The 52,757-nt window shown below is 41.7% G+C and overlaps 1 protein-coding gene across 3 annotated transcripts; it reads left to right on the top strand.

Annotated features, from left to right (window-relative positions):
• The first annotated feature begins 16,602 nt into the window (after positions 1-16,602).
• LOC130453985 (testis-specific H1 histone-like) lies at positions 16,603-45,920 on the top strand. Of its 3 annotated transcripts, XM_056796519.1 has the most exons (5): positions 16,603-16,923; positions 17,017-17,190; positions 17,324-17,351; positions 17,434-17,850; positions 17,937-18,974. In XM_056796519.1, the coding sequence occupies exons 2-5, from the start codon at positions 17,167-17,169 to the stop codon at positions 18,551-18,553; spliced, it is 1,086 nt and encodes a 361-aa protein (XP_056652497.1). In that variant the 5' UTR covers positions 16,603-16,923; positions 17,017-17,166; the 3' UTR covers positions 18,554-18,974. The 3 variants fall into 3 exon arrangements, with proteins under 3 accessions (XP_056652497.1, XP_056652498.1, XP_056652496.1); XM_056796520.1 differs by lacking the exon at positions 17,937-18,974 and adding an exon at positions 45,444-45,920 and having other exon boundaries at positions 16,603-17,190; XM_056796518.1 differs by having other exon boundaries at positions 16,603-17,190.
• The last annotated feature ends 6,837 nt before the right edge of the window (positions 45,921-52,757 follow it).

The raw sequence follows: 52,757 nt of genomic DNA on the forward strand, positions 1-52,757 counted from the left end.
CACGTATTGATTCCGATAGGGGGAGTCATTTTACTGATTCTGTTCTAAACCAGATATATTCTTGCTTGGGGTTAACTCCAAAATTCCATGTTCCGTATCATCCCCAGAGTTCAGGCCAAGTTGAGAGGATGAACAAAGAACTTAAAACTATGATTGGAAAATTATGCACTGAGACCCATTTAAAATGGCCTGAAATTCTCCCTTTGGCCCTATTTTATCTTAGAAATAGGCCTAGAGGAGACTTACATATTTCACCATTTGAGATGCTTTTTGGACATCCGCCTATACAGGCTAAGCCTTTCTCCCCGGCTTATACATCGCTATTAGGGGGAGATACTACTATTGCTTCCTATATACAGGAATTACAGCACAAACTGTGTGAGTTACATGAATCTGGAGCTGCAGTACAAGCCGGACCACTAGACTTCTCACTTCACGACCTGAACCCAGGAGACAACGTGTATATAAAGAACTTCCAGCGTACAGGAGCAACCCAGCCTTCCTGGGAAGGGCCATTCCAAATACTGTTAACTACTCCAACATCTATAAAGGTTGGAGAAAAGGACTCTTGGATTCACTGTTCTCATGTAAAGAGAGCATCCTCTGTTGAGACTGATTGACTGTATCCTATACATGCATTGGAGATAACTATCCATTGACAAGTGGAACTGTTTTATTCTGCTTTTGACACATTGAATTCCTAAATTTAATTTTTTTCCTTTTTTCCTTTTTTCTCTTTTCCTTATTTTATTATTTTTTCTACATTATTTTATTTTTTCCCTTTTTCTCATTTCTATGTACTTAAGGTATATATGATCAATATTAATTTTATTCTACAATATTAGTTTAAATATATATACTTGCTGTTATTATTAATACGCACCCAAACAGCTTTAGACTATGGGAACCTGCCATTTATTGATAATTGTTGTGGGACTATGATTAATGTTTGTGTCTGATTCTAGGAACGGGATCAAACAAGGAGCACAGAGATAACCTGGAAATTGCCAAAGGAGCTCACAGGTCTAAAAATCAATCCAGGTAGGATTAATGCATTTCTAGGCCAATACTAAGGACTTGAACCTAGTGTGAGACTCGGGGTTGCGACACTTGACAGACGTTAAGATGTAGGCCTTCCCTGTATCCACACTCTTCGTGAAAATACCTACAGACAAGTACCTAAGGTTGGCTACCATCCTGGCTCCATCCATCCCTGAGAATGAAGGTAAAATCAGACGAGGGAATGACACTTCCCTAGATATAAAATAATAATCTGGTCCTCTTTTTTCTCTCCTATAGTATGGCAACTTCCTGTAGCCTTGGCTGCAAATGGGGAAGGAAAATATGCTGCATTCTGTCCTACAGACTTGTGGGATTAGAAATTACTTAACTGGACCCTAATATAGGGGCCTGTAAAAAAAAATTTTTTTTTTATTCTTGCTTTCTCAAATTTTGTATACATAGATTTTTTGATTTTTGATACTGATTTTGAATTCTTCTTTAATATAAATATGCATATATAAATGGTTTATATTTTTCCCTTAATTTTTTCCTTTTTCTTCTTTTTATTTTGATTTTTTATTTTATTTTCATTTTGTTTTGTTTTTCTTTTGAATTAACTCACACACCCCCACAACTAAAACTTGAATCCTCAGCTGGACTCAGTGTTTTTTCAACACTTTCTTCAGGGGGGATTGTATTTCATCAAATCCAAGATTTAAATTTTGTTCGAGAGAAATCTTCAGAGAAGAAGCTTGCTAACTAACTGAATCCAGAGAATGAACTGTTTGCAGAAAGATATCTAAACCTTTTCACTACAGGAAGATCCAGAATGAACCTTGGGGTGTGGTTGATTGAACATGTTTTAATGTACACTCTTATGCCAAAGGGGACTGCCCCCTAATTGGTTTTTGTCAATGCGCCCAGCAAAACATTGGTTTGCTGTCTTTCTCTCTCCTCTATTTCCCCATATTTACAACTATTATAATTTTCCTCTTAGTGGGAAAAATTTTTTTGTATACACTTATAGTTAGACATTTTTGGGGTGCAGTATGCTTATGTTTAGTGATCAATTGGGGAGACTAGTCTCCCAATCATCATCAGGGGGGATTGTGAATTTTAAAAGTCTCCATCTTGGTCTAGCACCCAAAAAGTTGTGCACACCCACACTACACGGGCATGTGCTAGTCAATGACAAATCAGAAATAACTAACTGCCCACCTGGGCTGTCCTAAGCCAAGCTAGAGCCAACCATTGGCACTTGTGAGACACAGGAAGTGAGGTAAGGAACAGCCTTTGGAATTCGCGCACTTCCTGTGGAGAGGGCTAGACGCGAGTTGGTGTTAGGAGCTTGGACAGGGAGGACGCCCGCAGACAGCTTTCCTTCAGATCACTCACGTGAGTTAAGGACTGATTCTTTCCACCTTGGCCCTTTGGGCCTAAAACTCCCTCTGCCTTGGTCAGAGGTTGAGTAGACCCTTTCCCTTTTCTCTTCTCTCCTTCTCTCCCTCTCCCTTTCTTACTCCCGTTGTGATTAAACCACCATAAACTCCATTCTGACTTGAGTGCTTCATTTTAGGAATTTCATAAGTAAATTCCTTGGTGGCCATTGTTCAATATTACATAAATCCTGTAGCCATATTTTTAACCAATACAGTTGCTCAGTCTCCCCTTATTCCCTAAAATTTCTACCATTACAACTCCAAAGAAATTGGGTGAAAACTTGGATGGCTTTTATGGTGTGAAGACGACCCTGATGGAGGGAATAGACCTGACCTAAACTCTGTGCCCTAACCTCATAGCTGTCACCATGAGATTAGAACACAGAAGACACTAAATGGCCCTTTTACAATGGATAGAAATGCTTTTTCGCCCTGGTGGACTGAAAACTCTTTGAGCACAGAAATGATTTCAATTTTGTTGTCCCTCCAGTGCCTCCAACAATGCCTCTTACCGAATCATTCTCAAATGACATTCTGGGAGGTCTGCTCCATTGGTGACTTCTTAAACTTTTGATTAGCACTCCAAGGGGGAAACCAGTTTGAGGTTATAAGTGCCCTTTGGGCACTCAGTGACCAAAGACTCTGGCCACTGAAGGGAGAGCTGGGAGGGCCCTGTGGTCTTAGTCCCTCTATGTTTCTTCTGGCAGAAGTATAGACTGAGTGAAGTCTGAAACAACTGGCTAAAGTATCAGCTTTCCAGTGGGTGCTGAAGACAGGGGAAGCCAGATTTTTAGGCATTAGTTGGTACCAGTAAAGCCAGCTAGAAAACAGGATGTACAGTTAGCTAATCTGATTTCTAAGTGGAGGAAAGACTCATGTCTTTCTGAGTTGGGAGGGGGAGAGCAAACAGATCTAATTCTCTTACTCGAGATGCGTAATTTTGAGAAAACTTGCATCAATCTTTGGATCCAGTTGGGTTTCTGGCCAACATAACTGAGGACCTTGGTAAGCTACAGATAGAGGTCATCCAGCATCACAGCCATGGACAGCTAGGTTCAAACACTGCGATAAAATCTCCTCATGATTCCCATAACTGGATCACATTTGTTCACCAGACAGAAATTGGACCAGACCCATAATTGAACAGAAAGGTAACTGACCTAAATCCAGGACTGAGTCACAAGAGGGAGTCAGTGTGCTTTACTCAACTCCCAATAATTCCCTCAATTCCTCTTTTTTATTTTTATTTTTTGGAAATTTTTATTTAATTAGTTATTTTAGAATATTTTTCCATGGTTACATGATTCATGTTCTTTCCCTCCCTTCCTTCCACCCCTCTTGTACCCAATGAGCAATTCCAGTGGGTTTTAAATGTGTCATTGATCAAGACCTGTTTTCATATTATTGATAATTGCATTAAGGTGATCGTTTAGAGTCTGCTTTCCCAGTCATATCTTCATCGACCCATGCGATCAAGCAGTTGTTTTTCTTCTGGGTTTCTACTCTCACAGTTCTTCCTCTGAATGTGGATAGTGTTCTTTCTCCTAAGTCCCTCCATCAATTCCTCTTTTTAAATCATGGGAGAGGGGCCGGGTGACACCCCACCATGGACCACTTATCTACAAGGGTTTTAATATACTCAGACTCAGCATCAACATTAAGGACCATGAAAAGATGATGAAAAGGGAATCATTCTCTTGCATAACATAGTACAACAGCTAATGAAGTCTAAGAACAATAATAATGGTATGTAAGACTTGTAAAATGGACTCTATAGGTCAACTAAGTCAGGCTACAGATCACAGTTGTTAAAGGACTCACAATGGACTCATTTCGCGAGGGGAAATTTAAATGCTACCAGGATATCCAAGCAGGCTATTCAAGAAAACTACATACATACGGACCATGAAAGAAAAGGCCAAAACAACCCAATGATGATCATTAATATTAAATCAGAAGCTCCTCGTGCAGTGGCCATCCATTCCCAATATCACCCGAATGATAGGATGATCCTAATAATAGTAGTCAGCACATTTCATCTTGAGCCTCAGATGTTCCACGGGGTTGTCTCATCCCTAGAATAGTGACTTTCTGCAGTTTGATGGGATATTATCAAATCACCTAAACAACACTCTTGTGATGCTGCTACAACAAAGAATTCTGTGAGCATTTACTAGGTTTCTCCAACACTCTGTGGTAGATATGATTAATGGGAATAAAGCCATGTGTAGGTTGTAGCCCTTGACCTGCTGAGAGGATCATTGTGCTCTTGGCCAGCTTTCACTCTCCATCACAATTGCTTGGGAGATGAACAACAAAACATCTTCCTATCTAGGTGTGAGGACTTAAAGCGGACCAGTTTGGGGGTTTTCCTCGACTTACAAGTTCTGTCTTTCTGGTGTTACTTTGAGGTGCCTAGTGACGCTGTTCGAGTGCGGTAACTGTGGGACAAGATCCATTATGTTGTAGGGCCTTGGAGCGTATCTTGTGCTTGAGAAAGGAGGGGTCCAGGGCAGGAGTCTTTGGGCATTTATTCTGTAATTGCAATCTTTTGGGGGTAATAACTTAGTAGAGTATATATTTGTTGATCCTATAAGTATTTGCTCTCATGTCATTTCTCCTGTATTGGGGAGAGAATAATCATCATAACCCGTCCACTGGGGGGGGGGGGATTTGGGGAAAGAAGTTCCAAAAGGGGGTCAGCAGGCTTATTCTGGGGTCTGCTTTGCTGACCTGCTTTACTTGGACTTTCGGTCGGGGTATGATGACTTCTGGCTCTGTGCTTTACAATTCAGTGCTCAGACTGGACAATTATTTCAATTTAAAGGTTCAGGGCAGCATTCCCTGCCTCCATGAAGTTTAAAAAAGTTTCCTTCTGGGGGCAGCTGGATAGCTCAGTGGATGGAGAGCCAGGCCCAGAGACGGGAGGTCCTGGGTTTAAATCTGGCCTCAGACACTTCCCAGCTGTGTGACCCTGGGCAAGTCACTTGACCCCCATTGCCTAGCTCTTACCGCTGTTCTGCCTTGGAACCAATGCACAGTATTGACTCTAAGACGGAAGGTGGGGGTTTAAAAAAAAGTTTCCTTCTAAATCACTCCCAAATCAAAAGAAATCCCTCTTGTGTTCCCACCCCAGTCCTCCCTTTCTTTCACAGAGACTTGTCCGTTTTAACCCTGGGTGAAAAAGAGATTCCAGGTGGGAGCCTTGAATTTCCACCCCTGACCTGTGGACCTCATGAGATTCCAAAGGCTGGGCAATGTGCCCCTAGAGTGGTCGCTGGAGTTCTTCCAGTCCTAACTAAAGCCCTGCCTTCCAGTGGAGCAGCCTCTTCTCTTCCCCTTCACGCCTGTATCTACCTTCTCTCGGTAATAGATGATCTCCCAATGATTCTTCCCTTAGTTTGTTTGTCTGTCGTTTTTCTCTTCATGCTGCCTCTTTCATTAGACTGAGCTCCTTGAGAATGGAGACTGCCTTTTGTCTAACTTTGTATCCCCAGGGTGTAACCTAGTGCCTGGCACATAGTAGGTGCTTAGCAAATGACTACTGAGTGACAAGTGCATGTCCCATTGTAGCTCAACAATGTATAATCATTGGTTGAGGGAATGTAGCAGCACGTGGGGACTGACCATGCCCACAAACTGGGAACTGGAATCGTTTTTCTGGACTTTAGTGGTTTTGTTAAGAATGAAGCTCCTTTTGGTAAGCCACTCCTTATGGCAAGAGGGCCTTGGAGCATTCCCAGGTATTGTAACATGGAGTCACCTTGCCTTCCCATGTACCTTACCGTATCAGCTGGAGTCACCTCCTTCAATTGGCTTTGGGGCTGGAACTGGCTGAGTCCTGAGCTGGACATTTGCTCACTTTCCTGTTCTATCCAGAGAGGCAAGATCAGTGTTCATCCACAATTCTGGTCAATTGTTCAATCTGAACCAACAGGGGGAAACTTGCCCATTTCTCTCTCTTACCCGGATCTGAGGCATGGGCTTGGAGGAACAGTTTGTTTCTGTTCTGTGTCATTTGGCCTCCGTTTTAGCTGATTGCCCCACCCCCCACTGGACTGGAAGTTTGAGCCATGGTAATCTTGGAGGCAGGATTACAGGCAGGATGCTTCAGCCAAGCTGTGCATCAGGCAATCCTAGAGAAGATAAAGGATTTGAGGACCAAACTCCAAGAGAGCCAAACAATAGACTGAATCTCTTTTCTCTGTCCAGAGAATGAGATGGGATGGGGAGGGAAGGAGGAGAATGATGCCTTCCATGTGCTGGGCAAGGAAGTCTGAAATTTGGGAGTTACTAAAGCTAATCTGACCATTTGTGGCTAAATGCAACTTGGGTGCAGGTTCCCAACCCTTGCACTTGCGGGCACATCACCAGGGGGAGGATTGGAGCCAATGACCAGATGCCAGACACCCTCCCAACCCCCTTACGGGGGAGAGGTGAGATGCAATATGCATGGCCTTCAAGCAGTGGCGGTCAGGGACTCAGCGTTATCATCAAGTCCTCCCATTCATGCATATATGATTGAAAAGACTTTGAAGCTGAGAGGCAAGAATTACACTAGCAAAACTCTTTAGGGAGAATTGAACGGACAGATAGAAAAAGACCTGGTGAGCGATTTTGTACATGCACCGGTATTGATTCGTCCATACAGATCCAAGCAAAGATGCCAGTGGGAAGTTTTGAGAGCTCCTCTGTACCAAGAAAGTGATGGCCACCAGAGACCAGTGTAATTTGATCCCAGACTTCCTGGACTCTTTCCAACCATCTTCACACCATATTTGCCGGGGACATCTACGGAGTTGCAATAGGGGACAGTTTAGAATTGTCGGGGGACAGCTTAGAGCTGTCGGAGAACAGCTACAGAGTCGCAAGAAAGCAAGACTGGAACATTATCAAAGAGGGATAATGAACGTTTATTGCAAGCAGCACACCAGATTTCAAGCTCTTCTTGAGAGACACAATCTATCCTCCCCAGAGTGTGAACAGGGGAGTTAACCCATTCCCAGGATTTCTTGGAACTGTTCATGCAGCCTTTAACTGAGATTTCTATGTTTTCACGTACTCAGCAGGTATGTCACAAACACCTGGGAAGAGGAACTCTATTCCATGAGATCATGAAAGGTTCACTGCACATATTGTTGAGGTTATATATATGCCTTAAAATTCTCCTTAAAAATAGATTTTAATGCTGTCTTATTCAAATTTATATCCTTCTATGTTCCTCTTCTTCCCTGAGAGCCATCCCTTATAACATTTGTGTAGAGGGAATTTCATCCTCTACCCCTCCTGGATTGCCACCAGTTCACCAACATTTTTCACATGCCAGCTCTGCATCTGTGAATGTAAATGAAAGAGGGTGGGTGGAGCCCCCCTGGGTCTTTTGGCACTACTGCCTTGAACAGGCAAGTGAGGAAGGGATGGAGAGTCCTAAAAGGTGGGCTACATACACATGGTCAAACTTAGAGTAAGGTAAAGATTTTATATCTATGCTTATCGACCTTTTCACTCTCAAGTGATTATTAATAAACTTTATGGAAGATAAGAACTTGTAGATATTAAATTTAAATATAACACATTGAATTTTATTTCAAAGTAAAAGAGAAAGCAGAGGAGGAAAAACATTTCCCCAAACTGATTAACACACACACACACACACACACACACACACACACACACACACACACACACACACACACCATGAATCCTGGCCTTTGCCAAAGGGATGGGTATTAGGAAAGTTAGTCTTCTCGAGTCTTTCCTTTGGGACCAAATTTTGTTCTTCAGTATTTCTCAGCATCCAGTTTCAATTGTTGATGATTCTTTTATTTATATTTACATCACAATGTTAGCATGAAAAATCTGAATACTCTTATGGTGCCTTTGGGGCCTTTCTTTTCATCAGTGCCCTACTTGGTGTAGGTACTAAACTGTGGAATATCTGAGTTAAAGGGTATGAATTTTTTAATCACTTTATTTGCATCATTTCAAAAGACTCTCCAGAATGAATCAAATGAGATCACATTTTAAGAGCATTTAGGATATTTATTTCCTGGCACACTGAAGGCATTTAAAACTTGGAACTGGTAGAGGGACTGGATTTGAAGAATAGTCACAAATGTGTCAATGTCCACTGAATTGGTAATATACTCATGATGACAGCCTCATTTCAAATGCTTAAAAAATGAGCAAATAGAATAGAATAAAATTCCAAAGTGAATAAAATAGAATTTCATACAGATCAGTCTAATGCCTCAAAATACCAAAGGTGTGAGGGGGCCTACAAGAGAAACAGTAGTTGGGAGCTAAGTGCTTTCTTAGTGAGCCATTCCCTATCTCCTTGGGATAGTGCTGTTGGACTACTGTTACAGTCTATTGTGACCACAAAAATGCGGGGGTCAAGACTCTGCATTGCCAAAACTGTAAAGATAATTTTTAGTGTCTTGATTTTATATTAAAAATAAAGTGGTTGCCATGGGAAAAATTCCCAAATATGAAATACCCAAGTCAGCTGGGTTTTATGGAGATTTTAATGAATACAATTAAAGGAATTAAAGAAAGGGGGAGAGAGAGAAAGTAGGAGGAAATAGGGCCTAGGCCTTTCTCCTTAAGAGAGAAAACTAAGTCAGTCTTTAATCACTCACCACAAGATTTTGTTCCAAGCAAGCGCTAGTGTTCAGAGACACCCTTCAGTTTAGCTCAGATAGCTGAACTCCCTTCAGAGCTCAGAGACCCTCCTTTTAAAGAGAATTTTCTCCTATGTCACCTCCCCTAAATTTTCACATCTACCAATCACAGTAGATGCTTTCCGAAGAACTGACCATTCTTAATTCCCATCTTGTTATCACCGTCTCTGGATAGACTAAAACCTCACACCTCTTGCTAAGCTTGCTTGACCTTTTAGTGATTAATTTGACCTTCATAGGTACTTAGCACCTTTTTGTATTAGATCTAAAAATAGACCCAGCTTAAGGGTTTTAGCTTTACTTTAAGTATGGGCTGGGTACCTTTCCATTGTTCAGTAAGGAGTTTTACAACTTTATCTTCCCATAAAGTATGCTTAAGTATGGGTGGAGTAATGGTAGAAGTTCCCACATTCCTGATCAAGTACCTTCATTGTTTAAAATGGGTTTAGCTTAATTAAATCTTCTGAAGTAGAGTCTGAGAAATTTTAAGATTCACAAGTCTGAGAAATGTTAAGATTCACACTATGACCATCCTCACTTGGAGTATGAAACTCCATATTTTTATGGGTGAAGAATTAAAGACAGAGCTCCTTGCCACCCCTACCCTCACCTCCTGTAGGTTTAGAACCAGGAGAACTACTAACATTTCTCACTTCTGACATCATGCTGACAGTTACAGAACCCCAAGGATGAGAAACACTGATAAACTGGTTTTCTTGATAGTGTGGTGTAATACTAATTTTGTAAAATGTTGTGACAGGGGTCTCATGAGGTTGGTTTAAATGACCAGATAAATAAGCATTTTACTTTTGAAGGTATAGTTTTGAAACATATGAATGATTTATGATTGTGCCCTTAGAGAAAGCTCTGTAGTCATTAGCAAAAAGACTGGGATGTCCTGAACTAGGGAGGGTCATTCTTTCCAGTGTGGCTCCTAAAGCTGTTCTATACTCTCATATCCTCAACTAAGTGACAAAAAGGAAAGCAAAGAACGGGTTAAACCACAAACATTTATGAGAAATAGTGTTAGATCAATGAAACATTGTCTTTAATATGATGAAAATGTAATGGGAGCCTGGCACATGTTCAGAGTTCCTTGGATGGCATCCATTGAAATGGAGAGGATGTAGAGTGCTTCTGGGAGACTTGTGATGCCACAGAATGGAAGTGCCTTGGAGAGACTTGAACATGCAAAGCCACTGTGTAAATGGATCTGATTTGGCTCACCACAAGAGCTCTTTTTCAATTATTTGGAGTCAGAATTGGAGACATCTTCAAATAACTTCAAAAAGCTTTTCCTGAGATACATTGTTTGGAGTTCTCAGTGATTCCTTCACTCACCGTATCTGATCAAAGAACCAAGCCTAAGAAGAAAGCCCTTGGGAGCCTTCTCTTCTGAGAACATTGGTTTTGTCAAAGGGATTGAATGTTCTAGGCCTCTAAATTTGTTTTTTTTTTCATATTAGGTAAAGGAATGGGAATCTCTAGCCATGTGAGATTCAAAAGGTTGGGAGAGAACTCCAGTGTTCCCAGTGTTTGCAGCCAGCTCAACAATGATACCCTAGGGAGCAAGGGGTGATCTTCAAGAAGGACCTTCTGGGTGAGAGCATTGGAGCAGAATATTCTATTTCTCAGCTGATCCACAAAAGGCAGGTAGTAGTCATGATTTCTGGCAGAGATGGGGAAAATGGATATAATTGAAAGGGACAAATAGGGTAACTATATTATGTTGGGGGATTGTGACAGAGGCTGGCACTAGAGAAAACGTGCCAAGCTGAAGAGTATGTGAAATGGATCACCTTGATGGGGGAGGGACCCCAGGAGTGGAAATCCGAAGGAGGAGAAGACTCTGGCTGAGAGAGCAGTCAGTGAGGCCCTCAGTTGGGAGAGGGGGATTAAGACTTTCTCCTCAGGGTTACCCACTTTTCCTGCTGGTGACTGGAAATCTTTCCCCCCAACACTTCCCAATTGAAGAGACTTTCTGAAGAGAAAACCTGAGCACACTTTACCTCAGCTCCTGTTGCCCGGGGGTGAGTCAACCTGACTTTCTCTCAGGGGGCTCAGGCTGCCAAGGCCTGAGTTTCCCCCAGACTCAAGGAGGGAGGGGAAAGGGTTTAGCTAGAGACAGGGACCTCCTTCTCCCTACTCTCCTTTTCCCTTTCTTCCCTGCCTGTTATTTCTTTTCTTTACCTGATTGAGTTAACATTAAAAGTTATCTGTTCCCCAAGCTGAGTGTGAGTGAACGGATCAAGGGGAGACCTTTTGGTCTTGAGTAGTGGAGGGGGGACAAGAGGGACAAGAGCGAACTGGGGAGAGAAGATTTAGCTAAAGAGGGAAGGCAGAAGGGGGAAAATCTTCAAATGCCCTCTCCTCTCTCTGAGGCAACCTGTTACATCTCCTGTCTCCCCTTGTACCCTGCTTTGTGGAAGGGGGTCCTTCTCTCTTTCCCCCTCTCCATACCAAAAGTTCAAACCTCCTTTGGGGTACAAAAGCTTCCCTCTTTTATCTTTTTTAAATACAGATGGCACCCTGGATTTAAAAGAACCCCATTTATTAAAGAAAAAAGCTTTAGTGACTAATTGTCATCAATTGTCAGTTGTGAAGTTGTTGTCAATTACAAGTCCTGAGGCTATCAGCCTGTAAAGGGTGAATCCCAAATAATAAAATACCCAAGTCAACTGCCAAATTTTATGGTGATTTAATTGATATAGTAGAGAAGATTTTAAGAAGAATGAGGAAAGAAGGGGTTAATACTGGGCAGGAAGATAGGAGGTCTAGAAAGTAAGGGTTTGAGTGAGAAGGAGGAAAGAATCAGCTTGACCTCCAAAGAGGCTTAGCTAAGATGCCCGAACCTGAAATAAGCTCCTGGGCAAACTGACCATCCAATACTCCAAGATGTTGGAACATTTAGCATGCTGCCAGCCAGAGTTGTCTCTCCAGGGAAAGAGAAAGAGGCAGAAACTGACTTGCCTTATATGGACATTTTTACATCACTTTTCTGCATCTCATCTGTACCAATGAGGACTTAGTTTGACTTACGGCCCAGAGGTCTGTCCTTTTTTTGCACATGTCTGTTGAAGGCCATCTCCTCAGATAATTAAATCTTGAGTTTGATGCAGACCTTTCAAAATCTTGTTAAACTGAGTAGGGTGGAGAATGTGGGTTTTCCAAGACCTGATTCTGTTATTCCAAGCATCTCCATTGTTATTGATCAGGAAGTAGCTAAATCAGATCTTCTGAAGAATGGTCTTAAAGATAAGGAGGAAGTAGGGGGGGGGGGAGAGAGAGAGAGAGAGAGAGAGAGAGAGAGAGAGAGAGAGAGAGAGAGAGAGAGAGAGAGAGAGAGAGAGAGAGAGAGAGAGAGAGAGAGAGAGAGAGAGATTCCTAGAGCAGAGTGAAGATCCAGGAGAAAATTCATGGGGCCTCCTTCTGTTTTTATTGCAGGGTGTAAGTGGGTAGCACTTGCAAGCACGTAGCAATCACAATACAAAGCATAGATAATTCAGATTGGATGGCGAGGTGAAGGTGACACCTTTATGGGCGTGTACATATCACCCCGCGCTTTCGACTCCGAGCCAAAATGTTCACGAGTTTGTCTTAGGCAACAGCCATGTGGCCGGGTCAAGATTCCACTCACAAATATCAGAGTATTACCTTGTGTCTGAAGACACCTTAATCATACAATCATTTAAATTTCATCGATGTGAATATGCTTGGAATGCTACATGAAGTTGTTATTAAACTGTGTATTCCTTCCAATCATCTTAAGGAAGGTTCTACATTCCATCATTTTGTGGCCCTTCTTCTCACAGAAGTGGCAGGTTACTGATTTATTTGTGAATTCCCGCAAAGGGGCTAGGGTCTCTCCCTTATTTTTCAATTGTCTCTTTAACATTTCAATTTCTTTCTTTAAATCTTCCACTAAAGTATTGCCTTCCTCAGGTCTTTTTACACGACCTTTATAAACATAGGTTGCTACTCTCCTCAACTCTTCAAGGTCCATAGAGTCCCAATTAGGACAGCTAGTTATAAAGTAGTCTTTTACCACTGAACAACAATTCTCAACGAATTGCCTATGTATTTGTCTAATGTCTCTTTCTCTGGATAAATCAAGGTCCATATATGTATTCCCTACGTCAATAAGTCTGTCCATAAACTGGGAGGGTGTTTCATCAATATATTGTCGGGTTCTTTCAAATTTTGACCATTTTTCAGGTCTATCAGAGCAAGCTCTCATGACTGTCAGTAAAGCTTCTCTGGCCTGGTTTAGTTTTGTGTGATCTAGTTCAACATTGGGGTTCCAATGTGGATCTTCAGTTGGCCATTAATGTCCTTTTTTACTTTGTTTTTGATTAGCCAGAGAAATGATATTATTTTTCTCTCTCTTTGTCAAAAATGCTTCTAATAAATTCTCAACATCCATCCAAGTGGGGTCAAAAGTTCTGAATATGTTCTCTAATTTTTTTATCATTAATATTGGTTCTTCCTCAAATGATGGCATATCTTCCTTCAATTTATTTAAGTCCTCAGGGCTAAAAGGTGTATGATGTCTTACAGATACCAAGTTTCCATTCTTATTAAAAGTGGGTACTTCCCTTAAAGGAAATAACCTATGTGAATTATTTGGTACTCCTGTTTCTAGGCTTCTACCTCCATTCTCAGTGGGGTAAGTAGGAGAAATAGAAGAGTTGGGCACATTGAGGGAGAGGATTTGTTGTTGTCCCATAGTGCCAGAAAGATCAGAGGTAGGAAGGATCTGAGAATTGAATTGAGCAGGGTAGGAAGGAGGAGCCAAGGGAGAAGTGTGAAAGGATACAGAGGTATTAGGATTGGAGGAATCAGTAAGGTGTGAAGTGGAGGCATTAGGATCAAAAGTATGGGTAGGGTATGAACTTAAAGTGGATTGTGTAGAGTTGGAAGCATGGGTGGGGTGTGTACTTAGAATTGAGGGGTTGGAAGCATGGGTGGGGTGTGTACTTAGAGTTGAGGGGTGAGGTCAGAAGCATGAGCAGTGGGAGTAGTGAGTTGGTTAGAAGTAGGGTTTTCTGAGGCTGGTGTGGCAGGGGGAGGGGTGGGTTGGTCAAGAGCAGTGGGTGGGGTGTGTACTTAGAGTTGAGGGGTGAGGTCAGAAGCATGAGTAGTGGGAGGAGTGAGTTGGTTAGAAGTAGGGTTTTCTGAGGTCGGTGGGGCAGGGGAGGGGTGGTTTGATTAGATGTAGGGTTTTCTGGGGCTGATGGGGCAGGGGGAGGGGTGGGTTGGTCAAGAGCAGAGGGTTCTAAGGTAGAGGTAGCAGGAGGTGCAGTGGGTTGGCTAGGAGGGTTAATGTCCAGAGCAAGTTGGGACAGAGATTTTGATAATGTTCTTAACTCTCTTTTAATGTTTCTTATGAAAGCTACAATCTCTCCCTGACTTTCCTCTATAAGCTCAAGCCGAGTATTTAGTTCTGCATTTTGTTGAGTAGTAGAAGGAACATTCGGTTGGTTTGACTGAGAAGTGGGTTTTTTAAGGAAATACACTGTTACAGCTATAACAATCAAAATCCCAAGGAGGAGTACTTTGTCGATTATATTTTGCCATAAGTCCCATGGTATGAGAAATTTCAGAGAGACAAAGAATGCGAATTTTACAAGCTTGGTCATAGAGCTGAATAGCCAGTTGTTAAGTATGTTGTGAACTGCCTGTAACCACATATTTCTAAAGTAAACACGTGGGAAGCAGGACAAGGCCAAAAGCTTTCCCAGGTTTTTCTGGTCCTAATTTAGGCAGTTGCTAGCCAGGACCTTAGGACCCTGTTGCTAAGATCTAAAATAGCTTAATTTAAGGAGAATCAAAAAGGTTTTTTACTCACCTGTTCTTGCAGCTGTATTTTTGAAGCCAAGTTAAAAAAGAAAACAAAACTGACTGATAGAGCAAGTAATAAAGCAAAGAGATAAAGGAAAAAGATTTCACAGAAATTTTTTGAGGGTTTTCTCACCAACCTCGTGGTCAGCCATAAACTGTAATGATTAAAATAGTGGAAGACATAAATTGTTGTAGATATAAGAGTGGGTGAGTAAATTGAGTAAATTGTGACCGCAGAAAATATGGTTTCAAGACAGTGTCTTGTTTTAAAATCAAATATATAAGGTGGTCACCAGGGAAATATTCCCAATTATGAAATATACCCAAGTCAACTGGGTTTTATAGAGATTTTAATTCATCCAATGAGGAATTAAAGAAAGAGAGAAAAAGGAAATAAGATGAGAATAATAATAATAATAATAATAATAATAATATATATATATATATATATATATATATATATATATATATATAATAAAATAAAATGAGAAAAGGATAGGCTAGCCCAGGGCAGCTCTGGCCAACCCAGGCCTTAAGCCCTAAGAGAAAGATCAGTCAGTCCTTAATCACTCACCACAAGATTTGTTCAAGTAAGGATTCTAGTGACACCAGGCCAGCTTCATCTCAGCTGACTTCACCAGCTCAATCCTGAATCTGAATGTCTCTGAGCTCCTATTTAAAGGGAATTTTCTCCTATGTCACCTCCCCTAAGTTCTTCCATCTACCAAACACAGTAGATGTTTTTCAAAGGACAGACCATTCTTAGTTCACACCTAAGGCGGCTTAAATTTTTTTATTAAGTTCACACCAGAAAACTTCTGAGTAAGTTTCTCACCTCTTTGCTCCTTGTAAATTCACAACTTGCCTGACCTTTATAGGTACTTAGCACCCTTTTGTATTATATCCAAAAATAGGCATAGCTTAAGAACTTTTTGTCTTACTATAAGAATGGGTTTAAATACTTTTCATTGTTCAGCAAAGAGTTTACAACTTTATCTTCCCCTAAGGCCTGCTTAAGTATGGTGAAGTAGAGTTCTCACATTCCTGATCAAGTACCTTCACTGCCCAAATGAGGAATGGTCCCAATGGGGAACAGTCTTAACCCAACCTTATGAAGTAGGGTCTGGTAATTTTTTAAGGTTTGCAATCCTAACCTCATGAAGTAGGGTCTGAGAATTTTTAAGGTTCACACCCCTCTAGGGTGAGCCGAGGGTTCCGGGGCTCCAGATCCACTCTAAACCTCTCACTGTCCAGGACTAGTCAGGGAGAGTGAGGCCCAGAGCATGGAGATCATGCTGGGCCAAAGGCACCTCAGGGAGAGCAACAGCCTGTGGCCCGGCTCTCCAGGGTCCCTTTTTAGGGGGCCCTGGTGGCTCCTGGAGGTTCCCCTGAAAAGGCAAAGGGGGCCTGGGGAGGCTGCAACAGCCTCAAGCTACAGCCCTGCTCAAAGACTTCAGAGCTTTCCCCAGAGCCCCTGCCTAGAATGGGGGCTGCCTGTCCTTCCCTCTCCAGAGCTAGCTGAGCAGCGGGGGCCTTGGGCTTTGGCTCTGAGCTCTGCAGGAAAGGCCCCGGGGCGCCTCCTGAGATAGGCCCAAACTTTCGGGTGGCCGCCCCCCACCCCCTTTGTGGCCAGGGGCTGGAGAGGGTCTTCCTCCGGGGTGCTGCCCCCTTCTTCCTTGTCCTGCCTTGCATGGGACCCGGGGAATGCTGCCAGCTGGCCCCCCCTGACCCTCCTGACCCATGCATGAGGTCACAATGGGGGCCTCCTGGCTGTGTTACGCCTGAGAGGCTGCCCCTTCTTAGCTCAGCTGTCCCAGAGAGCCATAGCCAGTCTGCCCTCCCCGCAGAGAGTATCCTGGCCCTCCTCCAGCAGCCCCCTCCACCCCCACCCCAGAGCCCTGATCTTCAGGCGCACCGAGACTCCCTGAGCCCAATGAAACCCCAGAAACCCTCACCAGGTGGGGCCCCGGCCTGGGGGGCTGCAGGGATGCAGGGGAGCCCGCAGGGGCCGGCCAGCCCCCAGCTCCGGCCTGCTTCCTCCCTGCTCGCAGTTGTTCTGCCGGGAGAGCTCCACCTGCCGGAAGAGGAAGTGGAAGCGGAACTGTCCTTCCCGCTGTGCTTCCCCAAGCCTGGCCCGCTGCAGAGAGCCATGGCGGAGGGCAACTACCCGCCCCTACCCGCCCCTCGGGCCCCTCACGGCCATGTTTGAGAGCGACTTTGTCCAGGTGACCCCAGGCAGGCCGATGGGCCAGGCTGGGGAGGAGGGCTGGGAGGCGGCTGGGGGCCAGTGAGGGGGTGGCAGGGGGCCGTGGGGGGGGGCGGGGGCGGCCCGTGACCCCCACTCTTCCTCTCCCCCAGGACGAGAGCGCCCCGATGTCCGCAGCGGGTGAGAAAACCCTCCTCCTGCCTCCTGCCCCGGCGCCTCCGCCTGGCTCTGGGTTTGTGAGGCCCTTCTGGTCCCTCCACAGAGGCCCCCCCCAAACGGAAGGAGGTGGCCTTCCCGCCCCAGTACCCCGTCCCGAGGACCAAGGGGAGCCCAGGCTGGACCTGGGACAAAGGACTGCACTACCCCGGGCCGCTCTCCCAACTGATGGACCAGCGGACCGCCCCGGCCCTGCCGGAAGTGATGTCGGAAGTGATGTCGAGAGCGGAAGCCGCCCCCATGCCCTTCGGGTCCCAGCAGAAGCTCCCACTCAGGAGAGAAGAGGAGCGGAAGTGGGCGTGGCCCCGAGCGTGCGGGGGCGGGGGGCGGGGGCGGGCACAAGGGCCTGGAGGAGAGAGGGAGGGCTGGTCCTGGACACTCAGCAGGCCAGAGTGCGGTGGACCTAGATCAGAGCCCAGACTTTTCAGGAGGAGCACCCCGGGGAGCCTAGTGGAAGTGGAAGGTAAAGGACGCCCCCCTCCCCCCTGCTCCCCTGCTCTCTGGCTCGGGGCTCTTCCAGAGGCCTAACCCGGTCCCGAATCCCCCCAGGGCAGCCGAGAGTCACCATCCGGACTCTGTTCTCCACAATTTCCGGGTCTCACCTGTCTAAGGTACTAGGGAGGCTGGGACTGACTGTCAGGCCAGCTGGGCCCGGCCCAGAGGCCCGGCGTGACTCCTCCCCCCTGCCCTTGCCAGGCTGCCTCACCATTGGAGACTTCCTCTTCAGGGCCCTCCAGGCCACCCTCCCAAGAGCACCCCCAGGAGCCGGGCACTGCCAACAAGCTGCCGCTTCCCCAAGAGCAGCTGCAGCCCCAAGAGCTCCCCCAAGACCAGCTGCAGCCCCAAGAGCTCCCCCAAGACCAGCTGCAGCCCCAAGAGCTCCCCCAAGACCAGCTGCAGCCCCAAGAGGGGGCCCCCAAGACCAGCCACAGCCCCAAGAGCTCCCCCAAGAGCAGCTGGAGCCCCAAGAGGGCCCCCAAGAGAGGCGCCATTCCAAGGGGCACCACCATTCAAAACGGCACCGCCATTCAAAAGGGCACCGCCACTCAAAAAAGTGGCAGCTTCCCCAAGAGCAGCCACAGCCCCAAAAGCTCCCCCAAGAGCAGCCACACTCCCAAAGTCAGTGCGAATGCCAAAAGGCACAGGCAGCCGCGGCTCCGGGCTAAGGTGCGTGACTCCTCAGGGGAGCCCAGAACCGTAGCAGAATATATATTTAAAAAATTAGAGATCTGGGATGCCAGGCAGCACGGGTGGGTCCTCTGCCAGCCTCAGGAAGCCGCGTCGGCCTGGTCCCGGGTCGCCACAGAGCAGCCCAAGGACAAACCGAGGGACGGACTGGAGCCCACCGAGGCCTCACAGCCCTCCGCCAGTTTCAAAGCTCTGCGGAAGGCTATCTAGAAGCCACCGAACTGGCTCACCAGAGCATGGCAAAACTGCAAAAAGGTGGTCTGCACCTGTACCAGGGGCTCCAACTAATCCCCTGCCCAGGCCACCTAACTGCATTAGATTTTTTTTTTAATTTTTTAAAAATATATTTTATTTGATCATTTCCAAGCATTATTCATTAAAGACATACGCGTAAATCCACTGGGCATTAGATGTTTTCTTGATTTGGACCCATTTTCATGTTGATAGTATTTGCATTAGAGTGTTCATTTAGAGTCTCTCCTCTGTCATGTCCCCGCAGCCATTGTAGTCAGGCAGTTGCTATTCCTCAGTGTTTCCACTCCCACAGTTTGTCCTTTGCTTATGAATAGTGTTTTTTTCTCCTGGATCCCTGCAGATTGTTCAGGGACATTACACTGCCACTAATGGAGAAGTCCATTACGTTCGATTATACCACAGTGTGTTTGTCTCTGTGTACAATGTTCTCCTGGTTCTGCTCCTCTCGCTCTGCATCACTTCCTGGAGGTTGTTCCAGTCTCCATGGAACTCCTCCACTTTATTATTCCTTTTAGCACAATAGTACTCCATCACCAACATATACCACAGTTTGTTCAGCCATTCCCCAATTGAAGGGCATCCCCTCGTTTTTCAGTTTTTGGCCACCACAAAGAGCGCAGCTATGAATCTTCTTGTACAAGTCTTTGTGTCCATTATCTCTTTGGGGTACAGACCCAGCAGTGCTATGGCTGGATCAAAGGGTAGATATTCTTTTGTCGCCCTTTGGGCATAGTTCCAAATTGCCCTCCAGAATGGTTGGATCAGTTCACAACTCCACCAGCAATGCATTAATGTCCCTACTTTGCCACATCCCCTCCAGCATTCATTACTTTCCATAGCTGTCATGTTGGCCAATCTGCTAGGTGTGACGTGATACCTCAGAGTTGTTTTGATTTGCATCTCTCTGATTATAAGAGATGTAGAGCACTTCTTCATGTGCTTGTTAATAGTTTTGATTTCTTTATCTGAGAACTGCCTATCCATGTCCCTTGCCCATTTATCAATTGGAGAATGGCTTGGTTTTTTGTACAATTGATTTAGCTCTTTATAAATATGAGTAATTAAACCTTTGTCAGAGGTTTCTATGAAGATTTTTTCCCAATTTGTTGTTTCCCTTCTGATTTTAGTTACATTGGTTTTGTTTGTACAAAAGCTTTTTAGTTTGATGTAGTCAAAATTATTTATTTTACATTTTGTGATTCTTTCTATGTCTTGCTTGGTTTTCAAGCCTTTCCCCTCCCAAAGGTCTGACATGTATACTATTCTGTGTTTACCCAATTTACTTATGGTTTCCTTCTTTATGTTTAAGTCACTCACCCATTTTGAATTTATCTTGGTTTAGGGTGTGAGGTGTTGATCTATTCCTAGTCTCTCCCACACTGTCTTCCAATTTTCCCAGCAGTTTTTGTCGAATAGTGGATTTTTGTCCCAAAAGATGGGATCTTTGGGTTTATCGTATACTGTCTTGCTGAGATCACTTTCCCCCAGTCTATTCCACTGATCTTCCTTTCTGTTTCTTAGCCAGTACCAAATTGTTTTGATGACTGCTGCTTTGTAATATAGTTTAAGGTCAGGGACTGCAAGGCCCCCATCATATGTGTTTTTTTTTTCATTATTTCCCTGGAGATCCTTGATCTTTTGTTCTTCCAAATGAACTTTGTTATGGTTTTTTCTAAATCAGTGAAGAAGTATTTTGGTAGTTCAATGGGTATGGCACTAAATAGATAAATAAGTTTGGGTAGGATGGTCATTTTTATTATATTGGCTCGTCCTATCCATGAGCAGTTAATGTTTTTCCATTTGCTCAAGTCTAGTTTTAGTTGTGTGGCGAGTGTTTTGTAGTTGTGTTCATATAGTTCCTGTGTTTGTCTTGGGAGGTAGATTCCTAGGTATTTTATTTTGTCTAAGGTGATTTTGAATGGGATTTCTCTTTCTAGTTCTTGCTGCTGAGCTGTGTTGGAGATATATAGAAAAGCTGATGATTTATGTGGGTTTATTTTGTATCCTGCAACTTTGCTAAAGTTGTTGATTATTTCAATTAGCTTTTTGGTTGAATCTCTAGGATTCTTTAAGTAGACCATCATGTCATCCGCAAAGAGTGATAACTTGGTCTCCTCCTTGCTTATTTTGATGCCTTCATTTCCTTTATCTTCTCTAAATGCTACTGCTAGTGTTTCTAGTACAATGTCAAATAGTAGAGGTGATAATGGGCATCCTTGTTTCACTCCTGATCTTATTGGGAATGCATCTAGTTTATCCCCATTGCAGATGATATTAGCTGATGGTTTTAGATATATACTGTTTATTATTTTTAGGAATGACCCTTCTATTCCTATGCTTTCTAGTGTTTTTAATAGGAATGGGTGTTGTATTTTATCAAATGCTTTTTCTGCATCTATTGAGATAATCATGTGGTTCTTGCTAGTTTGCTTGTTGATGTGGTCAATTATGTGGATGGTTTTCCTAATGTTGAACCAGCCCTGCATCCCTGGTATGAATCCTACTTGATCATGGTGAATGATTCTTCTGATCACTTGCTGGAGTCTTTTTGCTAGTATCCTATTTAAGATTTTTGCATCTATATTCATTAGGGAGATTGGCCTATAGTTTTCTTTCTCTGTTTTTGACCTGCCTGGTTTTGGAATCAGTACCATGTTTCTGTCGTAAAAGGAGTTTGGTAGAACTCCCTCTTTGCTTACTATGTCAAATAGTTTGTATAGTATTGGGATTAACTGTTCTCTGAATGTTTGATAGAATTCACTGGTGAATCCATTAGGCCCTGGGGATTTTTTCTTAGGAAGTTCTTTGATGGCTTGTTGGATTTCAATTTCTGATATGGGATTATTTAAGAATTCTATTTCCTCTTCTGTTAGTCTAGGCAGTTTGTATTTTTGTATATATTCATCCATTTCTCCTAAATTGGTGTATTTATTGCCATATAATTGGGCAAAGTAATTTCTAATGATTGCCTTAATTTCATCTTCATCGGAGGTACTGCCCCCCTTTTCATCTTTGATGCTGTTAATTTGCTTTTCTTCCTTCCTTTTTTTAATTAGATTGACCAGTACTTTGTCTATTTTGTTTGTTTTTTCAAAGTACCAGCTTCTTGTCTTATTTATTAAATCAATAGTTCTATCACTTTCGATTTTATTAATTTCTCCCTTAATTTTTAGGATTTCTAGTTTGGTTTTCTGCTGGGGGTTTTTAATTTGATCACTTTTGAGTTTTTTCATTTGCATTTCCAATTGATTGATCTCTGCTCTCCCTTGTTTGTTAATATAAGCTTTCAGGGATATGAATTTACCTCTGATTACCCCTTTGGCTGCATCCCAAAAGGTTTGAAAGGATGTCTCGCCATTGTCATTTTCCTCGATGAAATTATTAATTGTTTCTATGATTTCTTCTTTAACTAAACAGTTTTGGAGTATCATATTGTTTAATTTCCAATTGGTTTTAGATTTGGTTTTCCATGTACCATTACTAATCATTATTTTTATTGCCTTGTGATCTGAGAAGGCTGCATTCATTATTTCTGCTTTTCTGCATTTGTGTGCTATGTTTCTGTGACCTAATGTATGGTCAATTTTTGTGAATGTGCCATGTGGTGCTGAGAAGAAGGTGTATTCCTTTTTATCCCTATTTATTTTTCTCCATATGTCTATTAATTCTGATTTTTCTAAGATTTCATTCACTTTTACCTCTTTCTTATTTATTTTTTGATTTGATTTATCTAAATTTGATAATGGTTGGTTTAAGTCTCCCACTAATATGGTTTTACTGTCTATTTCTTCCTTCAATTCTCCTAGTTTCTCCATTAGAAATTTGGGTGCTATATTATTTGGTGCATACATGTTGGTTAATGATATTTCCTCATTGTCTAAAGTCCCTTTTACCAAAATATAATTACCTTCTCTATCCCTTTTGATCAGGTCTATTTTTGCTTTGGCTTTATCAGATATCATGATTACCACTCCTGCCTTCTTTCTGTCAGTTGAGGCCCAGAAGGTCTTACTCCATCCTTTAATTCTGACCTTGTGGGTGTCAACCTGCCTCATATGTGTTTCTTGAAGACAACATATGGTAGGGTTTTGGATTCTAATCCATTCTGCTATTCGTCTACGTTTTATGGGTGAGTTCATCCCATTCACGTTCAAAGTTATGATTGTCATTTGTGGACTCCCTGGCATTTTGATAGCCTTCCCTAATTCTAACCTTTTCTTCTTCGGCTCTACCTTTTAGTCCAGTGATTTACTTTCAATCAGTCCCCCTTGTCCCCTCCCTTGATGTTTCCCTTTTTAGTCCCTCCCTTTTTGTTCCCTCCCCCTCCCCCCTCTCTTTCCCTCCCTTTTTGTTTACCCTCTCCCCCTCTCCCCCTTGGTTTTCCCTTCTCCCTACCCTTGTTGGGTAAGATAGAATTCAAGATCCCAATGGATCTGGATGTTTTTCCCTCTCAGAGTTGATTTCCCTGAGATTAAGGTTTAAGTAAAAAACCCCTCTCTTCCTCTCCTTCTTATAGGAGTTTTCTTCCCCTCCCCTTCCCATGTGAATCTTTGTGTGAGAAAGATTATTCTATTTGGTCTTTCTTTACCCCCTATTTATACATTACATTTTCCCCACATATTAGTATACATAGATTGATAGAAATGTAGTCCTTAAAGAAGAGAGTTTGAGTAAAAGAAGAAGATAACATTTTTCCCCCTTTCATTAATATTTACCTTTTCAAGTATTCCTTGCTCTTTGATTTTCGGTATCAAACTTTCCACAGAGCTCTGGTCTTTTCTTTGCAAAAAGTTGGAAATCTTCTATTTTGTTGAATGCCCATACTTTCCCTTGGAAGTATGTAGTCAGTTTTGCTGGGTAGCTGATTCTTGGTTGGAGACCCAGCTCTCTTGCCTTTCTGAAGATCATGTTCCATGCCTTACGATCATTCAGAGTAGAACTTGCAAGGTCTTGTGTGACCCTGATTGGCATTCCTTTATATCTAAATTGTCTTTTTCTGGCTTCCTGTAGGATTTTTTCTTTTGTTTGATAGCTTTGGAATTTGGCAATTACATTCCTGGGAGTTGTCTTTTGGGGGTTTAGTGTAGAAGGTGTTCTGTGAGCTGTGTCAGTGGCTGTATTGCCCCCTTGTTCTAGAATCTCTGGGCAATTTTCTTTGATTATATCTTGTATCACCATGTCGAGTTTGGTGTTTATTTCTGGCTTTTCTGGAAGTCCAATTATTCTTAAATTATCTCTTCTCCCTCTATTTTCCAGATCTGTCACCTTGTCGGTAAGATATTTTATGTTCTCTTCTAATTTCTTGGTATTTTGGCTTTGCTTTATTAATTCTTGCTCTTTTACACGATCGTTGTCTTCCAGCTGCCTGATTCTGGCCTTTAAAGCCTGGTTTTCCTTTTCAGTTTGGTCACACCGGTTTTGTAGATGTGTGAATTTCTTTTGCATTATCTCCCACTTTTCCTCCCAGAAGGCTTCCATCTGTTTGGTCATTTCTGATTCAAATTCTTCATGGGTTTGTGGAGAGTTTCCATTTCCTTTGGAAGGTTTGGGAGCATTTTCTTGCATATCTTCTTCTATCTCCTCTGTATTTTGTATTTTGGCTCCATAGAATGTGTCCAAAGTCTCCCTTTTCTTCTTATTTTTCTTGGGATTTTGGGGCTTCTGTGCTTCTGTGGAGTTTGCCATCTCTGAATGGGGAGGATTAGCTTTTCTTATCTCTGTCTGGTGTTCAGAGGCTTTAGTCCTGGGCAGATTGTCGGTTCTATGAGGTTTCCCTGGGTTAAATTGAGTATGCCTCACTGGAACTGGAATGGAAGGGTCGGACCAGGGGGCCACACTCTCCCCCGGCTCTCTGGGTCGGGTTGCTTTCCGGAAGTTGCCTTCAGAATAGCTGGCCGTGAGGCTGTTTTGTTGGCCCTGAGGGTTGCTGTTGTTTCAGAGGACCCTGCTCTTTGCGGGGGAAGGAGTCACGGCTTCCCGGAGCTCTGAGGGCAGTGACTTTCACTGAGACTTGGATAGCAGGGTCCAGCTGGTGAGGCTGTCTTGCCCGCCCTGAGGGTTGCTGTTGTTTCAGACGACCCAGCTCTCTGAGTGGGGCGGGGCTGCGGCTTCCCGGAGCCTTGGACTCTGCGCTCCTACCCCTTAGGTCCGAGTGATCTCGGGTTCTGGCTTTTGAGGGGGGCCATACCTTTTGATCCAGGTCCAGGTCCAGGAGGATGATTCCCAGGGTCTATGCTGTTGATCGTTTTGAATTTCGGCTCCTTAGGAGCTTATAGTTTGAGATCGGTCGGGAAGGGTTTTCCGGAGATCTGAACTTTAGCTTTCTCTAAGCCGCCATCTTGACCAGAAGTCCCCACTGCATTAGATTTAAGATAGTTTTGTGTTAAATAGTTGTAGATAAGAGAGTGGGAGCCATAAACTGTGATAGTTAAAATGTTTGGGAGCAAGGGAACTATATATATCAATTATGACCGCTGAAATATGTTTTCTACTGTGACTTGGTTTTATATAAATATAAGATGGTCGCCAGGGAATATATTCCCAATTTATGCATATGCCCAAGCCAACTGGGTTTTATAGAGAAATTTAATTTATAATACACTGATTAATCAATAGAAAAAGAGAGAAAGTAAGAAAGGAATGAATGAATAAATCAGTCAGTTGGTTTTATCACTCACCCAAGATCTCTCTAGGTAAGGCTTCTCATGCCAACCTCAGGCTCCACCTTCAAGAGAGCCTCCTTTCAAGAAATGTTTCCAGAGAATTCTCTTCCTTCAGAGCCAGCCTTCTCTCCTGGTCCTCCCACAGAGCAACCTCCTCAGTCCTCCTTCAGAGCCACCTCACTCAGAGCAAAACCTCTCCTTAGAGCAAAACCTCTCAGAGCAAAAAACTCTCCTCCGGCCCCCTCCTGTCCTCAGACCCTGCTATCTTTAAGGACACCATCTAAGTCCCCTCCCCTCAGTTCTCACATCTACCAATCACTGTCGATGTCTCCCCTGTGCCAATGGTGGCTCTAGCTTAACCCAGGACCACCCAGAGGTCTGTTTCCTTTGCACATGTCTGTTGTAGGTCATATTCTCAAATAATTAAATCTTGATCTATGCTGCAGCCCTTCCTAAATCCTGTTAGACTGAGAAGGGTGGAGATTGTAAGTTCCAAGACCTGGTTCTGTCATTCCAAGTATCTCTATTGTATCAATTCTAAAATCAATCATAACTCAAAGAACTTCCTGTTCTATGCTTAAGCATAGGTCAAAGCCCTTTCCATTGTTTAGCAAAAGGTTTCAGTCCTAAAGTAGCCTTAAGTAGGGAGGAGAAGGACCCTCCCATGCCAAGGGTTTTCACATTCCAATAGAGTTCTTACTATCAGTAGGAAATTTTTTCCAAGTATGAAATTTCCCAATGGTGAAATTTCCAACATTCATAGGTCTAAGGAATTTTAAGGTTTACAACTGCTGGCTCACGCGCACAGCGTACCCCAGGCACAAACACCCCAAAAAGTCTTCCTCCCCCACCCCTGCCAAGGCCTCCCCCGAGCAGCCTCCTGGGAGCCCAAAGAGCAAGAGCTCCACCTCACCCTTCTCCTTACTGCCCAGCAGAGCCTCCTCCTCCCCTTCCACCAAGGCCGCACTCCACTCCGGCCTCGTGAAGCCTGGCCAGCCTGGAGAGCTCTCTGCCCAATGGCTTTAGGCCTCCCCGAAGGACCGCCTCCAGGAGTGCTGGTAAGAGTTGCGCCCAGGTATCCATCCCACCCCCACGGCATTTCAGCTTCCCCCTCTTCAGTTCTCACTTGTCTCTGACACCAAATACCTCTTCCCAAATCCCCAGCTCATCAAGGCTCCTCTCTGCCTCTCTCTCCCCAGTGCACCCTAGCTCAGACCCAGGACTCATAGTCACTGAGTCCATAGTAGGAGCCAGAATTAAGGCAACAAGTGATCATGGTCCCAGGATGCCAAGTCTCCATCCTTTTGTCCCCTTGGAGACTCTGTTTTCTTATTTATTCTAAGACAGAAGAGTAACAAGGGCTGGTCAATGAGGGGTGAAGGGACTTGCCCACGGTCACCCATCTAGGAAGTGTCTGAGACCATATTGGAATCCAGGTCCTCCCAAGTCACTGTGCTACCTAACCATCCTGACAGACACCCAGGCTTTAAACCCCATTAGGACCCAGGTATCCAGGTCCCCAGGCCTTTACTCCCTTCCAGTGTCCAGAGGCTTGGCCTTCCTGAAGGACCTGGGCATCCAGACCCGCTCCCTCTCCCTGTCCTCTCCATATAGGTTCCTTGGTGTTGGGGAAATGCCTCCTCTCCCTGTCAGCTCACTGGAAGAAGAGAATCAGACACTCGTTTGGAACTGCTGAGGGGCTCGTGGCCCCTGGATTCACCTATTAAAAGGCTGTGAATGAGCACAAAGGAGAGGCCCATGCGTGTGTCTCCTCCCACTCCCACCAGTGTGTGTGTTGTGTGTGTGTGTGAGACAGAGAGAGAAAGTCACATTTCCCAGAAGCACCAGAGGCAGCTCCACTGACCTGGGTCATTTGGAGCAGCAATAAGAACAGCAGTCCAGAGTCCACAGGTTGGAACTTGTGTAGGCATGACTTAGACAGAAAAGGGGACCCGACAAGCAGATTAGGGGAGCACAGAACAGCCTGCCTCTTAGACCTAGAAAGGTCTCGTGTCTCAAATGACGAGAGAATTGGTTTGCAAACTGTAAGGACTGAATACTCTTTTGTAGCCGTCCAGGCCATATATATAATTAAGATGTAAGGATTGCGTGTGGACACATGGCCATTCCTGTGCATGGCAATGAACTCCCATCCCAGCATTGCTAAGGTTAAGGAGCGAAACTTAGATCCCTTTGTCTTATCCACCCTGGGATAAACTCCACCTTTACCTTGTTCCAATCTACCAATCAATACACTCTGTATTCCTGATTATGCATTCCGCATCTTTGCATATCAAAGACATTAAAAGCAGCAGCCCACAGGCACCTCCCTCTCTCTCTTGGATCTCAGGCCTTGCCCAACACTGTCTCTCTCTCCTCCTCTTCTCTCTCACCTGGGACCTGGCCTTTGGCCAGGCACTTTCCTTTTCCAGTGCTAATACCTAGCTCTTTCTAATTCATCCTATTTTTTATCTACACCCTATTCTCTCAGCCATAGGGTTCCTGCTTGGCAACTAGCCCAAGGAACCTAGGCTAATTTCTCAGCTAAGCTTTAGCATTCCTCTGACCTGAGTGGTGTTAATTGTGGACTCCTGGATGGTTCTTTCCTTTGAGATTTTCAGTGGTGGGAGGGGTGCTGTGGGCTCCATCAAAATCAATCCAGCATGCTTTCTGACTTAATTCGTCTCGCCCCCTCGGAATTCAAACTACTCTCCTTTCTCTCTTCTTGAGCCATTCGCGGGCGAGTGCCTCATCTTTCTACCCAGATATTATATATTTTATAAGGTTTATTGGAAAGGGTAGACAGCCATTCCTCTAAGTAACCTGACCACGTGGGCCCTAGCCTGCAAGCCTCTTCCTCCTTCCCTTCACCTGTTCCTGACTTCTTCCTTCCTCCTTCTCTTCTCAGTTCTCTCCCTCTCAAGCCCCAAAGCCTCGACTTTTCTTGGCCTACCATAGCATGTACAGGGACCGAACCTGGCACAACTGTATTATCTCAGGAATGTTTGATGGACGGGTCAAGTGACTCAGAAGGGGGAGGGAATGAACTTCCTTGACACAAAACGTACAAGAAGACAAGTCATTCCCCAAATGATAAATGGTCAAAGAAGAAGGTCAGGGATGTTTGGAAGAACTCCAAGTGATCTAGAATCATGGGGAAAACTGTTCCTCAATCACTGCTGATTAGAGAAATGCACATTAAAACAGCTCTGAGGTATCACCTCACACTTAACAGAAATGACAAACACTGGAGGGAGTAAAGGAAAAATAGGTAAACTAAGGAACAGCTGATGAAGGAGCCAACGGATCTAACCAATTTGGAGAACAGTTTGAAACCAGGCCCAAAGGGCCATCAAACAGCATATCCTTTGACCCAGTGATACCACTCCTGGGTCTGTATCCCAAAGACATCAGAGAGAATGGAAAAAGAAAACAACCCATGTGGACACAAATATTTCTAGCAGCTCTTTTTGTGGTGGCAAAGAACTGGAAACTGAAGGGGTGTCCATCAACTGGGGAATGGCTGAACAAATTGTGGTAAATGATGGTGATGGAATCCCGTTGTGGGTTTTAAAAAAAATCTTTACCTTCTGCCTTAGAATAGATACTCCATATAGCATGTTTCTTTGCTTCTGTCCTTGCATTTATAAGATAGAGCTAGTGCATTTGGTCAGCTAACTGCTTTATCTACATATGTAGATCATCTACATATTTGATTAATTTGCAATTTTAAATGTTATATTGTCTGTGTCTTGGCTCAAAATTTGCTCAAATAAACTTGGACTTTCCACATAATCCTGTGGCAGACGACTCCATGTATATTGTGAGCCCTTCCAGGTAAAAGCAAAAATATGCCTGGAGTTCTCATGTATAGGTATGGAAAAGAAAGCTGAGCACAAGTCTACTACTATAAAGTATGTAGCTATGCTAGGAATAGAGGAAATAATAGTATTTATGATGGAAACTACGGAGTGTCTCTTTAAAATGTGATTATTCACCACCCTCAGATCCTGTACGAATCTATAGAGGTGCTTGCCATCAGGCCCTCTTTTTGGTTTTTTAACTGGCAGGATGGGCGTGTTGTATTCTGATTTGCAAGGGATTATTATTCCCTGTTCTATTAATGAGTTAGTAACTGGTTTAATACCCTCAATTGCCTCCTTTGAGAGGGGATACTGAGGAATGGAAGGAGGTGGTCTAGATTTAATTTTTATCTGCACAGGAACAGCAGATTTAAGTAAGCCTACATCGGAAGAAGATGTGGCCCAAAGAGACTCCGGTATATCTTTAGGTATTTCAAAAGTGGGAGGCTCTTTTACCTCCTGGCTCTCCGAGAGAAGTACAGGGAGTAAATTTAAAGATTCCTCTGGTACTTCCAATGTTAAGGAACCATCTGGGGAGCATGTTATTGTGGCTCTAAGTTTGCATAGAAGGTCTCTCCCCAGAAAATTTAAAGGGGAATCAGGCATTAAAAGAAAGGAATGTTGTACCTCTAGGGGTCCTACAGACACCATTCTAGGGGCAAGTTTTTCAACTCTTTGGGGTATTCTGGATACTCCCACTATACTTGGTGAGTCAACAGAATAACAATTTAAATCTGGTACATTCTTCAATACAAACCTGGTAGCTCCAGTGTCTAAGAGGCAATCATAATAAGTGTTACCCACCTTTAAGGTAACATGGGGTTCATTAGTATGGGGAGGGCAGTGGATAGGGACAACGGGTAGTAGGACATCAGGGTCAGGAAAATCAAAGGTTGTATCCTCTGATTCTTGTGCCCCAGCCCCCCCCCCCGACACTTTCATTGTGTTTGGGATGTTCCTTGGGCACCCCCCTGAAGGGTACCTCGACTATTTTTTGGACCAGCTCCGTTTCTTATATTTTGTTGTTGGTTATTATCTTTTTCTTCATTTTGAGCATTGTCATCATTTTCCCAATTCCTATTTCTATAATTCTGGTTTCTAAAGTTCTTATTCCTATATTCATTATAGTTATTTCCATAATCATTATTATAATTTCTAAAGTTTCTAAAATTCTGGTTTCTATGACCATTATCATCATTTCTATAGTTATTACTTCTAAAGTGTGGGGTCCCAGATCAGCAGGGCCCACAAGGGAAGGGGTTCTCCTTTGTCGTAGGGACCCGAGGAGAGGCAGGGAAGAACATGGGTGAAGAATGACAGACACAGACAAATCGGTGTTTAAATAGGGCAGGCAAACCCCTATGATATTCTCCTTGTAAGGAAAATAAGAGAGTCAATGGAACATGAGGTAGAGGAAGAGATTAAGGCAGCGAATGCAAGCTGAGAGGGGCTAAAGCCTCGGGAGAGGAGAAGGTTTACTAGAGAGAGAGAGAGGTTCCTAGAGCAGAGTGAAGATCCAAGAGAAAATTCATGGGGCCTCCTTCTGTTTTTATTGCAGGGTGTAAGTGGGTAGCACTTGCAAGCACGTAGCAATCACGATACAAAGCAGAGACAATTCAGATTGGATGGCGAGGTGAAGGTGACACCTTTATGGGCGTGTAGATTTCAACCCGCACTTTCCACTCTGAGCCAAAATGTTCATGAGTTTGTCTTAGGCAACAGCCATGTGGCCGGGTCAAGAGACCACCACAAATATCAGAGTATCACCTCGTGTCTGAAGACACAGTAATCATACAATCATTTATACTTCATAGATGTGAATATGCTTGGAATGCTACATGCAGGACAAAGGACATCAGTATATCATTTCCATCCTCCTTGAGTATAAAGGACAACAGCCAAATAACATTAGACAAAAGGTTCCTAAACTAGATGAATTTAGAAGTTTATTGTCACCCAGTAGAGGGGAGAGCAAAAAAGAGGGTTAGGCAAACCCCACCTACCCAGCTTCTATACGGTACATATTTATAGGATTCAAACAAAGGAACAGAAATAGCTAGTTAGCTAATGGGCAGTTTCCAGATAAGACGCTGGTTGCTTGAGATAAACAGGAGAAAACTATTCCTTGTAGCAACCTTGAGATGACTGGATTTCTGGTCCGTATAACCTAGGTCCCAAGTTAAGTATTAAAAGGATTTGGTCTCTAAGCAATAGATATGGTGTGTCAGCCATACAGGACTATGTGTCCAGTAATGCCTTGGTACTTGGCATGTCCTCATGCTTTGCAGCAGTATGGGAAATTGGAGTAGGATGACTTCTTCCACTGACAGTGGATAAAGTACACCATGACAAGCAGTACCAGATATTAAGAAGTGATTGAAAGGGCAGCAAGATGGTCCAGTGGACTGAGTGCCAGTCCTGAAGTCAGAAGTACATGGATCAAATGTGGCTTCAGACAAGTCACTTAATTTTATTTGCCTAATAGAAAGAATCACAAAATGTAAAATAAATAATTTTGACTACATCAAACTAAAAAGCTTTTGTACAAACAAAACCAATGTAACTAAAATCAGAAGGGAAACAACAAATTGGGAAAAAATCTTCATAGAAACCTCTGACAAAGGTTTAATTACTCATATTTATAATGAGCTAAATCAATTGTACAAAAAATGAAGCCATTCTCCAATTGATAAATGGGCAAGGGACATGGATAGGCAGTTCTCAGATAAAGAAATCAAAACTATTAACAAGCACATGAAGAAGTGTTCTAAATCTCTTATAATCAGAGAGATGCAAATCAAAACAACTCTGAGGTATCACCTCACACCCAGCAGATTGGCTAACATAACAGCAAAGGAAAGTAATGAATGCTGGAGGGGATGTGGCAAAGTAGGGACATTAATTCATTGCTGGTGGAGCTGTGAACTGATCCAGCCATTCTGGAGGGCAATTTGGAACTATGCCCAAAGGGTGATAAAAGGCTGTCTGCCCTTTGATCCAGCCATAGCACTGCTGGGTCTGTACCCCAAAGAGATAATGGACACAAAGACTTGTACAAAAATATTCATAGCCGCGCTCTTTGTGGTGGCCAAAAACTGGAAAACGAGGGGATGCCCATCAATTGGGGAATGGCTGAACAAACTGTGGTATATGTTGGTGATGGAGTACTATTGTGCTAAAAGGAATAATAAAGTGGAGAAGTTCCATGGAGACTGGAACAACCTCCAGGAAGTGATGCAGAGCGAGAGGAGCAGAACCAGGAGAACATCGTACACAGAGACTAATACACGGTGGTATAATCGAACGTAATGGACTTCTCCATTATTGGCGTTGTAATGTCCCTGAACAATCTGCAGGGATCCAGGAGAAAAAAACACCATTCATAAGCAAAGGATAAACTATGGGAGTTGAAACACCGAGAAAAAGCAACTGCCTGAATACAGAGGTTGAGGGGACATGACAGAGGATAGACTCTAAATGAACACTCTAATGCAAATACTATCAACAAAGCAATGGGTTCAAATCAAGAAAACATGTAATGCCCAGTGGGCTTACGTGTCGGCTATGGGGGGGGAGGAAAATAAAATGATCTATGTCTTTAACGAATAATACTTGGAAATGATCAAATAAAATATATTAAAAAAATTTTTTATTTGCCTAAAGTTATTAAGACAGAAAGTACGGGTTAAAAAAAAAGCTAATTGAGATACTGGATCTTCATGTAACTAGGGCACTAGGAGATCTTTATAGCAGGAATTTATGGATAGATTTCAGAGGCTCTACAAATGTTTTTGGGGAAAGGTTTTTTTTACATCTTTATTTTCACAATTTAACATTTCCTCTCATTATATATGTAGGCAGCAAACAATCTAAGAAGACTGCCAAAAGGATCCATAATACAAAATTTAAGAAATGCTGGTCTATATGTGGAGATAGTTGAGAAGCAGTGAGGCGGCTTAAGAAGTAGCCTCCAGAGGCATGGCCTAAGTGAAGATGAGGAATGTGGTGGGGAAGGAATGGAAGCTGGATATCAGATTTGGGAAGCCCTTCATCCCACCTTCCGGCTACTATGACTCCTCCAGCATGTATTCTCTTTCACTGGATTATGAGACCTAGAGAGTGACATAGAGATAGGTCCATCAGAACCCAGAAGAAGACATGTGAAATCGGGCTTGAGATGAGAAGAATTCCACACGAAACATGCTATAAGACTTCTGGGTGCCAAGGAAGGCCAGGAGAAAACTTGTTCTCTGGGCATGGGATCAAAGGGATTGTATGAATAGAATTAATGACATTGGGAGGGTAACACAAAAGATATTTAATTCAGCCTGAGCAGAGTAAGAATTTACTAGAATGGCTACTCTGGGTCTAAATGTATATATGACTTATTATGGTAGAGTGAGAAGAGCCTCAGAAGGTGAGGGGGAGCAGTGATTCATGAGTCTTTCCACAACTGTGGAAATGGGCAGGAATCTGTGGAAGTGGCTGTGTCCATGGAGTAGTATTCTAATCCTGGACCCCAGTTCAAATGGGTCAAGGGGAAGGGAAGGAGGAGACATGAAGAGCTAAGATATTTAGATGTGTTGACTAGAATATATTGATTTCTCGAGAAAAAATTGATGGGTAATCTACCCAGATGCTTATGGACTATAATGGGCACCAGAGAAGGGACCACAGAAAAGGGAAGCACACTGATTGACTATGTGCCTATATCTACCCTAAAGCCAGTCTAGTGTCCAGTGGAAATTGGTTTAAGAATCTTGAAGTCCTGACTGGATAACCATCAATGAATGACTCTCTGTGCCTTAGTTTCTCTGTGGCTTTTCATTATGCCAGGTGGTCCAGTTGGCTACCAAGTATGGGGAAGAGAAGTAACTCAATTATGATTTTTCTGCAGTAAACAGCTCTAGCTAATTTTACTTCTGGAAGGAGGATTTCATAAAGAAAAAATCACCAAAGAAGAATAACTGAATCAATGGATAGCAGCAACAATCACATAGAAAACTGCATCTAAAAGTGAACATAATCCTCTGTTCTTTTATTCCAAAGGGTCTAAGTTAACCACATACGTCAACATGTAAACATTCCCATTTTGTTCATATTCTGATGGTACTGCACTTGAGTTTTTTTCCAAAGATCATTCTATTCCCCCCCCCAAATTTAAAGCAGTTCCCTAGTCAACAAATTTAAATATGTTGTTAGTTTGGGACTTGAAGCACTTTCATGGCCAAATGACTGCAACAATTCTTACGGTTGAACTCAGTTTTCTCCAGTCTTTACCACCATCCCCTCAGCTGCCTTTTCTCTCCTCCCCTGTAGGGCTCTTCTTCCACTGATCCGTTCCCCTTGGAGGCTTCATTTTGAGGAAGGTCCTGGGCAGCCATTCTTCATTCTTTGGATTTCACCACAGTCTGTTCACGGGCACCAGGGACCTCCCACTTTCCCTGTTCAGCTCCCTTTTACTTGGCATTTCTCTGTTAGAAAGAAGTTCCTTTAGGGCAGGAACTGTCTCTTTTTGCTGATATTTGTATCCACAGCACACAGGCAGTGCTGACACATGGTAAGGTTTAATGCTGGTTGACTTGTTAACCTGATGTACTCCAGCCTGTTTAGTGTGTAACAAGGTTAAATATTTGGGGCACTGGATGCAGTGCCAGGCTTGAAGTCAGAGTCTCATCTTCTCAAGTTCAAATACGGCCTCAGATACTCACTGGTTACATGACCCTGGGCAAGCCACTTAACCCTGTTTGTCTCAGTTTCCTCTTCTGTAAAGTGAACTGGAGAAGGAAATGGCAAAGCACTCCAAGAAAACTCCATATGGAATCATGAAGAGTCAGATACAACTGAACAATGGCTGAACAACTTAAATATTTATTTAGAGGTATGGAGGGGGAAGAGGTTATGTCTATATAGGTTCTCTGTGTCCACATGGGTCTGTCTAGGTGTAGTTCTTAAAGAAAAAAGAACCAACATTGCTAGAGACTCCACCACCACCGTCAACAAAGACGAGTTTGTTATTGCCAAGATGGGAAGGAGGTTGAGGCTAGAGGCTGGTCACTTTTCTCCTCAAAGAAAGTATAATGGACTAAAATTATGTTTATGTGTCTTCTGTCATTTTTCAATCATCTCTGACTCTTTGTGACCCCATTGGAGTTTTCTTGGCAAAGATACTGGAGTTATTTTACATTACAGATCATTTTGCAAATGAAGAAACTGAGGCAGAGCAAAGTGACTTTCCATGGGTCACATAGCTCGTAAACATCAGAGGCCAGATTTAAACTCACAAAAACGATTCTTTCTGACTCCAAACCTAGAGCTCTCTCCACTTTGCCCCCAACAGCACTTGATACACTAACGTGTATGGGTTCTCAAGGAGGACTAGCACCTCTGGTAGGAAGACTTCCTCTGGTAGGATGGGCAGAGGAGAGCAATTTGTTTTCCACAGCCAGGAATACAGCAGAAGTGGGAAGCAAGTACTGGAGAGTTCCTAGAGCTTGAGACATGGAAGACACAAAGGTCATCCAGTACATCCTCAGCCATCACCAGCTGTCCTACTTTTTTCTTGCCCTTGGACTTGGATGACTAAGAGTGAAGCTGATGATTTTGTGCAACTGCCTCCCTTAAATCCAGTTCACATGGGATATCACCCTGTCTGCTTTACTAAATGGTGTTAGTCTAGGACACAGTTTTTAGACTCAGTACCTGATCACTATCCCTTCGTGGGAAAGGGACATCTCAAGCTGTATATCTAAAGCTGAACTTCCTTCTCATCAGTTGCCCAGTTAAACAAAGAACACAAATAGTAAATAATAATTAAACTCATTTATCCAAGTGGATAGCAAACTGAAATCAGAGGAGGCATACATACAGGTTAGAGCAAACCAGAAATAAGCAAAGTGACTGAGCTCTTGCATTGGAGGACAGCTCAATCAAGAGAAAGAGAGGACAAAGAGACAAAGTCCCAGATTTCACCCAAGTGGAAATTTGCTTACATTTCATAATACCACATAGGAAACCCATTTTCTTCAACCTATTACATATATATATATATATACACATAGATATATATATACATAGATATGCATATATATAATTTTTTAAACCCTCACCTTCCCTCTTAGAATCAATACTGTGTATTGGCTCCAGGGCAGAAGAGCAGTAAGGGCTAGGCAATGGGGGTCAAGTGACTTGCCCAGGGTCACATAGCTGGGAAGTGTCTGAGGCCAGATTTGAACCTAGGACCTCCTGTCTCTAGACCTGGCTCTCAATCCACTGAGCTACCCAGCTGCCCCCACACTGTATATTTTTAAATGGTTTTACTTGAGATTTTTTGACATTTTTCAAATAAGTGGATTTTTTCTTAAACACAGAAAGAGGGAAATGATCCAAAAAGATGAATTTATGTGTGTGTATGCGAGACTATATAATTACTGGTCCCTTGACCCTTCAGTTATTGAGCAGGGGGAAACCTCGTTGGAAAGATCATAAAAAAAAATCAGATTCCCTAGGAAGCCTCTGGAAAATGTTTCCTGGAGCTGTTGAGGGGGAGAGTAAGGTGGCATCACCCTTAGCCTCCCAGAGCTCCCTGTCTCTTCCATCTGAGCAGTGCTTCCCATTCAAAGGACACTTCTTATTGTTAGTGAGCCTCTGTGGCAACTGAAAGCCTTTCAAAGGATCCCATTGAGAGCTAGAAAAGGCTTCCAAGGTCATTCTGTTACTTCCTATGAGGCCCAGGGAGGTATGTGGCTTGTCCAGTATCATACAGGGATTAAATGCCAGAAGTGGAATGTGACCTTAGATCTTCTGATTCTAGTTGTGTTATTCCTTCTGGACCACATTGCCTCCCCTTCCCCATACTCCCATGATTTCACTCTCCATCCAGAGCTCTGATGATGCCCACACTTGAGGTGGGCCATGGTGAAATGGAAGGAGTCCCTTAGAAATCAAGCTTTGTCTGAGGCCTTGATGCTAGCAAAGGACTCGTCAGTCAATTGAATACCTACTGTGTGCCAGATAAGGCAGCAAGGTCACCATAGTACATAGAGTCCTGGGCCTAAAATAAAAAAGATTCATCTTCCTCAGTTCAGCCTCCTGCTTACCAGCTGTGTGACCCTGGGCAAGTCACTGAACAACATTGTTCCAAGGATTTTCCAGATTGACTCCTTTCTCAGACTGATCCCAGAAAGTTAAAATAGAAGACAAAAATTGAATTAACTATGAGTTGATTTTGACTTCTTCCTTGAGTCTAAAGAAGACAATAAATTCTTAAGTAACTTTACAATTCCTCTGGCCAGAATTAGCTAAAAACAATTAATGCTTAAGAACCTCTTCAGCCTTTTTGACCTCTCCTATTGCCTGTTGGCCCTTCCCGGTCACCCTGGCCTCTTTAGTTTTTCCAAGCTTTTGTGAACTCTTAAAATTATATAAGCACCCCATTTTGTGTAGATCAGCAGACATTTCCAGTATTACATTGATGTATGTCTTTCCTGAGGCTATAGTCTTCCAGGATGGTGGCTTTGACTATAGAATCCTTTACCCTGATTAAAGACTTGTCATAATTACTATTGTAGTTCTTTGATTTTTTTCAGGTTTAAACGCTGGACCCTGTTTACCTCAGTTTCCTCATCTATAAAATGAGCTGGAGAAGGAAATGGCAAACCATTCAAAATCTTGGTCCAGAAAATCCCACAGGGGGTCAGGAAGAGTCAGAAATGACTGAACAACAATAATTAGGTTTCTATAGTGGCTTTTTACTCCCCACTCATTTCCCCTTCTGGATAGAGCATATATTTTTCTCCCAAAGACTTTCTCTGGTCTCCTTGTCATTCCCTCTTCATAAAACACCCTCCTCCTAGGACTAGCCCATCCAAGAAGCCTTGTTGGCCTTAGCACAGTGCCTGGCACATAATGAGGATTAGTAAATGTTTATTGGCTGATTGGCCTTCTCAGGCTGAGGTGGTATGGAAGAAAGAAATGCTAAAATGAATGCAAGGACTGAATTTTGAAAGGTTATCTCATAAAAAAAAAAGAGATAGAACACTGACTGCCAATGGGGATGGAAATGGAACATTCCAGCTAAGAAAAGGAGGGGAGCAGTTGGAGGCTGCTGTCTTTTCTCTCTTTGACATGAAGAGGGAAGGAGCGAAATCCTCACTGAACCTACTTAGTTACAAATCTACAAATCCCTTGTTGAGTAGAACAGATCCTGACTAACCATCTGTTTTACAGTGGTGGGAGAGACTTTTTCCCTTTGGTGAAGGAAACAGACTATCCTTCAAAAATCCCATCATCTTGAATCTACAAAGACATTAAGATAGTCTGGGACTTAGCCCCCAGACTTGTGCCTTAAACCCCTGAAGACATCTATAGGAGGGAGATAGTTCAGGGACTTCCTGTTTCCTCTTTCCTAATTTATACCCAACCCCTTTATCTAATAAATAGCTATTTTCAACTTATTGAGAACTCAGACATCTTAAATGTACTAGAGGGGGATCACAAATACAGTCAACTAAAGAAAGAGATTGAAAGGGATTTTCTCTTACCCTTCAGCTCTGGTCAGATTTAACTCCATCATACAGACAGCTCTGCATAGGGGGTGGGAGAATCGGTGTTCCTCTTTATCTGTTCCCTCTCTCTCAATTACCTGTCAAAACTTTGGCTCCTTTGATTCCCCGCTAGTACAGTGGGTATGGAAGAGGATGACCCCTAAAGTGTAATCTTACCCTAAACAGTCAGGAGCCTTTGAGCTTTCATTCCTTTTTGCCTCTGCTTTGCTTTCACTTGTAAGGATCCTGTGGACAGGGATGGGGTCACATCTCCTACCTCTCCAATGACTGGTAAGCTTCTCAATTCTTCTTACCTCTCCCAATGAATGAATGAATGGATGAGAAGCCATTTAGGAAACTCCAATGACTAGATCTGCCCTCCAGGTCAAAATGATCAGAGCTGCACTTTTGAAACTCTTCCTGAAATCCAAGTAATTAAGATTACTGAGTCCCAGACTACAGATGGAATTGGAGTGGGTGGTGGTATGGTTTATCATCACCCTTTCTGCCATCTCTAGCCCTTCCTCTCTTCAATTGGATTAGCAGGTTATTCTTTCATTCCCAATAACTACTGAGTTTTGGAATTCTACTTTCTCCTCCCTTATTTTTCTAGGCCTTTATTCCTCCATTGTTTCATCCATTCCTTTTCCTCTTCTACCCCCACTTCTCTTATTGATGGATAGATGAGGAGGGGCCTCATTTTTCAAATTGTGGCTCAGAGGGTTGGATTAAATGACATAATATCTCATTTATACAGGTAACGATTTTTTTTCAGTTAGTCTTTTTACTGACTCTTGTAAAGGTGAAAACCAAGAACTCGCATGACTATAACTGATTATGAATCAGGCTTGGCAAGTGCCCAGAAACCAGAAGACCGGATTTGAAAGAGGACAGTCACATTTGAAGAACCAGAGCCACCCTAGCCATTCTGAAGACAAGCAAAGATGGAATTTACTACGAATTAGGTTCACTTCTTGCCCAAGAACTGAGTTTATTTATTTTTTATTTTTTATTTTTTATTTTTGGGGGCTTTCATTGAGTTTAGTATTAACAACCTACTGCAACATTTAAATAGCCGTTTTATTGCAACTTCATTCAATTCACAGTGCTAGAGGAGTCACATAAACTACATTTTCTAAATCATTATAATTTTAACATTCTTATTACATACAATTCAAAGTCTTAACAGCAATGATTTTAAAGCACTGACAGATTGTATAGTCAGACCTTATGTGATTATTTTTCCCCAAACTGTCAAATATCAAGCGAGATGGCACTCGTGTATATATTTCCTATCTGATAAAGCAGATATTTCCAGAGAGGAACAGGCTACAGGAACTGCCAAAAATCCAAGGGGTCATTATAAAGCTGGTTTGGCCTTCAATTTGGCATGGAGGGTTAAATTTCACCAAAGATCGTTACTGGGAGGCCAAGAACTGAGTTTAAATAAGACAATAAGCCCTTAAGCACATGGAGCGATATCTCAATTACCCAAACCTTTGGGACTATGGCTAATGCATCTTTCCCAAACATCTGTAACTGTGGCTACCTCATCATTCCCAAGCTTCTACCCTGGCTTCCCAAGCTTCAATGAAGTCATGTGGTCAGATGATTGCTTCCCCCTGTCTTAAATCTACAGAGCGCCCCATTTTCTAACGATCATGGGAAATTCCCAGGAATTATATTACTAAATGTGTTTCCCAAGACCTTTCCCAGAGTTGTGGGTTCTGAGTGATGTTTTGATTAGTCTTACTTACTCTGATTAAAAACTTGCTATAGCTACTTTAGTAGTTAGGATTATTTTTCAGGTTGACACAGGGCATAGGGTTTTTAAGAGCCTTTATTTCTGTAATAAAGGTCATCTTAGTCAAGGTGAATTTCAAGTAATTTTCTCCAAATAAACATAAAAGAATCTTGGTGGAAATTTGAACTCAGGTCTTCCTTTCAACACTCAATCCATTGAACTGCCAAATCAAAACAGAAAATACCCAAATCTCCCCTACTTTTTAAAAATATGCACTTAACCCTATCATCCTTTTTTTTTAACTTCCATTTTTAATCTACTGTTTTCCTTCCAGTTACTTTTTTTTTAAACCCTTACCTTCCATCTTGGTGTATTGGCTCCAAGGCAGAAGAGTGGTAAGGGCTAGGCAATGGGGGTCAAGTGGCTTGCCCAGGGTCACACAGCTGGGAATGTCTGAGGCCAGATTTGAACCTAGGACCTCCTGTCTCTAGGCCTGGCTCTCAATCCACTGAGGTACCCAGCTGCCCCGCCATCTTTTTTTTTTTTTAAGTAGAATTTATTTATAAGTCTCTTATCCCCTCCATTCCCTCCCCGTATCATAGAAGGCATCATTCAGAAGATTTATATCTATCTACATAAATATATATATAATATATATATATACAAGATAGAGACATGATGTCTTTCATGTTTACATTTTTCATTTCATTCTCTGGAAGTTACATTCAAAATTTATTCAAGTTCTCTTCGTTCTATTCATTATTCTCATGTAGTTCTTTCCAATTTTTAAAAATATTAGCCTATTCCTCATTTCTTATAGCGCAGTAGTATTCCATCACAGTCATTCCCCAATTCCAGTTTTTTGCCACCACAGAGAACTAATATAAATATTTTAGAACATATAAGTTCTTTTCCTTTTTCCCTGATCTCCATTGGGAAACCAATCTAACAATGATATTGCTGAGTCTAAGGTACACACGGTTTCATAACTCTGGTTGTAATTCCAAATTGCCCTCCAAAATGTTTGGATCAGTCAGTTCATAGCTCTACCAACAATTTATCAGTGTCTCAATTTTTCTACATCACTCCAAAATTTGTCATTTTGCCCTTTTGTCATTTGAGCCAATCTGAAAGGTATGAGATGTCTCAGAATTTTTTTGGTTTGCATTTCTCTAATCAGTAGTGATTTAGAGCTTTATATATCTATAAATGGCTTCAATTTCTTCATCTGAAAACTGTCTGTTCATAACTTTTGCCCATTTATCAATTGAGAGATGACTCTTATTCTTGTATATTTGACAAAGTTCTTTATATATGTTCATCTTTATTTGAGAGACTGCCTATAACATTTTCCTCTCAATTTTCTGCTTTCCTTCTAGTCTTGGCAACATTTATACAAAACCTTTTCAATTTAATTTTAAAATTATCCATTTTACATTTCACAATGCTCTCCATCCCTTGTTGACTCATGAATTCCTCTCCTATTTATAAATCTGATAGGTAATGTTTCTTGTTCTTCTAATTTACTTATGTCTCCTTTTATGTCAACATCATGTATCCATTTTGATCTGATCTTAGTGAATGGTGAAAGATATTGGTCTATAATTTCTACCAAACTATTTTTCAGCTGACCCAACAATCTTTATTAAATGGTGATGTCCAATTCCCAAAACTTGGATCTATGCCTTGTCAAATATGAGTACTATAATCTTTTTACTACTATTTGTTGTATGTCTATCCTGTTTCAATGTTCTACTTTTCTATTTATTAGTTAGTACCAGATAATTACTGCTTTATAATACAATTTAAAATCTGATACTGCTGGACCTCCATTTATATTTTAGCTATTACTTTGAATTTCTTAAAAAGTGACTAAACTATTCATACATTTTAGCCTACTGATTGTATAAGACTATGATCCAAGGACTAACATAATAAAATATGATAGTATTTCCAGAGACTTAATGGAGTTTACAAATACTGTCTCATTTGTAATTGTCATATAATTCTACATTTATAAAAAATTTTCTCATTTGAAAGTAATTTTAGGATAAGAAACTTGCTACCTCCCTGAATCAGGAAAGTGAACTGTTTGGAGAAGGCACCATGGAGATGCCTGTAGAAACCTCACACTGCATCAAGAGATCCAGAATGAACTTTGGGATGTAGTGAAATTGAACTGTGGGGGGTTGAACATTTATTTTGAATGTACACTCTTATGCCAAAGGGGACTGTCCCCAACTGGCTTTTTGTCAATGTGCCTAGCAATCATTGGTTTTGTTCTCTTTCTCTTTTATTTCCTTGATCCCCAAATTATTGTAATTTCCCCTTAGAAACTGCAATAGTGTATGTACCTTTAGTTAAAAATATTTAGAGTTATAAGTTGGTTATGTGTGTTGATTTATTGGGGAAACTAACCATGTAAATCTGGGAGATTTCTACATGCTCATTTTCCATGGGAATCACAGGGGTGATTGTATAATTAATTTCTGTTCCCAAGAACTACAATTCCCAGCATCCCACTTTCATTCTCATGTGATGTGCTGATGTAGGGAGGATATAAATTGTGCGTAGCCCCACTTCTCACTCTCTTCCTGTGAAAAGGTTTGGTGGAGGTGGTATGAGGTGAGATCCAGGAGAGTTTTACTCACATGGTCTTAATTTTGTTAGATAATTAAGTTTTTTTTTACTTCTACTTCTTTTTTATTCCTTCAACTTCAAGTTATTATTAATAAACTTTGTAAAATATAATCTTGGAGTATTAGAAATCAATTTCCTAGGTTACCACTAGGTTACCACTGGGTAACATAGCTGCTTTTAAAAAACATTACAGAAATAAGTGTCTAACAGATGCCAAAATATTATAATAATATAAGGGAAAAGGATTTACAATAAAAAGTTACAAAAATCAAATCAAAATGCAAACATTTGCAAAAACAAAACAAGAAAGAAAAAATTCCAAAATACAAATACAAAATGTGAAGAATAAAAAATCCAAAAATTCAAAATGCATATGCAAAAACTTTTCCATAACAGTTGTTAAAAAATAATCTATGATGCTAAGTTAATACATAAAACAACTAATCTAAAAATATTATAACAATGTATCAAAATTTGAAAATAGAAAAATTACAAAGAACACAATGTAGCATAAGCTTTTACAAAAAACAAAATCGATCTGTCTAAAAAAAAAAACTTATACAAAATGCATTTAAAGAAATCTAAGTTGAACAATTAAAAACAAAACTTTTCCCCATGCTAAAATCCTATTTCTACTACAGAAAACAAAACTTTGTCTACATAGAACTTGAAAACTGAGTATCTTATCCTAAGAATCTAACTTTTGCAACATTTTAACTCTTCACATATCTATTTTACATATCTAGATATTTACATGAAAGTATATTATATATACACATGTGTAGATTTGTAAAAACTTTTGCACGGAGTGCAATGAAATCTACAAAATATACAGACATATTTACAAAATATACATAAACACATACAAAATATATGTAGGCATGTACATACACTCACTATAACTTATCTAAAACTATAATTATTTACATGTACATGAATATTTACATATGTGTAATGCAGATCACCACCCTTTTGTTAATTCTAAAACTACCTCTTTCTATAGCCCTATGTTTTCTAATGTTACCTAAATAGAATATCTCAAATCAGACCTTTTATTTAGGTAAGACCTTATTGAAACTAAAGTATATAGATATTCTACTGTTATAGTAAACAGATATTCTACTGTTATAGTAAACAATGCATAATGTATCCACTTATGTACATGGATAACTTTACTTTATAAAGCTCTTATAGCAGTTTGTGAATGTATCTTATATGTGCATGTTCCATGTAACCATATGTAACAATCTTCAGAATATCCTCTTCTCATGTTGCCTGTTGTCTATCTTCTTCATACTTCTTTTAGTATTATTTAATGTTGCATGACACTAAAGTGGAAATGTGTAATGTTACAATGATGCAGAATCTCACAGTTGTGTGTCCATTCATTTGTCTGCTCCTCTTCTATGTTGGATTCTTGTGCAATATCTGTTACCCTGTCAGCTTCAGGTCAGTGCTTTCTATCTGACTCTTCTTATGCTGTCTTCCTCTTCTTATATCTTCTCTTCCACTGGAATCGTCCTCTCCTCACTGACTCCTTTTTGACTGCAGACTCTTTTGACTGATGGAATCTCTCAGCTTTCTGATATATATATATATATATATATGTGTGTGTGTATATATATATGTATATGTTTGCTATCTCTTCTTCTTCTAGAACTATTTCTCCTTCTCAGTCTTCCCTATAAACTAATTTTATGTGCAAAGCAATGGAACCACGAATCTTTGCCTAACACTTGTATTGCTGAAGGTGAAATTAAAACTACAGTGTAAGGGCCATTCCAATTTTGTTGTGTAGGAGATCTTTTTTTGGAAAGTTCTTGATATATACTGAATCTCCTGGATTTATTTTGTGCAATGAGTAATCCAGAGGATCAGACAACTAAAACTCCCATGTCATGAAGTTCTTTCAACCTTTCTTGCAAAGCAACTATAAATGAACAGATTTGTGTATCCCCTCCTAACATTGAGCCAAAAGCAATTTTGCAAGTTTTGGCTTGCAACAGTGGATGACCATAGAGTAATTCATATGGTGATATATGCAAATCAGCATAAGGTCTAGTTCTTAAATAAAATATTGCTATTGGGAGAATTTCTGGCCATTTAATATGAGTCTCGGTACAAAGTTTTCTCACCATGGTTTTTATCTTTCTTTTCAGACACTCAATTTGTCCTGAACTTTGTGGATGGTAAGGAACATGAAATTTTGCTGTTATACCTAGATTTTCATAAACCTGTTTTAAAATTTCATGTGTAAAATGACTTCCCTTATCTGAGGCTATGTTGAGTAGAATTACAAACCTGGGAATCATCTCTCTTAGCAAGACTTTTAACTAAAAGGCTGATGTGTTTGTAGCAGATGGAAATGTTTCTGGCCACCTCATCAAGATATCCACCAATACGAACCAAAACTTGTATTTTCCTGCTTTTGGCATGCTGATGTAATCTATCTGCAAATTTTCAAAAGGGCTATGTATGCTAGAGGTCTCCTGCCTAAACCTTTCTTTCTAAATACATCCTGATTGGATTTTTGCAGATAGAACAGTGTGTACAGACCCTGCTTGCAAGAGTACTAATTCCTCAGGCTATCCAAGATTGTTTGACAGGGTCCACCATTGCTTGAGTATCAAAATGTCCTTTCTTATGTATTAGCTGGTTGTTTATTTAGATGGATTATAGTAATGTAAGATTTCTGGGCAAGTCTACAGATCAGTGAGGTAAGGTGGAATCAGACTCTGTCTCCCTCCTCCCTCTCCCTCCCACTTCAGTTAGTCTCTTCAGTTGGAGTCAAACTGGGATTCAGACTGAGTAAGTTGCCTGAATATCTGATAGATAACTCACTCTCTAAAGTTGTTGGAACAAGGTTTATTTTAAGGAAGGGGAAGGAAAGGAAAATTGGATAGGAAATAGGGGTTAGGACTTTCCCTGATCTTAAGTAAATCCTAAATTGAGTAATAAAACTATAGAGTCTTAGATGAGGGATGTGGCTAACAGTCTTAAGGATCTTTTGAGTAAATTCTTGATAATGTAGAGAGAAAATCAGTAACCAACAAGGAAGTGATCTTCTCAGCTCTTCTTCCTTCAAGTGCCAGGAGAAAGAGAGATTTTTCCAGCAGTTTGGGTGTTTCTTTTAACTGCCTTTTCCCAGTCACATTCTCCTCTGGAATACTCCTTGATGGACAGTTCTTCAAAATTCCATCCATTGTCTCTGTTTGCTGGTTTTTCTTCAATATTACTCTCTCACACTTATTTTTTTTAAACCCTTACCTTCCATCTTGGAGTTGACTCCAAGGCAGAAGAGTGGTAAGGGCTAGGCAATGGGGGTCAAGTGACTTTCCCAGGGTCACATAGCTGGGAAGTGTCTGAGGCCAGATTTGAACCCAGGACCTCCCGTCTCTGGGCCTAGCTCTCAATCCACTGAGCTACCCAGCTGCCCTGGGCCTAGCTCTCAATCCACTGAGCTAACCAGCTGCCCCCTACTCTCTCACACTTATGAATAGCTTGGCATATGGTTGTAAAAATCTTTGGTAAGATTGGTTTTCCAATGTCTGTAACTGTGAATCTTAAAAAACTACTGAGACTGAACTTTAGAAAGATTTGATTTAGCTATTTCCTTATTGTAACAATGAAGATACTTGATCTAAAGGAAACAGGAATGTCTTGGGAACTTTACATTACTCCACCCACACTTAGACATACTTTAGGGGAAGATAAAGTTGTAAACTCCTGATTGAACAATGAAGGTACTTAACTCATACCTTATAGTGAAGCTAGAACTTTAAGCTAAGTCTGTTTTTAGATCTAATACAAAAAGGTGTTAAGTACCTATAAAGGTTAAATTAATCACAAAAAGGTCAAGTAACTCACAAAAGATAAGCTTAACAAAAAAGTGTGAAATACCTCAGAAGATATAATCTAACCAGAGAAGGTGAGAACTAAAGAGTGATGAGAACTAAGAATGGGCAGTCCTGCGTCTACTGTGATTGATAGATGTGAAAATTTAGGGGAAGTGACATAAGAGAAAATTCTCTTTAAAAGGAGGCTAAAAAGTCAGTTCAGGAATTCGGAACTCAGTTCAGGAGATCGAGTTCGATGGAGGACTGGAGGTTCCTTGGAGACAGTCTCATGGTCAGTGATAAGACTGACTCCCTTTCCCTTAGGCACAGGGAGGCCACTTTGGCCAAGGCCTTTAACTACTGCGTGGCTCAGCCTGAGCCAGAGCAGTTTAAATTAATTCTCTCTCTCTCTCTTCTTTAATTCCTTCTCTCTATATTAATTAAAATCTCCATAATTCCCTGCTGTGTAAAGGTGAAAACCACCTTTGAAGGTTGTTATAATATTAAAACTATGGCCACCAAGGAATTTACTTATGAAATTCCTAAAATGAAACACTCAAGTCAGAATAGAATTTTGGTGGTTTAATCACAACAGAAATAAGAAAAGGAGAGGGAGAGGAGAAAGGAGGAAAGGGAACAAGGTTAACTCAACCTTCTGGCAGAGAGCCAGAGGGAATTTAGGCCCAAAGGGCCAAGCTAGAGAAGTAATCAGTCCTTGACTCACGTGACCAATCTGAAGGGAAGCTGTCTGCAGGCCTCCACCTTCCTCAAGTTCCTAGCACGAACTGGCGTCTAGCCCTGTCCACAGGAAGTGAGCGAATTCCAGAGGCTGTTCCCTACCTCACTTCCCGTGCCTCACAAGTGCCAATGGTGGCTCAAGCTTGGCTTAGGACAGCCCAGGTGGGCAGTTAGTTATTTCTGATTTGTCATTGACTAGCACATGCCCATGTAGTGTGGGTGTGCACAATTTTGGGTGCTAGACCAACCAAGATGGAGATTTTAAAATTCACAGCTGACTTGGGTATTTTATTATTTGGAAATCATCCCTGGGGACCAATTATTTAGATTTTAGGTCACAAAGCTAAAATTATCCTTACATAACCCATATGCCATTTTCCTCCCTAGCCCCAAACTTTTCTTTCCATGTTTGAATCTCAGAGTCCAGATATGTTTTTTGGAGATCTGTTGACTCTATGATAGAAAGATTCATCACAAAGAATGGAGCTTTTTGGGCTGCATATTTCACTGTAACATGTGCATGATACTGGATCCCTACCAAAAGAATGGTCTCAGCAATGTATCACAGCTATCTGCTTTGGCTTTTGGATAGCTGCTAACAAATAAGTTATTATTTCTGCATGTACTATTTGCTTTTCCCCATATGTTATAAAACCCCACTGTTTTCAGACCAAGTCCATTTCATGGCAGATTGAAAATGCGTATCTAGTCTGTATAGATGTTAGCCACCTTGCCCTCTATTAGAATGCAAGCATGCTAGAGAGCTATAAGTTCTGTTCTTGGGCACTTATGTTTTTGGGTAGTGAGACATACCAGAGTCTCAAACCATGACTACAGCTGCCCCTTTATAGCAGAAACCATTATGCATGTATGATGACCCATCTATAAAAAGCACCAAGTCAGGATTGTCAATAGGAATATCTTTCACATCCTGCCTTGGTTGCTCTATCAGTTTAACCACTTCTTCACATTCATGCAATGGTTCCCCATTCATTGGCAAATCCAGTAGTAGTGTTACTAGATTTAACACACTACACCTCTTTAGCTATATGTGTTAATTACCTGAAATCATTATTTTGTACTTAGAAATTCTCTGGTCAGAAAATGTATAAAAAGAGAGAGATTTGTGAGATTATAATAAGGGCTCTATCCACTGTCTTAGATGGTATTTCAGTGGATTTCATAAAGGAGTTTATGGAGAAGGATATGAATGTGGGAGGGAATAGGAGCTTGAATGAGCACCTACTCTCCCTTCACCTCCCTTGAGAGAGGCAATGAACAGTCTCTGCACAGGTTTATTGAGGTGGTGGAGAGTTGAAGGCAGGTCTTCCTCACCAAATAAACCCACAGGTAACCTCAGATTACCCTGCATAGAGAGAATCTGGAGGCAAGCCTCAGTGGAGGCTTTGCCTCAGCATGGGATGGTCTTAGACGGCTCTTTGTTGATCTTGGTTCAAATACATCCTCAAATATAAACCCAGGAACTTGACAGATCTAACTGCAGGTTAAAAGTTTCAATGATAAATCTAAGGCAAGTTGGGATATAGGAAGTGGAACTCGGTATCCTTAATGGTATTCCCAATACAATTTTTCACCTAGACAGCTTAAATTGAGCAAATCTAGGTTTCTCCATCCTGAACTTCAGCTAAATATTTCAACCTATTTAATATATATCTAGCCTAAAGAATATATAAGTAGATAGGTATAAGAGGGTTAGAGGGGAAAGAGAGCTGGGCTCTCCCCTCAGTGAGTACACAGCCCCCTTTTGGGGTTTGAGGGATCTTCTCCTTAGTAGAGATGGTGGAGAGATTAAACAGATGATGGCTCTGCAGAAGAACTTGAATATGACACAGTATATTCTCTTATGGCTCTCGGTGAGACCCTCAGCTAGGAAAGATGTCCCACTAGGTTCAGGTCTCAGCTCCAAAGGCCAAGAATTCCATATAGAGCTTTCTCAGGTCAGTTTTCCTTTCCCAGCATGCCTCGCTCTCCAACTGACATTTCTGCCACTCATCCCTGATGCCAAGATTCCAAAATCCCTCTCTTGCATTGATCATTACAAATGCTTGAGTACAAAACTTTCTCATAAGTGCTTCAATTTGATGGAAACAAAAAACTGTCAATGGGCATCCCAAAACTAAATCAACTGACTTCTGCACTAGAACTGCAGTCTCTCAGACAAGGAACAGTCCCAGCAACTATTGGATCCAGCTGATCCAATAATTTTGTCCCAGTGTCTGTGTTAATACACGAAAAGCTATCCCTTTAGACTCATTAACAAACAGTTGGAACTGTTTTAAATAGTCTGGGATTCCAAGGAGAAAGTATAGCTTACTTAAGCTTTGCTATGGCTTGCAGATGTTCAGGCTGGAGTCTTAAAGGTACAGGTTCTGAGTTTCTGGTCAAATCAGTAAGATACCTGGTTACCTCACTATACCCAGGGATCCATTGGTGATGGAATCTGATTGTACTAAGAATTGCTCTAAGCTGCCTCTTAATCTTTGATGCACTCGGTTTTTGGATATCTGTAATTCTCTTTTGGGAAATACTTCTAGAACCCCCTGATATATGAACACTAAATACTCAACTCTTGGCAAGAACCACTGTAGCTTTACTTTGGAAATCTTATGTCCTTGCTTATACAACTCATATAAAAGAAATTTGCAATCCCTAAGACACTTTAGCACTTGGGGACTGTGAAATTTAGATTAATTCCATCCAACTTATTCTTCAGAATTTTAGCCATCAGGAATGTATACACCCCCACTTAAGGATTTAGTGTGGGGGAGGAAGGTCTATAATCCACATGTGCTAGCAAGTAACACATAAGAAACAAGGGACTGCCTCCTGGGCAGGCCAAAGTCAAGTTTAATCCACCATTGGTACATGTAAGGCACAGGAAGTGATGCCTTTAAGGAAGTGCCTTTAAATTTCGGGGTCACTTCCTGTTACGGGGTCTGTTTTGGAACTTGACTGTGGAGGAGAATGGGCTTGAGATCTCAGACTGCTTCCCTTTGGACTATTATGTGGTGAGTGAAAAGTTTGACTCCCTTTCCTTGGCTTTTTCTGGAGGTACTAGCCTCTGGAAAGGCCCCTCATCTTGGAGGCCTTGTGGTTGGAAGTCATATGTTAATTTAATCCTCCCCCCCCCCTTTGCTGGAGCCTCTGAATTCCTGCCTGTTTCAGATAGGACTGGAGCAGCCATCTCTCTTTCTTTCTCTCATTTCCTTAATTTCTTCCCTTTATTTGTAAATAAAATACCATAAAAGCCATTCTGACTTGAGTAATTTATTGGGATTTAATAATAAATCCCTGACTAACTCAAAATATATTCAGTCCAACCATAATTTTTACCCCTTACAGGACACTAGAAGGATATCATCCACAAAATGCACCAGCTTGCTTTCCTTAAATTGGATTGTTTTTAGGTCTTTATTTAGGATTTGTGAAAAGACCTTGGGCTTTCTGAATAACCCTGGGGCAAATGAGTCCAAGAGTAGGAATTTCCCTCCCAGATAAATGCAAAAACTTGTGAGTCTTTATGAATTGGAATGGGAAAGAACACAGAACATAAGTCCACCACAGTGAAATATTTAGCATGACTGGATATGGAGGAGATGATTGTTGCTGGGCTTAGCACAAGATGGGTTTTTATAATATAATCATTTACAGCTCTTAAATCTTGTATGAATCTGTAGATTGTTTTCCCTGTTCCATCAGGTTTTGGTTTCTTGATTGGAAGTATAGGAGTAAAAATTCAGAGAAACAAGGTACTATGATCCCTTGCTGTAAGAGGGATTCGATAATCGGTCTGATCCCTTAGATAGCCTCTTAGCTTAGGGGGGTATTGTGGTATGCAAGGAGGAGTTCCACCTTTAGTCCTCACCCTAACTTGTGTTGATTTTAAGTAACCCCACTTCTGTAGAAGACACAGCCCATAAGTCTTTTGGTATGTCATCTGGTATAGGGTAAAAGAATCCTGTCCTCCTTTCTCTACTGAATCTAAGAACAACATTGAAGATACTTTCAAAGATTCCTCTGAAAGATGTAGCAATGTGTCCCCAGAGGGTGTACACTGGATGGTAGCTCTTAGTTTGCATAATAGATCCCTACCCAGAAGATTCATTGGGCAATTTGGCATAAGCAAAAGAGTGTTCTACAGACAGAGGACCTAAAGATACCATCTTTGGCTGTAATTTTTCTACTCTCTGTTGTCTTCCAGAAGCTCCTACTACTTCCACAGACCCTACAGATTTGCAGTCATCAGGGGATATTTGCAAAACAGACTTGCTTGCACCTGTATCTACCAGCAGATCATAAATCTGTTCCCCACTTTTAATGACATGTGTGGCTCCATACTATTTGATGGTGTATGTGTCTCAATTATTGGTTCCAACACAGATGGATCTGGGAATTTGATCTCTAATCCCTGTTCATCACATTCCATCTCCCCATTATCTTTTACTTCACTGCACTGTCAGGATTTTATACTACTGTTGTTTTCCCAGGACTTAGTAATTTCCCCATAGCTTCCTTCAGCTTGTTTCTGTTCCATTGCTCTCACTGCTAGTACTACTTTTGACTCTGTTTTTCCCTCATATCTTTCTATTGCTTCATTGCTCTCACTAGCTGTTATTGCATCAATTTGTTCTTCCTTATACTTTGTACTTATTCCATTGCTTTCAGTTTGTATTTCATTGGTCCTATCATTTCCCCCATAATTTATTTCCTGTTGCCTATTGTTTTCTAGCACTGTGCTTTTCTGGGTACACATTCATAAAGCACAGGCTCCCTTTCGCAGATCCCCCTTCTGGCCATGATTCCCTGCCATTTGTGAGTATTTCAGTCTGGCCCCGTTCTTAACATACTCCTACATTGTATAGAGATCAGGAGCTTGTT

Source organism: Monodelphis domestica, chromosome 4, assembly GCF_027887165.1.
Source record: "Monodelphis domestica isolate mMonDom1 chromosome 4, mMonDom1.pri, whole genome shotgun sequence".
NCBI classification, from domain to species: Eukaryota; Metazoa; Chordata; class Mammalia; order Didelphimorphia; family Didelphidae; genus Monodelphis; species Monodelphis domestica.

What these genes read in the sequence shown, in the direction of transcription:
- LOC130453985 (XM_056796518.1), top strand. Translation starts at nt 17,167, where the DNA reads ATGTTTGAGAGCGACTTTGTCCAG. An exon ending in CGCCCCGATGTCCGCAGCGG is followed by an intron (nt 17,352 to 17,433) that starts GTGAGAAAACCC and finishes GTCCCTCCACAG; the next exon opens with AGGCCCCCCCCAAACGGAAG. An exon ending in GAGCCTAGTGGAAGTGGAAG is followed by an intron (nt 17,851 to 17,936) that starts GTAAAGGACGCC and finishes GAATCCCCCCAG; the next exon opens with GGCAGCCGAGAGTCACCATC.